Genomic DNA, 69981 nt, shown 5'->3' on the forward strand with positions numbered 1-69981 from the left:
ATGTTATCTTATTTAAATAGTGGTGAAAATAGTGCAAAAAAATTGTAATACGACTAAGGGATATGTATCTTTGAAAGTACCCTTTTAACCTGGAAAGAGTTTTCTACTTAACAAGGTAGAAATCAGATAATTATGAAAAAACTATGATGTATTCAGTTGACAGGTAAGACTCGGGAAGACCTGCGCGCAAATAAAGTACCGTCCAACTACAACCCAGTAGTAATTTCTCATTGGCTCGTGTTCGGCCCTGCTCCGCCCACATATCGGATATTCGTGCGATAGGCTAACCCATTATTCTGTATAAGCTTGCTGTTCTGGATATATACAGCTAGACCCCCTCTGAGAAATCTCATATACTAACTCGCCCTTGCGGCCCGACAGACGGAGGATGGCTGGAGCTCAATTCGTGCGGTTCTTCTTTTTCGCATCTCTCGGCACGGGTAAGCAACAAGCAGCGCCTCAGACGGTCTCTCTCGTGTCACGGGGTCTTTGCGTGGTGTGGGCTACTGTAGGTGTGGATGTATTCAGTCTCAGTGCTCAGCGCTGCATTTTGCATTGTCGTCTTCAGATGTGAAAGATCCAATTGTGAGTCGGACTGATCTCGACTTGCTTGTGAATCATCATGTTCGGTATGTCGAGGGATCTTGGCTGAGTCTTTTCCTGTCGATACCAGTGATGGCAGCGATGGTGCTGCGGCCAGCAGTGTGATGCTTGAATTTCCTTGAGAATACCCACCCGTGTTGTGGAGAGAGCACAGCACAAAAGGATGAACCGCCCCTTGACCGGGAGATGCGCGGCAATTTCTGCATTTTCAGTATTTTAACCCACTTATCTCAGGTTATATTTAGTGTCTCTTTTCATCTTCTTGTACAAACGCTTCTCTGTCGAGATTAAAGAAAATGATTTGATTTGTGAGAGGAATGTTAAAATAAATTGGAAATGTATTAACTATTCAACAGAAGCAGCATCTCCAGCGTTTGAAATGCCTCGATTTCATAGTACTGCATTTAGATCTCGCCCTGTCCCTGCCATAGAATTCTAACATTTTCATTCGTTAGAAAAATCTGAGAGAAAAAAAAAAACGTTTAATGTCACCTCCTTAGGCTGCTGTCACTTCTGAATTGTTTCCTCTTACATAGGCTTTCCCTGCGTGTTTTGTTAACCCATCTGCGTTTAAAGTAGAGTGAGCCAACTTTGGGAGGAAAAGAGTTAAGGAAAGATTATTATTTTGCAACGTGGTGACATTCTTTCTCTTGTCGTTGTTTTTGTTGTATTCCAATATACGTAATCGAGTTTTCTTGGGAGCGGTAATTTACCATCAGTGCTGGAAGGGTTAAACAACGTGTTCAATAACAAAATCAAACTCGGGGAAAGCTGAATCTCTCTACTAAAGCGCAATTTCCAGTTACTTCGGGCAGAATCTCGCACGCACGCGCCTGAAGACAGCACACCTGTTAAACAGTCTATTACAAGAGTGGCCATATTACCCCCAATGTAGATTCCACATGGAGTTTAATGAAGTTCAGCAAGGAATCCTTCCGCTTTTTACAAATGTCACACATCTGGTTTGCATTAGAAAAAGCACAGATTTATGTAGCGTTTTCTAATGAAATGTAGCTTTTTCTTATGTTCCCGCAGGCTGTAGGGCTCCTCAACACCCTCTACTTGCACAATTTCAGAATTAGGGTTTAAATCCCCTCAATGTGTTGTGTACTGTATATTGTGTTATTTACAGTATTTACCATGTAATTTGCACTATCTGCACGTGGCACTATGTGTATCCTGTCTACAATGTCTATGTCAGTGTCCTGCCTGTATTTGCACCGTGGACCAGGAGGAACGATATTCCGTTCCACTGTATACTTGTATATGGCTGGAATGACAAATAAACGTGAACTTGATACATAGATCTATATGTTATTATGGAGATTAGTTGAGTAAAAAGAAAAGGAAAACTAGAGATACAGTACCCATATGATACCTTGTTCACCTGGATCCTTTCAGACAGGACGGGAATTTAAAATTGTCCTTAAACCGAAGTGAATTCATGTGTATAGTAAGTAACACTACATGAAAGTTTCAATTAAATCTTAAGTTACAGCCGTTTGCGGAGGTGAGTGCTGGGGTAGAATTATTGTTCGCAGTGAAGCTGATAGATCAGACTGAATGGACACCTGATCAATGTTATTTTTGGAGTCATTACATTTAGGTTTGGCACACGATTCATTAATACAATCTCAGAAGTCGCTTTGTCATATTAATAATTACAGAAAACAAGCTGCATCAACATAACCAGTGAACACGAATCATTGCAATAAACGTGTCGTTTGAGCGCCTCTCATTTTATTATTCCTCCGAAAGGGTAAAAACAGGACTCAGTTTTACAAAGCTCTAGTGCTTAATTTCAAAGTTAGACTTACAGTAATATCTGAATGGAAATGTAAAGCCCTTGTCATGTTTCGGTGTGTTGGTGAACATGGAACCTTAGTTATTATAAGTTACTAACAGTCTGGCTAAGATTAATTGTCTCCTGTAAGTTTAGAAGATCATTGTCAAGTAGTTACAGCTTATCCAACAATATTCCCTTCATTTAATAAATTATGAACAGAATGGCTGGAGTCTCCCCCGATCTGTTTGTAATCAGGACATTGAATGTGCATGACCAGTGTGTGGCGTGGTTGATTTGAATGGTTCAGGACTTACCTGCTCGACCATTCAAATCGACCACCTACCACCTTGACCACACCCTGATCGTGCACATTCAGTGGTCTGACTACAAACAGATCGGTTGGTTGGTGGGCGTTTCAACAGTTCCTGTGCCAATTTCTATTCTACTGTACTGTTATTATAGCCCCTCTGTATCGTGGGTCATCTGTATAACACTTTTGACTCTATAATACAAAGCAGTCATGATTGAATCATGTCACCAAGCTAATGTAGGATTTTAGCAATGCCTGGTGTTTAACCCCCCAAAAAAAGAAATCCCTTAAAGACGTTTGGATTGTGCCTTGAAAGCTGGCTGGAATTTTATTTTCGAGGACGTATCAGGCTGTTTTTTTCTGTGCTGTTTTCCCAGCTATGGCCGGAGTTGTCCAGAAATCTGGATGTGCTCTGGGCCCGGAGTTCTGGTGCCAAGACATCCGCAGTGCTGTGCAGTGTGGCACCGTCCTGCAGTGCATGGAGACCGTCTGGAACAAAGACACCATGATGGTGAGTCGGGAGCACAACGCGATACTCAACACGATACTGTAGGAAAGAGTACAGCAGCTGAATAAAGCTTTCAAGGCAAAACATACCATTTTGTGACATGTTTTTTCAAGATGATTTGATGAGAAAAAAGAGTTTATTTAACTCTGTGCACACTCAAAGGAATTTCAACCAAGAGTAGGATCTTACATTTCTCATGAATTTGCAATGTTTAATTTAGTTTTAAAATGGAATTCCAGCCACATTGTCAAGCATGCGTATAAATCAGTGCTTCACTCTTGGTCTTGAAGCAGTGCAGTTCACCAGGGTTTGTGTGTACTGTAACTTAGAATCCACAAGAGCAAAGACCTGGAAACAGTAGCGACCAATTAAGACCTATCAAGTCATTAAGAGTATCATCATGATCTCAAAGAGTTTTACAGTAGGAAAAAAATTAAAGGATAGCAAATTACACAAGAAACACTAGAGGTTAGAGGTGCAGCACAAGATACATGCCCATTAGAATATGAAGCAGACAGACACTAATTTAGAAAAAAGCCTTTCTGAAAAATCAATGTCTACAACATGGGTTGACACATTGTGTCCTACACCCACAACTCTTTGTACTAAGACACATCATATTATTTTCTTTAAAAAGTTAAAAAGAACCTTACAGCAACTTCAGAAACAAAAAGCAAAAGGAACATCTTTCTGACCATGTTATGATCCACAAATTCTCTCTAAATAAAAAAAAGAATAAACAAATCGTGTTACAATTGCCAGTTATGTTTTATGCCCATCCCTTGCTGGTGACATCGTGCAGAACTGTTACAAGGCTTAGGAGGCTGAGAAAGGAACTTCAGAAATTTAGGTAAATCTCCGAGCTGTTCTCAGGATATGGCCTTCTTATTTTACTGACAGCATCCTTCCGAAATACACTCAAAACGAACCCATCACCAGCCCTATCACTTCATCTGGTTTCATAACACAGCTGTCTGACAACTCTTCCACTTCTGCTTTTGTCTCCTGATTCTTGAGCGCTTTTATAAGTTGTTTTTTAAAACAATAATGCTGCAAGATACGAGACTTAAATGTTTATTTGTGAGTGAATGTGGAATTTTGTTTGGCTGAGGAAGTGTCCAATCAGAGCCTTTATAAACTATCATATATCCTTTAGGCATTTCTTCACACTGCAAATGGGAGGCCAGTTTTCTACACTTTTTGCTCTGGGGTAAAATTGTCTCTGTTTTCTCTGAAAGTAATAGAAAAAGAAAAATGGAGAGAGTGTAGGTACGAAGAGAGATGAGTACGTTGGTTTTTCCTTTCATACTAAAATAAGGAAATCTCCTGAGAAAAGGTAGAGTTTTGTTTTCTTGCAATGGAGAAAAAGTCCTGATGTCATCGTGACGGGGTTTGTTTCCTCTGGTTCCTGCAGGAGAGTGACAGCTGTAAGGACTGCACCCGGATCTTCGAGCTCTTGCAGGACATGCTGTCTAACGATGACATTGAGGTTGGTGATTGACCATGAGGCTTAATTCCCAGAACAAACCATGCTTGTGCACATGTGTACATTAGAATATCCTTGTCCCATTCCATTCTGCCCATTCACTGTGAATGTAGCAGCATTGTGTGTTACAGTCCTGGCCAGTGACTGTTCCTCTCATGGAAATCCCTGGGCAATCCAGTAATTTCATCCCCTTTCCTACCTGTAGTTTCTGATTAGTCTGCTTTACTTTGAGACAGATGAAACTTTCTTCAACAAGGGCTACTTACCTTTAGTTTAAAGCACTGATCCTCATCCCTGGCCCCGGACAGCCAGTGTCGTGCAGGTTGTATAGGAAACTCACGCTTCTCAGTGATTAAAGACTTGGAAACAGAAAACTCTGTGGTTGACCAGGGACAGGAGGAAGAATCTCTAGATAAACCAATGACACCAGCAGTTTTCAGTACAATACTGACATTTTTCATGAAATCAATGGCATTGGGCTTTCCAAAATGTACAGTTTCCACAAGAACCATTTGGAACTGTTGATTTGTCCAGATATTGACCATGGCCCATCACTGAGCAAACACTAGTTTAATCGGGGGATCGCTGGTGTAGTTTGGGACAAGTGAGGAGGAATGTGCCAACCTCAGGTTCTCTACTTTGTTCAAAATGTGCATCCCAGCTAACCCATAATATCGAAATCGAAATGTGTAGGGTCAATCAAGTAACTAAGGCAGAACTGAGCAAACAAAGTGTCTGTTGTGTCAGAGTCCTGTTTTGGTGTGTAGTGGAAGAGTAGCAACACCCAAGCCAAACAGCTGGGCTTCAGCTATGGCGTGTTTTTCCAAATGAGTGACTCTGAGACTCGCAGGCGCAGGGCTGAAGAAAAAGCAGAACTGCTTTTTTTTTCATTGCTGAAGCAGTTGGGACCCCTCTTTGGTGTCTCAGATTTACTCCTCACCCGTCTCTCCTGTGGTGCTCAGAATGCACAGCCCGACCCAGGGTTTCACTTCTGTTCTGATCTGGAACAGTAATACACACCTGCGCTTATCTTCTTTCTTCCTCTCCTCTTCCTTCCCCTTTTTATACCAGCGATGTGTCTTCCACAGTGCTGCTGCTCAGGAGTGGGGTTGCTGGGGTGCTGTGTGGTGAGGTGCAGAGTAATGAGCAGAGATCTAGGGGCTCAGTCCCACCCCCCACCATGGACACCTGTACCCTTGAACTGGGAGCCATGCTCCCCAATCGCTCCGGTCCCCTGAGGTGAAAAAAACACCTCTAAATTCCATGTGCTGTACCTGACTACCAGAGTTTACTGGGCTCCAACCATGTAATCCCATGGGATTAACTCCAGGCCAGGGAGTTGCTTGGTTCCTCCTATGGGTCTGTTCTGGCCTGACTGAAACCGCTACACTCTCCCAGCAGAATGCAGGGATGAATTTCAGGCTCATGCGCTTCAGTTAGCAAGGCGGCGTTCTGGCAGGTACACGCCTGTATGCGCGTTCTGATCTTTAAAGAAAAATTAACCGCAGAACGTAAGTGACCCGGGAGATGGTGTAACTGGCTCTGAGAGCACACCTGGGCAGGGCAGCATCGATTGTAAAACTACGGCCAAACTGTATTGTCTTTTTGGTTTCTACATAAGCCTGCAAATGCCAGGGTTACCAAATGTTATCAGCTAGAAACGCCTGTACAGAGAGGTTACTGCCTGCTGCATGTTTTTGAAGGAGCTACTGTACATCACTTTTTGGTTTTAACAGGATTTGTGAGGCTTGAGTTTTGCAATGATCTTATGTACTTTTCTAGCTTTTGTTCTCTTGTACCAATGTATAGTTTATTTAAACATTGAGCCATATTGGGGTTTTGTGATAAAACCGATACTTTCCTGCATTCCTTTCACTGGGCCTGTTTGTGTAATGGTCTTTTGCAATGAAGATATTTGACTTGCTTGCTACATTTTCAGCTTTTGTTCCTTTGAACTAATGTATAGTTTATTTAAACATTGTTGTGCCATTTCTTTCTTTGATTTTGTGATAAAACTGGCACTTACCCTGCATTGCTTTGTGAGTAATAAAGCCGTGATTTAAGCAGTTTTGAGCATGTTGCTATGAAACTGTAATACAAACAGTAAAGCCCACTAAAACATCTGTCTGAATACACCTTTGTATTATTAGGAGTGTGAAGTTGATGCAGCTTTTTCCAATATAAAAGTGTTCTTATATATTAGTTTTCTCACCTTTCACATACAGTTGCTGTCCAGTTTATTTTATTAATGTATAGTCTCCAACCCTGGTCCTGTACAGCTCCTGTCCAGCAGCCCTCACAGTCATCCTTTAAATCATCAGTTTCTAAAGGCCTGGAATAATTTAACAAAAATTAAAATTAAACTAAAATTAAACAGGTGAGGTGTTCATTTAAGCCATTTAGAGATCATTCAGAAACGAAAAACAGAATATCCTCCAGCTCTCAAGGACCAGTGTTCCCTCCATTGAAACTTTACTGATGAATTAAATTAGTGTTGCTGATCTTTTGATGACAGGTAAATGTGATAGATGTACAAGAGTTTCTCTTGGACCAGCGCTGGAGATCCCTGATGGAGACAGTGCTCAGCCAGCCCTCAATAAATGAAATGTCATAACTTTCTATTTCTCACAGTATCACCATTGAATAATAATTCAATAAGATTAAATAAATATTCAATAATAAGATTTACATTAAATAATAATGAAAACAGTTAATTAGCAGATGTTTTCGTCCAAAGTGAAAGAGAATGGGGACTGATGCACCTACTAAAAATTATTTGAGCAGGACCTCTTTTTCTTATCCAAAAGTACAGAGCAATGGAGAAAACTCCTTTCAGACCATTAGAATGGTTACAAAGATTCAGCCCACATAGCTATCCAGACATTTCTTGAAAGAAGCCAGGGTTTAAGAACTTGGCTGGGTCATTGCCTCCTGGGTAAAGTGTGACACTAAGGTGCTCAGATCTTATTTGCCTTCCTGTCTTTCCTCTCTATGCCCGCCTTTCATGGCCTCTCTCCAGGAACTGATGAAAAGAACAGCAGATTGGTTCTGTAAGCGCCTGCCCACAGGAGAAACTCAGAAGGAGTGCATTGAAGAGGTGGATGTCAAACTGCCCTTTATCATCAACTTCCTGATCAATAGCGTGGTATGTGTCAGGTGTTATCTTTGCTTGCCTGGATATTACATCTTTTATCATTCAAAAATATGTACAATATATGGAATGTTTTCAGTTCTTTCTTCAGATCAGATTTGGAATTTATACCATTTTTTCACAAAGCTGTTGTCACTCTCTCCTTTTGTCCTGTTTGCCAGAACCCTGGAAATGTATGTTTGATGCTGGGAATTTGCAAGGGCCAATCAACCACAGGAAAACTGGAGTCTCTGTTCAGTCACGTCAAGGTGGATGAACTGCGCCACAGTCCAATGCCAAAGGGCACAAACCCCCAGGTGAGAGCCCAGAGGCCAATGCCATGTTGCAGGACTTGGTCTGGTCAAACTGGGGGAGCAGTCTGGGGAGCACCCCCCTAGACCTGCCTATTGAAGAGCCACCAGCAAGTGCTGGTGATCCAAACATACTGTATATTGTGTTGCATCATCACCACGGTGTGCTACAACTATGTGCTTAGCTTTTTAATATTTAAATCCTCAGATGCTTTTAAACTTCAGGTGTGAGTCGTGGAATGTGAGTTATCCCTTGCATCTCACAGAGGCTCACTGTTCCTTTCTCTCTCCAAACCCTGGTGCAATGATAGCACATCTAGTGGCATTTCTGCATCTAACAGCAGCCTAGAGACCCCACACCTGCTGCCAGAGCAGCAGCCTGATAGTGAGCATGCTGCACACATACTTTAATAAGCATGTGAACACTGAATCACTGAATTGCAGCATTGCATGAGCAATGAAATTAAGAATACATAATGCCGTGCTTTTAAAAAAAAGTGTCCCTAAAGATTTTCATTCACATGTTTAACTCCAAACTGACCTCAGAGGGTTTTATAACCGTAACCCTCTCCCTTGCCTTGTTTTTCATGCTTAAAATACAAGCACCCTCTTGTTCTTCTGTTCAGTTATGTCCACCCCAACTGATATAACTATGGGAGTTCAGACTACTGGGCCTTCTCCCCAGAGAACGCCAGGGAAATTAGCCTATGCCCCACTGCCACAGTGAGTGCTGTAGACTGCCCCATGACTGCCTGTCCCCCTCTGTCTTCCAGGTTCAGATTACGCCTCTGTGTTCCATCTGTGTCCTTCTCATTAAGAAAGTGGAGGAAGTGTTGCCTAAGGTGAGAACTAAGGTAGGATAGATCTTACCTAAGGTGCTGTTTCGTAAACAAAACAGAAACATGCATTTGAGTGAGGGCGCTTACAAAGCTTCTAAGAATGTCCAGCTTCTAAGAACGTATAAAATGCAAAGTGTTTTTACGGTCTGTGAATGGTGACAGGTTTGAGAGTAGTTCTGAAGACAAATCGGTTTACAGATTTCAGACCGTGCATTTATTTCACAAACGTGACACAAAACTGTAAGTGGCATCTTAGGTTTAATCTCAGAGTCTTTTCAGACAAGCCCACACACTTACATCACTGTTAGACTGGTGACAAGCTCCTCTAGGATTGCAATTGATTTACATTCTGCGCTGCTTGCAGCTGGCTGACTCAACATTTTTCTCTATTTAGATCAACACTTACAGCTGGATCTAGGTTGTCTGGGGGGGATACAACACACCTTGCACTCCTTAATGATCGATTTCACCCTGTTCAAAGGGATATTCAGCATTTTGAAAGTGATTTAATACTCTCCAATATCCTGATGTGTGCTTCCGGACAACCTTATCCTTGCATGATTTTCAAAGCATCTTTGTCACATAACCCCCCCCCCGTCTGATTGCCCCCTCTGCTCTGCACCTCCCGTCCTCCAGGAGCAGATCGCCGACTTGCTGGGAAAAGTCTGCTCCCACCTGCCCATGCTGCTCTCCATGCAGTGCAGCGTGTTTGTGAAGATGTATGGCGTCAAGGTGATTGATTTCCTGCTGTCGTATCTGGCCCCACACACCATCTGCTCCCTGGTCTACCTCTGCATTGGGGAGGAGAGCCCGGCTGTGCTAGGTGAGTCCACATTTTCACTCAGGGAGGCTTCCCTGCTCTGCTTTTACCAGCACTGTGCGTACAGTACGCAACATGACCCGTCTATGGTCAGGGAGGGATCTTGACTGTCAGTCCAAAATATACTTTTTCGTTGCTTCCTGGAACAAAATGCTTTTGACAACTTTGCACGAGTCTCCGGCTGCTTGCCCTTAATATAGCATATATCAAATCTGAAATAAAAACTACAGCTCTTCTGTTGTCACACCGAAGGATTTGCGTATTACCTTAGGAGGGCTTGGGTGGCTACTTTGGCATGTTGATTGACTGTATATTTTACTTTATATACTGTATATTTATTTCTTTCACATCATACATGTACTGCATGTCTATTATTTGTTAATGGGGTCATGGTGTGTTAAATATGCTGTGCAATGTGTTGTGTCTTTTACCTGCCTCCCAAGCAAACTTCCCATCTGGGAAAATAAAGTAAAGTAGAATTAAAGTCTGCAGACAGAAATGCTCCCGATCTGGACTCAATGCCTTTCTTGGTTGAAGCAGCTGCCGCCAGTGAGCCCAGCTGCGAGGCCTGTCTGGGTGTGACTGCCTTGACGCAGCTAACGTTGGGCTCCAACGCCACCGAAGACCAGACGGCTTTGGTTTTGGACACCGTGTGCCGTTACTATCCGTCCTCCATCCCCACGGTCAGTCTGCACAGTCACCACGGCCACGATTAAACTCTGCACAAAGCCTGCTTCACATGATGTAAAGTGAATCAGCCGAGGACATTCATGTACAGTATAGAGGAGTGCTCTCCCATGACTAGAAGCACGTCCTGAACTTAACCATAATCCCATATGCTCCAGCTACGGTGTTCAAGGGAACGTTTCCGCAGGTCTTTCCTCCCGGCGGCTGTCAGGGTGTATAACGCTGCCCTAGGCTAGGACTGTTAGCCCTTCGTTTACTCCTCTATGGACAGCATGTTTACTCCATTGTACTTTTTGGACAATCAGTCTGTATAAACCTATGAACATTTTGCACATATTTTATTGTTTTTACAGTGACTATGATCAGCACATTTTGCACACACCCATGTATTTATTTTTATTTATCTTGTTTGTCTTTTGTTTTAGAACTATTCTGATGTCTGTTTTGCTTGTCTTGGGCTGGACTGCTGTAACACATCAATTTCCCTACGGGATTAATAAAGTATTATCTATCTATCTATATCCATTACAGCTTGCACATGTTAATGCAGAGTGCTCATTTAATGCCTGCTGAAAGTGCATTTCAAAAACGGCTTATTAACAAATAAAACAAGTCCTTTGAGTCTGCCAATTTGTGAAAGTGTATTGCTGAAACCGACACCTCAAACACAAGTAAAGAAATCACAAAGGACAGGGAGATAACATATGTGGTGTGTTTGCTCATTGCAGTGCAAGAACTTCACTGAGGCCTACAAACCCAAGCTGCAGAAAGTCCTGACCAAGCCATGGGACACTCACACCATGTGCCAGGTGAGTGGTCAGTTCACAGAGAAACTGCAACATCCCACACGTCTCCTCAGCCCCCATCAGGACAACATGTAAACCTGTTGGCCTGTCTTCCAGCACCGAACGCAAGGAAGGAAACAGAGTCTGTTGTTCACCCAGTCTGCTCCACTTACTGTATTTGTAGCTGGCAGTTGATAAGAACAGCTGTTTAAATTTAAGAATGAAATATATGTCTACCATTCTACAAATTCAGGAAGTAAAAATGCCATCAGCAGTGTTAGTTTGTTCCTACTGATTTTGCAGCAGAGAAAGTGGTGAGTCTGTGTTTCAATGGGCCTACGATGCCGTAAGCACGCAGCGTGTCACATGTTCACAAACACAGGAAGTCCAGGCCTGCGCCAAGGCAGAGCCCACCCCCCTGCTGGGAGACCAGCCTTGTGCCCGGGGACCGTCCTACTGGTGCGCCGACATGCAGAGAGCCTTGGCCTGCAATGTGAGTAGCGGTCCCGCCACGGGAGAGTTAGGACTTCGGGATTTCATGCATTTTTTTTTTTATCTGCTCCGAAATCCCTTTGCCGTGTGCAACAGTCTCCTGGATTTGTGTTCCAGGCGGTGGACCACTGCAAGGCTCATGTGTGGATCTAGACATCTCGCCCCTTCACAGTGGCAGTGCCAGGAGAGTTGGCAGCGCCAGGATGGCACCAGCAGGTTTTGGGCGATCCCTGGCTTCAATCAGCTTCCGCCTGCTCTGGCCTCAGCTGTCACTGTGGCCAAGCGTCACAGCAACAAGCGATGACCAAATCAAAATGTGTCTTGCCAATGGATCTGTGACATTATAGAATGCTTTTAGGATTTTAGTGTGGCCTATCAGATTGCGAGCTCGAGGAAATCACCGTTGCCTGTATCTAATTAATCCTAGCTCCTACTTAATCAAGATGTTTTTTTTTTGTCAAATAAATACTGAGAGGATTTAAAAATACTCATTAGTTCTCCACTGACAGCAAAATTTAGAATGAAAAGTAAAATAAGCTGGACACACTATGTAAAACCAGACCCAATATATGTTTTGGCCTCCAATAAGAGTTTCAGTATAAATGTGAATTACTGAAAATGTCCAGATTAAGAATAACTTTGTTATTCTTTAAAGCGGGAATTTACAGTCCCTATTTCCTGGCCTTAAACCTTCAGATTTATACAATAATGAAAGTACAGGGCATTTTGTAAAGGATAGCAGTATACAATAAAGCAATGCAATTCTAACTGTGCAGACCAGTTACACTCCCAGTCTACTGTCTCTACTGTCGAAAACAGAGCTTCAGATCTTTAAGACACTTCAACTAGTAATAGATCTTTTCATCTGGAATTGTCTTCAGAATGTGAAAACAAACTGGAAAGACCCTTTATTACCCTATTTCATATCTTGTTTGTATGAAGGTGTTTTAGTGCTATTCTCTGCCAGACAGATAATCCCACAAACGCACAATGCAAAGATGCAAAGACTTTAAACCAAACTCACTCAGAGTCCTTTCCAGATTTGTAGCCCACTGTTCCAGCTAATTAACCCGAGAGTCTTCTACTTTATACATATGCCTAATAGAAGCCCCTCCCCACCAAAAAACGGTGTAGGACAGAGCGGAAGAGGGACACTACAGCACGCAAACTGCCCCTGGCATGAACCACTGTGCTTTAATCAACCTTTGTTGACAGCCAGGTTCCATATCCCTCAGGTAGGCATTAAAATATCATGGTACAATACAGGGATCTACTCATGATAAACTGCAGTGTAATGCAGATGAGTAGAGTTCCTATTCCCACTTCTGAGAAGAGTGAACTGTGTCTGCAGGGATCTGATCCACAGGGTCTGTCTGATTCTGTATGGGGTTGGTTTGGAGGTTACAGATATATGGTTCTTTTGTCTTAATTGTACACCCACCCACTTTGGAAAGGACTCTGATTGAGTAGGACTTTAGTACTCAATCAAGAGATGAAGCTTAGAGGTACTTCCCCCAACAAGCCCACCACAAAGCGTCATTTGACCCAGGGAGACGCAGCGCTGACTGCAGGCGGTCACAGCCCAGAGAACCGTACCCGACCCCTCCCAGCCCTCAGCCAGCTGCACAGTGCCCCCTGCGAGAGCCTGGGTACAGTCCAGGCCCAGGACCCAGTCTCACCATGAGTCCTTCACTTTTTAGATAACAGCAACTGCTGGTCCCTTTAGAAAAAAAAACCCTTTTTGCTTTGGGACTTTGTATAATCCTTCCCAGGACCTCCTAAAGCTAACAGGAGAAACTGCACCCTCCAGCATAGCAGAGGAGGGAAGTGTTTGGTTGCTTTAACTTATCCTGAAGATCTGGACAATTATCACAATATCCTACAGTCTGCCACAGTATCTAAATCCTCATGCCTCTCACCAGGAAGATGCTCAAAGTCACTCCTTTAACTTTAATGTGGGCAGAAAAATATTTTCTAAGCTGGCTAGTTAGTTGCAATGCTTTAAACAGTACTGCTCTATGTCAAAATGTACTAGCTTTAATTATGTGCCAGTTATACATTAATTTTGATTTTATTCTTTTAAGGTAAAGAATTCTAATGGAAAAGGGAAACGGGGTTTCAAATCAAGTGCAGCCAACTCATGTTTATTTGATCTATTTCTTTGTGCTCAATTAAAAATAATTTGTGGCATGCATCGGTGTTCTGCAATTAATGTATACGTGCTCATCCACTGGAAAACCAGACATGTTGTCATGTTGTTTCTGTATTCAGGAAAATAACTGAAGCCTATATTTGGCAGTGGTGCATTTACTGTACATTCACCAACCAGCTCTAATCTGCTGTGGTAGAGTATTCAAATGAGCTCTACCTTCCAGTCTATATAACACGTAATTGTCTAATGAAGAAAGCAGCAAAGAAAAAGAGAAGCTTGGTGTTTCTGTGCGGAGTTCAAATTGCATGACCCACCCTCCTCAATGTACTAAAGGGAACTTTTAAATATATCCTCCGAGCACAATGAAATACTTAAGCACCCACAGAAAAAAAAAGGTTTGGAACATGTTTTACGTTGAATAAAATCAAACGTGTTTTTAAAATTTATTTTAGCATGAACCTGAGCAGCACTTTGAAAGGCTGTCAGCTTCAAACGTGTTGAAATTTTAAAAAATATATGATTTTCATGGTAAATCACTTCTTACAATACAGCTTTTACTCCCCTTACCAAAATCTACAGTGACACTAATAACAGAACATTCTTCTTTCACCGCAGAGGGCAGAACATGAATCCAGGTATTTCTCTAAATCTTTTCAAAGAAACAAGCAAAAATAAGTGGAGATGCTTGTGCCTGATTATAATCCTGATTGGCACAATCAGGTTTCAGGATGTCAAACTCTTAAACAAAACCAGTTATCAACAGACCTGACAATGATCCTGGAAACCTGGTAAAACTAATCAATTACAATAAACTCTAAAATACACATAACATCTTTATTCTTCTACACGCGGTTTACAAAGCTTTTTTAATCCAAACTCAAATTTGTTATCTGCTGTGCTGCCCTTTGCAAGATTTTTTTTATAGTAAATAAATTTATAGCAACAAGACCATGTGGGCACAGAGTAGAAGAAAACACCAACAAGGCCTGATGGTTGTCCTGGTCCAGGCAATCATGTTTTTAAACATCATGAGCCATCATGAGCCGTCTCTTCCAAGCCCAAGGTAGGTTTCCTATCTTCCTGGGCATGTCATCTGAGTTAACCAACTGAAGTGCCATCTCATTCTGATGTCACAGGCTGTCGTCAGGACACGCTCAGATCCCAGCGTCAGGATCCGCCCAGCTTGAAAACCATCACTCAACTCTCCACGAGATGGAAATCTAAAAAGGTCCTCTGTGGGGAGAATCCTTATCTGAAGTGGAAGGGAACCCTGTAACATCAAAGTGACCCCAAGTGTCCAGTCTTGGCTATATTATTCCTGACTCCCGGGGGGACTGGACTGTCTGTGAACCTGTGAGTCCATCAGTCCTGCACTCTATCTACACAAACAGATCCCATCATTTTTTCAAGATGAACAAGACCCAGAATGGAAAGCCCACTGCTCACTCAAAACCAGGGCTTACACATGGACTGATATTTATAAAAAAAAACAATAAATCACAGTTTAACATAAAAGAGTAAACACTACATAACACACTAGAAGTTTTTTAGCACCAGAATGACCACTGGACAGTTTCACTTCAATGCAAAGGTCAAAGGTGAAATACCCCTTTAGATCAATACCCCAGAACAAAATAGCATTCAAACATCTTTTTTTACCAAAATTTATTTACAGATTTTGGGGAGTTCTCCTTATTAAATATAATGACATGACAAAATACAAAAGGGCACCTGACACGGTTGGCAACTGTCAGACTGGTGGTGGAGATGACGCACCGAATTGTAAGAACCTTAAAAGAAGATTGTTTTAGAGAGAGAAACAAATGGAAAAACAATTGCTCTAGGTGACTTTCACAGTCCACTGTTGTAAGCACCCATGTGTGTGGTTTTATAAAGCCAGCAGTGGAGAAATGTATCGTTTGTATAGATGACATTAAAACAAAACTAAAAGACCTCGCTCTGCCGAGACCCGGCTCCCTGTGTGGACCTGAGCAGCCCTGCTCTCACGCCCCCATGTGGCTGTTTTCCTCTTCGCTCTCTTGTCTCTTCCAGATCTGCAAACCCAACAGACACTTTATAATGACGTCTGGTCACAGCACATGAATTAGAGCTTCTCAGTGGAACAAGCTCAGAATCAGTTAAGGTTGATTTTAATAATGAGTGTTAGGCATAGTAAAAGCACAAGATAGGTTACTGTAATTATATAAAAAATACATGGGCGAGATAGTTAAATTAAACAGGGAACTGATAAACAGTCATATTGCCCTGGAAAAATACTTGGATGTTTTAATGTGTATCTGAATATTGAAAAGAACATTTTCATGTTTGCAAGAAATTGCATTTGGCAGAAAAGATAAATGTGCATTACAGCAAGTATACTGCACATACTGTCGGGGAGGGAAAATAAGAGACAGGTCACAACATGTGATACAAGCCACCCCCCCACTCCAGCACAGTCTCTACAGCACAGAGCACTACTTTATACATAACCACAGACAAACACCCAAACACAAAGGCTTTATTCTAACACAAACATATCCAGTCTGGCGTTTTACCTGAATATACGCCTCTGAAAGAGTGATCATCTGAGGCAGTATGTCAGTCACCTGCAGATCCTGTAGTTCGTACCACTTCCCAGTCCCCTGTGAAAGAGACCACAGCACGCCGTTACTAACCTGCCTGACGCACTTCCATTGCACAGATCGGCTCGAGAGACAGTACACACTTCTGCATTGTGGGGGGGCGGTTATGATGACTCCTAAATGATTTTTCAGTAATAACTTTTAACCCTACCACCAACATTTCAGAAGTATTCTGTTCCATTTGACAACACAAAAGGACTGCAGTGGGGAATGATGGAAGTACAGAATCTTTCACATCTCTCTGCAACCAAATACACTCGGCTCGAGACTGAGAAGGCCTCACTGCGAGCGGTTCACAAGACAGAGCAGCTCTCACATGATGCAGCACGTGGATACGGTACGCTCCCTCGTTGGGCTTCCCATCATGCACCACGTTGGCCACCAGGTCATAGGTCGTGTGCTTCTCCGTGACCTGGGCTTCCTCGGTCAGGTACTCCCGCAGGTCCACGTTCCTAACAAACACACGCCAGCCAGTCAGCCCCTCAACAGTTCTCAGAAGGTCCCAAGAGACATTTCGGTTTCGTGCAGTTCCAAAATAACCATTACGATACTCTGCAAAACTGATGCAGTTACGGAAATGTTCATGTTTTGAATTGTTTTAAAAAAATTCTTAAAAAGGATTTTATTTCAATAAAAAGAGGGTTTTTTATGGGGGGGGCTACATGATGCAATACCCTGTTAATATGATTTATCTCTCGCAGGTATAATGATGTTCAGATGCTCTCCAGGTTTAAGTTCATCTCTGCCCTGCCCGGAATGAAACAGGCTACAGGGTGTTCAACTGCGAACGACCTTATCTCCGTGGAAAGTGCAGTGCCCAAGCGGCCGGAGGTGACAGGTACTCACGTGATAGGGAAATTGACGATGGTGGGGTTCTTTTCCACAAAGAAGTTGTTTTTGGTGAATCTCTTAATGCAGAAGATGAGATACGGAGGTAGTTTGGTCAAGTGGAACTTCTTCAGGAAGTTCTCTTTGTAGGTCTTGTACTCCTGGAAGGGAGAAGATAGACATCACTGAAAGCCACTGCACTGGGCTGGACTGACAAAACCTATTCCGACTGCCTCTTGAGCCACAACAAAGAACATATTAGATGCACAGCACAAAAGTGCAGTTTCACACTTTGCTCCAGTAAGTAAAGAAAGGTAATGTCTGTACCAGGTGAACTGCAGCTCATCAGGACAGAGCTCATCCTGGTTTCTGTAGAGTTAAATGGACTAGAGAGCACATGCACCTTGTGTGCAGTACCAGCAAGAGTCTCCAGCAGTGACTTGAACCCACAACCAGCCCGTTACTGTGCTACACTGCCTCTGCACCTGTAAGTATCTCAACCCTATTACACACTCACCTGTTATCAGAAAGCCAGAGTCTGCCCCAGTAAAAAGCACAGGGCTCAGTGAGGAACAGGAACCCACAAACCTGCTTCACCCTGAATGGGTCCCCAGTGCATCATGGGCCCACCGATAAAGGGATAACTTGCAGCTGCCAATAAGACCCAGAGAACATGTGCTTGGGAGAGGGCTACCTGCTACCCACCTGCAACCCCCTGGTCTTAGAATGGTCAAATGTAAATACCAAAACTCAATTTAAGGTCAGTATGGTTTATATTCCAAATTTACACAAGGTTTTTGATTTTGTTCATCCATCTTCTTACTGCTTTATCACTGGGTCACTGGGGCTGCTGAAGCCTATGGAAATTTTTTGGTTTTGTGTGCGGCAAAATCCATAAACCCTACAAAAAGCCCCACAAAAACTAACAGCTTTTGTTATAGACCTTCATAAAACACGTGCCTTGCTAAAGAGTGCAGCACTTTGCTCCTCGTGTTTAGCACTTCACACGTCATGAAACACATTTTGCAAATTGGGGAGGCTGTTAGAAAGAGGTGTCAGCACAATTTCACTGTTCGCTCGGATTTTGGGAGTTATGGGACCATCGCCCAGGACACGCGGGAGAGCAGCGCCGTACCTTCTCAGTGATGCCGTTGAACTTGCCCAGGATGTTGAAGAGGGGGACCTGGGGGATGATGAGCTGCTCTTTCTCGTCCTTGTAGAGAGGGGCGGTGGGCAGGTCGAGGGTCAAGTACAGGAAGGTGGACTCGGACATCTTCTCTTGGTACTCCTCGTTGGCCAGCAGAGCCTCCTTCTCCTCCGCCGGCTGGGGGAGGGAGAGACAGAGCGAGAGACCAAAAAAAGAACACTCGTTTTTGGACAGTTCATCATCATTTACCCAGATCCACCAATGGTGTTTTTAACAGTCAGCGTATGGAAAACAAGCATTAAAACTAACAAGTTTTAAAGCTTTAGAAATACCCAAATGCATCAATCTGTAGAACTACAACTGTAATCATGGACACATAAAAAAACTAGGGAAATGTCTGCAGTCCCTTCTGTTGATTTTGGAGTTATCGGGCAGGTCAAACAGAGTCAATATTTTGCCCACCAGGAACACACTGCGTGTTGTGGCTGGGGGTCGTACTCACCAAGTCAGGGTGGGGCAGTTTCTTGGAGAAGATGCGCATGGAGCCCTGGAAAGCCTGGGTTATTATTGCTGCAATGAAGAAGAATGGCATCACCTGCTGTTCAATGTCTAGCACCTTGTTCTTTGGTGTAAAAACATATTCAATTGGGATTTAAAAAATCTACTTAGTACTCTTCATTTATAGAACGTATTGCCCATATTAAAAACAAAACAGTACAGTAGGATCTTGACATCTGCAAATTTAACATTCGCAAATTCACTTATTTGCAGTTCTGTCAGGTCGACAGGTCAAGTCATGTGTCGGAAGAGCAGAGCGGAATGAAACTTAGCTGAAGGCTGTTAACTACAACTGTAAAATAAGTGGCGGAACAGATCAGCTCATGAGGGAATCTCTCCCTGCTCCCTGCCCAAGCACCCACTCCACAGCATCTCAATATCAACAAACACTCCAGGTTCTGTGTCAGCAGTGTGTGGAATGACAGGCTGGAGATGACTTTACAGGCTCATTGACAGTCTTATTGTCCATCTCATTACAGTGGGGCGTGCTAATCATGGAGGCATAGAGAGAAAGTGTAGGCCTGCCTGAGGAGGGATTCATGTTGTTTTAAATGATTATTAGAAGTTTGTGATCACTGTTGTGTCTTCTGGTTGATTAAATGTTATTTTAATAATGAGGGTTACTTGTGTCTTTTAACCACACATACTAAATACTGTAGTACATTATGCAACAGTAGAGCAGTGGACTTTCTTATACAAGTATATGAGAATTTGGCTATTCGCAACAGTTCTCTGCACAGAACACTAGGGAATGTTGAAACCCTACTGAACATATCAACATTACACTAAACATTAGCAGTAAGACTCAACTGTGATGAATGGTTAAAGTCATCAGAGTAAATTGGGAGACATTTGGGAAAATCAACACTTTAATAGCTAGTGTGAGTAGAATTACCCACATGCATGACATCACTTAAAAGATGCAGAAGGTGTCAGGTTTGAGAAACTGCCTGTTTTACAACAATGCAGACCACTGACTGATGTTCAGATTTATCCTGTTTCACAGTGTATGCCCTGGTGCAATACACAACTGTTCTGAGCCAGTGCAACTCACAAGGTTTCTTCTTTGTTCCACCAAGAGCACCATGCAGGGCGTTCAGGAACCAGGACAGGAAATCCACAGCATCTCCTGCAGACAGAAAACACACAACCCCACGTCAGCGTCACATGCCTACACCAGGAATAGGAGCAACCCTAGGAAAGCACTTTGATCATCTCTCCTGGTCAGCAGAGTGGTGTGGAGGATGGCACTGCCGCCTCATGGCTCTCAGCTCTTGGGACCTGGTCTCAATTCCAGCGTTGGGTACTTTTTATGTACAGTTTCCGTGTTCAACCTGCATCTCCCACCTCTCAAAGACATGCTAGCTTTATTACACAGGGCATTTCTGTGTACATGTTCTGAGACAGACTGGTGTTCTGCCCAGGGTGATCTCATCTTGTGCACTGTGCATTCCCTCCCCAAGGAGAGACCTCAGTCGTTGATTAACACAGTTGTAAATCTGTAATTTAGGCAATGACCATGCATTCTAATCTGACTTATTTTACAGACAATCAGAAGCAGATATTGATCTTCTAGATTCTACAAAGTAAACCTATTACCTTGATTTACAACAAAAACCATTCAATTTAGCTCTCAACACATTAATGGACAGGAGCAATGTTTACTGAGAAGTATAATAATATGTTTTTACCCTGTTTGGTGATCTGGAAGTTCTTCTTACTGCACAACACCACAGCCTGTAGCATCTCATGGGGAGAGACATGAGCCTTGAAGTTGCGTGGGTTCCACAGTTTCCTCATCAGCTCCCCAAATCTCTGCACCAACAGGAACATGATATCCCCAGGGGGCCTCTTGATGGACTTGTAGTTCTCCTCCTCCAAAAAGTAGTTCCTCAATGGGGGCACATTGGACAGAGCCTGCAGAAGCATTGCAACACAACACAGGGACCATGAGGACCTTCTAATTCTGCAACCATACCAACTGACTCAGAGCCTGGTTGCACCATCAATGAGCACTCACTCCTGTTCAGCAGTTAAAAGCACTGCCAAAACATCTGGTGCAGAACACAGATATGTCTCATTCACGTCTTCAGACATTTTGCTTCATCTCATTAAAGGAGAAAATGCAAAGATGACCAGTTAGAAACGTCTCACTGGTACCTTCATGTTGTAGTGAAGATACATATAAACACACCTGTGGCTCTACCAAATGAGTTACATGGCCTAAATGACCTCCTTTGGTTTGTAACCACTTTTACTTTCTAAGATCTGAGCAAAACATGTTTATTCCCCATTCCAGAATTCCAAACTGCCCACATTTTTATACCCGATTCCAGATTTACAGATGCATCTTACAGAAGCTACCAGTTCTTTTGTGCATTTTTTTCTATTAATTAAATACATTTAATAGCTAAATTAAATAAACAAATGGCTTAAAAAGGCAAGGAGGGAACCCTCCAAGTGGAGATTGATCAATCCAGCTTGTATCAGACGTAGAGAAAGAAAAATAACCTGTAAGCAGCTGCTCACAGAATAACAGGGAAGAAGCCATGCAAAGCAACATGCACGTTATTAATATTAGCAGATGTTTCCCTGCCTTCATAAGCGAGGCTCACCTGCAGGACCACATTGGCATAGTCGTTGGCCTTGATGTTGTTGAGCCCCACGATGCCTGGCAGGTACGTGGTGCCGTCGTAGGCACGGTACAGCTTGCCTTGCTTGTCCAGGTTTGCGATGTGCTGCTTGGTGAAAGTGGGCTTCAAGACGTACTGGAAACAAAAGAATAACATGCAGGCCTGCTTAACACGGAGAGGGTCAACACTGGTGGTCTCTGTTCCAATGTACCGCAGAGAAATCCAGATTCTTTTTCATGTTAATACATTTTCTGCTCTGAAGAGGAGATTATGTTAATTGCTAGTCAGCCATCATTAATCATATAGTTTTTATTCTAGACATCTGTAGACATTTTACAAGTTTAGAAGCTTAACAACTACTCTTCACTGCTGGCCAGGCAAACAGGAATGAATAAAGAAGGCAGCAAGGATACATCCTGCCTACATCTGCCTTCCTGCACATTCCTAAACATGATCAACATTGTCACCAATTGAGCATATTGTCACATGTATCCATTTTCTAACCACTTCATCCAATACAGGGTCGAAGGGGAGCCTATCCCAGCAAGCAAAGAGCACAAGGGGGGGATACACCCTGGACAGGACACCATTCCATTGCAGGTTACAAAATTACACAATAATCACGTATACAGTAAAAAAATACTATTTGATTTTTTTTGACTGATCTACCACCACATTATATTCTCAAAAGTGAAGACAACTTATAATCGAACAGTAAATCCAAAGTAAAAGAGGGGCTGCGAGTTCCCACTCCTCACCGTGATATCCTCCAGGGACGAGTCGATGATCTCATAGTTGTCCGGCAGGCAGTAGAACTTGAGGGTGTGCAGGTTGAGGAAGACATGATGGGTGAACTGCACGCTGTGGGTGTAGGCATGGGACTTCAGTCCACGACCTGCACAGCGCAGCCAAAGCACAGGATTATCGTCCAGCAAGAACACTTCACACGCACAGAGGTGTCCACCATATGCTCAGGGGTAAGTTCGCTAAGTCACTGCAAAGCTTGAATACTTCCTAAAATCAAGGCGGACCACTCTCTCTTACCAGTGAAACCGGGAATGATTCGGTCAGATCTAACTGTTGCTTAAACGTATAGTAAAATCTCCACCCAAACGGGCAAAAATCACCTAGACGTGAGTCAGAAGGATTGGTTCTAAGAGGTCATTTATGGCACTGACTTGAAAATGGTGTTATTATACTGTATCCTTCCATTTTCAGTAAGTACTTCACCCTGAGGAAGATTGCAGTGAACCAGAGCCCAACCAGGCAGACACAGGAGGCAAAGCCTGGCATATCCTGTGAGGATCACAAGTCCACAGAGGAGATGTGAAAGGCACACAAGATCCTCTGCACTCACCTTGGAAATATTTCCCACAAATGAGGCAGGCGTAGACGTTAATGTGAGAGAGGGAAATGGAGCACAGCTTTTCAAAATCGAAGTCCAACACACTCCTAGGAGGACAAAATAAAGAAAGAGTATGTTGTCATTCTCCACCAAGCTTTACAACAGCATTTCTGCCACATTCTTTATCTTTCTCTTAGGAAGCACTGTGCCTGCTCCTTTCCTTTGCTTGCCTCCCGCGGCATCTTCCAAAAGACAATAAAAAGCCCCAACATTAAAATGTGGAATGACAAATGTGTCCTTAATATCTGCTTCTATCTGGAACAAACTGCAGAGGCTATGGGGTTGAATGCTCAACAACTCAAATAGCAGAGTAGCTCACATCAGAAAGCTGGACATACGTCTAATCAGAAGTGACCCAGACGAACATGGTAAGACCCGTACCTCTCAATTTTATTTGCACTTCCCTGTAATTTCCACTTGTATCCTCTGTTTTATGTTAGACTTTAAGATCACTTTATTAGCCATATACAATTTCTTGCATTAGGAATTTGTCTCTTGATTCTTCAGAACGGCTCTGAGGATTTTAAACACTTGAAGCAGATTCCTCGTAGTCTTCCCCGTTCAAGACTAGAAAAAGTTCAGTTCTTTTAACAAACAGTGTAAGATACCCATTTTATGTACTTCTCTGGACTGATTTCAGATCAGCAATAGCTTTTCTGTATTGTGGTGTATTCAGCTCTAATGATCATCACTATGATCCAATGTGTAAAGAAACCCTACATTTATCTGGTTGGAGTTTTATCCAAAGGTACATGTCTCTGCAGCCATTTACCCAGCTGGGTATTTTACTAGAGAAACTCGGGTGAAGTGTATTGCTCAACTGCAGTGCCCCATCTGGAATTTTAACCTTTTCTGCATTTACGAGTTCTGAACTATACCCATTTACAGATTCGCACAGTCTGAACGGTCTTCAGTGGAGAAAAAAGTTGCTCAAACCATTCAGCGACCTCCCAAGGTTTAGGAAAAGTGAGTCTCGACAAAAATTGCAGACCATTTCCTCCATACATGCCTCTGAAAACAAATTAATAACACAAACCAATGAATAGTTCGGTCAGCATTTCTCTTAACTCACCTGTTGATAGTGTCCAAATACGGGCAATGTCGACTCCTGTGATCTTCAGCAACATCCTGTGAGCGTCCGGCTTTGGCTGGGACTGGTTGAAACACAGTGAAAACAGTGTTGTCAGCTACACTCATGTTTACCGGTATTAAAATATAGTACCAACAAGCAGAATAAAGTCGTCTGATTGTGGTCCAAATTTCTCATACATAAGCAAATTGCTCAAAAGCAACACAAAACAGACACGGTCTAGAAAAGTGTTATCAGTTGACAATGAATTCAAAACGTCGGTTTCTCTGCAAACAGACTGCACCATGGCTTTAGCCCTCAGCGAAACGTCGGGAAAGTGGGATTTTGTAAAACTTTACAACATCGTTCACCTCATTTCCACAGCCGATTTTCCAGCCTACGCTTCCGAGTACTTTATTTGATAGAAACTGCAAAGTATGAAAAGCTCTTCTGTTTTAGATACAGAAGTGCATATGAAAAATCTACAGTCGTTCAACAGCTTTCCGTATACCTCTTGTAGTTTATTCAATATGCTTACCATCATCCTCCCCATCTTCCAGCTCCGGATTCCTCTCCCGCTTCAATGACACCATGTTCCTTCACAAAACTACACTGATGAATGAATAACTGTGATAACGTTTTTGAAAATAATAATGTATTGATAAAACTCCCGGTTGTTTGAAACCATTCAATGACCACTCTCTCGCACACCACGACTCAACATGAAGGCCAACTAAAGCCTAACCCAGAGTTCCGCGCTGAACTCTGGGGTGCTCGTAAACATTGTGAAACATTGATTCATTTCGAAGTGAAAAGCTCCAGTTCTGTCAACATTGTCTTTATTTCACCTCTGGCATCTGTTAACTATTATTTAAAAAGCTGAATTTTGTACTATACGTATCGCGGGATTATTTAACTACAAGAGGGAAAGAGGAAAATAACGCAACCGAAAAATAATCTGGTACAACATGCTGAAATACCTTACACGTCCAAAGGCGATAAAACTCTAAACATATGTACGGGTATAAAGTACAGAAATGATCAATGTGAAACAGAGTGATTTCATGATTTAATTAAGAGTTCAAATTTTAGAAGGGAGAAGGCTCTAACAATTGCGCAACTCCGGATAATATTTGTGTTGGTCAACAGGCTAGTGGCCCTGGTCTTTTCATTCAGTTTTATGAGAACGTCTAGTGATGTACGAGTGCCAGGACTCCAGCTAAAGTTGGCGTAATTTTTTTATCGGTTGCTATTTTTTACACTGTTTGCTAGTACAAATAAAATGGAGGTGCTGCGAGAAGAAGAAGCATCGGTGGGCTCGGGGTTCGACCCGCATACCAAATGCAAGCCTGGAGGCCGTTTAGACATGAACCACGGTTTTTTACACCACATTCGCAGGAACCAGATAGCCAGGTTTGACGAACATAGTTTAAAAGCCACATACGTACTGTAGAAGGGATCGAAATTTTGTTGGCCTTTTAGTTAAACTGATAACATGTGTATCATTAAGCATAATAATTATTCCTTAAGAGGTTACGCCTTCTGCTAAAGCCGTTTTGCACATGCGCATCTCGCTCCGCTAAATTGTTTCTCCCTGAGTAAGACGAAAAAAATCGATAAACTGCTCTTAATTCACTCAAATTATTGAGCAAAAGGGCTTGTTTTGCTTTTTTAAGTCTCTGCGGTCCAGAAAGTAATTTCACTGTAAGTTGTCTGCTAAATAATAAAGTCAAGTACTACTGTAATAATTACCCTCCATGCATTTCTTATATCTACCATTTTCCAAATCACATTTAAGTTATTCTTTAAAAACTCTACAGGAAAAAAAAGGAAATTGTTGGTATAATTGGAATGTGAACCTTGTTGCATGCTATATTTTTGTTGGCATCCAAAAATGAAATGGTACACGAAAGTGAAAAACTATGAACTAACCAGCCCTGTTTATTTCTTTATCTGCAGATGGAGTCTGCTTTCAGAAGTGAAATGAAAAGGTTTCTGTAATAATGGGTTCATTCAGAATGGGTAAAAGCCGGTTGCTGCCCCTGCAAAGGTGACATGGTGTTTCTGTCTCTCCCCCAGAGACGATTATGACAAGGAGGTGAAGCAGGCGAAGGAGAAGCAGAAACGCAGACACAGCAACACGCCCAGCCGCCCGCGACGCCCAGACATCCAGGTGTATCACCCTCGACGCAGGAGTAAGACCTTGCACAAACGTGCTCTCAGACTTCGCTTTTAAGAACAGCAAGAGAGCCCCATCCATCAAGCCCACACTTAAGGGAATGAACTGAAAATCTGAATGGCCTCTTCAAAAATCAAGCACGGACTTTTTGAAATAGATATTCTTTCTTCTAGGTTATGAGCAGAGAAAAAAAACACGTTGTGCCAGTTATTAGCAGGTTCAGAGGGGCTGTAAAGTTAAAGCCAGAAGCATTTCTCCTTGTCCCCCTGCTCTGATCTGAAGTGTTTGGGTGGGGGGCAGCGTCGAGCCGAATCTTCTGTGCTGTTCCCCCCAGGTGCCTCGGAGCAGAATGCGGGGCCGGAGAACGAGGAATCGAACGACAGCAGCTCCAGTACGGAGCCGGAGCACCAGGGCACGGAGCTGTTCTGCCTGGAATACGAAGCTGACAGCGGCCAGATCACTTCCTTCGTCGTCTACAAGGTGAAGCCAAGTCACGGGTCTCATCTCATCAGTATCCCTTATTGTAGGCATGCGGGCTATTGGACAGTCTGCCTGCTGTGACTTCATACAAGCTGGTAACCCAGAAGGGTGTCATTCACAGCTTCTGCTGTACCCACACATAAGCTGAATAATGGGTTGGAGCTGGGAGTTCAGTATTAAGGAGGTTTTATTAATGATAATAATAATAATAATAATAATAATAATAATTGCTTACACTTATATAGCGCTTTTCTGGACACTCCACTCAAAGCGCTTTACAGGTAATGGGGACTCCCCTCCACCACCACCAATGTGCAGCATCCACCTGGATGATGTGACGGCAGCCATAGTGCGCCAGAACGCTCACCACGCATCAGCTATTAGTGGGGAGGAGAGCAGAGTAATGAAGCCAATTTTATAGATGGGGATTTTATAATGATGATGAGGGATGTGAAGCAGGTCCAGCAGTTCTTCAGTGCCAAACATTAAATTTGGGCGGTGCAGTGGCTCTGTGGCTCAGGATCTGCGCCTGTGGCTGGAAGGTTGCCAGTTCGTATCCCGCAGCCGGCAGAGGAATCCTACTCTGTTGGGCCCCTGAGCAAGGCCCTTTACCCCAACTGCTCCAGGGGCGCCGTATAAATGGCTGACCCTGCGCTATAACCCCAAGCTTCTCTCCCTGTCTGTGTGTCTCATGGAGAGCAAGTTGGGGTATACGACAAGACAAATTCCTAAAGCAAGAAATTGTATCTGGCCAATAAAGTGATCTTATCTTATCTATTAAATGTTTCCTTTGGGACTTTTTCACCTCCTAGGTTGGCTTGATTGATGCAAATGCACACTTTTTGTTTTTTAGAAGCCATCAGAGATTTCCCTTGCTAGGCTAACAGCACCCTTAGAACAGTCATGTGACTTTCAAGTCGTTCAAGCAGGTCAGCACGCATAGGCTGCAAAGGAACAAGTATTCCCTGCTGAAAAGAAACACGACGTTTCGGCTGCGGAGCCCTCTTCGGGTGTCGGCTGTGACTTTGGATCTCTGTTGGCCGGGTGGGTGACGGACGTGCCCGTGTGTCTGCTCCTGCAGGAGGACGAGCCCGACAGGGTGGTGGAGAAGGTGGCGGCCGCGAACGCGCTGGATGCGGCCATGCGGGCGGCGCTGAGGGCACGCGTGCAGGAGGAGATGGACAAGCGCCGGGACAAGCGCTGAGCCGGGCCAGCGGCGGGGGGAGGGCCGGGGCCTGGAATATCCACTGCAGCATCTAAGGGAAGGAGAAGGGGAGGGAGGGGGGAGTTTGGGGGGAGGCACCATCCCTACCTGAGCCAGTTCACAGCACCCCCGAGCCTCCGTCTTCAGCATGTCAGGCATGCAAATGGAACCCTTCCCCAGACTATACCTGTCAAAAAAGGATGGCGGCTCACAGATCCTGTGAGTAAACTGTTGACTGTCCTCCGATCAGAACAGTTACATTCTAGGAATTCGAGTTCTAGGAAACGGAGATCTCTTAATGGTGAGAGTGCAATAAAAATAAAGCATCTCAGAACTTCAACAAGAGATCTGGAACAGGAGGATGATCGGGTTTAGCTGCCTTTGTGCCAAGACCCACTTCCCTTAAAAAATATCAATACTGGCAGACAGGATGTGTGGAATGCTGGTACAGCGATAGTTCCTCAGTATTGTATCTCGGGACATAGAGTTCTTTTGCTATAACTTGCTGTGCTGCTAAACTGTCATCATAAGGTGACTAATCCATTACACCTAACAGTTTCTCCAATTGCAGCAGGTTTGCCGTCAATGGATAAGCCTGACCACAAACTCATTGTTGTTTCATGCATTCCTTGTGTCATTATTGCGTTATTTTGTTTTGGTCAATTCAGTATCTTTATTTTATTCGGCCTGGAATTCTAGATTAAAATGGACAATAAAAAGTAACAAGTGAGAAAATAAATTTGTTAGGGTGTGATGTGAATGAAGCACACAGGAACAACAAACGGAAAGAAACAGCACATCATCCAGATAAGCTACTAATGTTCAGAGCTTTGTTGTTCTAAAGGAGAAGAATGTAATTCTGTTAAAATGTGAGTACATACAGATATGGGATACTGCTGCTTATCTTGAGTGCGATGGTGGAGATCTTTCAGCCAACGTGAAGAGAAACATTTAGGAAGTCATTTAATTTAATGGGACTTTTTTTATGTGCTTCTCATTGGCAGTTCTTCCTTTTGAGCTCTTTCAAATTAACCCCCCAGTGATAAAAAGGATCCTAGAAAGTCACTGTCTTTGTTGACAGTTCCTTTTTATTCTCTGTTGAAAAATACATGCCTTTTATGCCATGTGATGGTCCATAACAGCATGATGTAACGTACATTTCCTTCGCCATCTAGAGAAGGAACTCTGCAATGGTTTCTACAAATGCTAAGACGCTTCCGTTGATATGTGTAATTCTGTGTTAGGATGTGTTTAACAGAAACAATTTTGTGCTTTAGGTAGCCGGTATTCTTTGAATATGTTGCCAGTATTTGTAAGCAGCATTATTCAAGGAAAGAACTATTTTCTTATGTTTCATTTTGAAGTTGAAAATCTCTTTATGTCCAGAAGTAGTTTTGCTTTAAAGTTTTATTCAGTTTTATTTAAAGATATTAAAAAAAATATTCAGTCTACCTGAAGCCTCAATTTTGCCAACTGAAAAGCAAGCAGACCATGAATAGTCATACAATATGTTTTTGAAGCCCACATTTATATTCTTTAAAAACTGAGCATTTCTTTATGGGAGCATTGTCAGAAATCTGCAGATAAGTGCCTCAGCATACAAGCAATGCCCATATACAAAAAGTGCAAGGTAAATGTATAAATATTAAGAAAACAACATTATCTTTCCTAGCATACTGAACTCATAGCATACTATGGAACATGCCGTAATGTTAGTATTGTTTTAGTGGCAATTTCCACTTTGATCTGAGATGAACATGCACAGTTTTGTCTTGCTGTGTAAAAGCAATAGTTCTCCTGATAGCTGTATTGCAACCAATGTGCTACTGCCCATTCACTGTGTGGGGAGTATTGACAGAAATTTATACAACAGGCTGCTTTACATTTACTGTATAAAATCAGATGTCATGATAGTATTTGTCCAGCAGAGGGCACTGTTCAATGCTTAGAATGTCTTTAAAGGAGTGTCTTGCTACATATCGGAAAGCTTCAATCAGGCAGGACATAACATATCCTGTCGATGAGAATTTCTTCTCAATTGACTTATCTGGTAAAATAATGGAATTACAAAAATCAGCTGTTAGACATGAAGAGGTATTCTCAAGTATGGCCTTGCATGACACATTTCATGCAGCTTTTCTTCATCTGTTAGTGTGTTTTTGTTATTGCCAGAAACTCTTTCCAGCAGTAGTTACTTATGATGAATTTACAATTTTTTGTAAGGTGTTCTTGTCAATTTATTCCTAGTAAAACAGCTAGCAGTTACATGACAATACAAGATGTAATTTTTAGTAGGAAAAGCAATAGCATAACAGCTTTTTACAAACCCACCTCATTTACAAATTTAACCTGAAGCAGAGACAGACATTTAAAATACCTGATACATGTTTATATGATTTGTATCAGATTCTTGTCAGACAATCTCCTGTATTGCATGCAGACATGCTGACAAAGTTGCTGTTTGACTACAAGCAGATATCATTGCTAATAACTGTGTGGAGTTCGTATGTTCTCCCAGTGTTTGTGTGGGGTTTTTCTGGGTGCTCCGGTTTCTTTCAGTGCAAAGATATACTGGTAGGTTAATGGGCTTCTGGGAAAATCGGCCCTTGTGTAAGTGTGTGTGTCTGTCTGTGCCCTGCTATGGACTGTCGCCTCCTGTCCAGGGTGTATCCTGCCTTGTGCCCGTTGCTTTCTGGGATAGGCTTCTGCTCCCCTGTAACCCTATACAGGAGTAGGCAGTTAGAAAATGAATGGATGGCTAGCTTGCCCTTTTCACGGTGCTATAGGAACCAGAACCACCTAAAGCAGGCCTGTCCCTGGTCCTGTGCAGCCCCAGTGCCGCAGGATTTAGAGCTAGACGTAACCTTTAAAGATCTGGAACAATTTAACTATGACCTATCAAACAGCACCCCAAAAGTCTCATTCATGAGACTTTCACACAGCGAAACAGAACAAAAGGCTGTCTGAACCCAGGCTTAGAAAACTGCTGATTGAGACATCCACAAGAGATTAATTAATTGAATTAACACGGAGCACACAATCGCTGACTCTACACCATACGAGGGGAGAGTGCTTTTTCCAAATTCCTCTTGGTGTTACACAACATTATTCCAGGTTTTTTCCGTGATTGTGATTAGCGGAAATGTTCATATATGCTGTGGATGTCCCCCCCACCCACACAGATAGATTTCAGCATCTCGCGTGTGCAAAGAACTGGTTAAGTACAAATACACAGGTTTCCCCACCCCTCACACCACACCTCCCTCACGCCTCCTGTTCGCCTTGATCCCATTGGCTTCCAAGCTCGCCCAACGTGTTTTTGCCAAGGAAATTATGCAAGTATTGACTTTCATTGACGCCTTGTTTGATTTATAACATACACGGTAGTCGTGTGACTTACCAAGAGGACGTAACCTGAAACCGAGCTGCGTTCCTTCCGTATTCGACTTCCAAGGACAGTAGTGGAAGCCTGTTCTGATCAGGAGGTTTTTCTCGTCTCAGTTTTCAAAGTGCTCGTGTTCAGAGAGCAGGGAGCCCACTGCTTTTCACGAGGCATGTACTGCTGGTCCTGCACCAACCAAAGCGCAGGTCTAGTTTGGAAAACCAAAGCCTTCTCAAAATGTCCTTCTTCCAAAGCACTGCACCAATCGAATCGAAACATCAGAGACCAAAGCATTTTTAAGTTCACACGAGAAACTGTCTATAATGTATGTGAATGTGGGGCTTCTGTGAAGACCAAAATGGCCACTGTTCATATGCTGCCCATTATACCAGCTCCTGCTGTTTGAAAACCACTTAACCAATTACCTCCAAACGTGCTGAGCATCATTCTGGTGGAAATACCTTGACCATTTGACACTTCGTAATTCCTGCACGTACCCAGAAGCCTGCACGATTGCCATTTTGCTGTCCCAGTTTCAGTTGCCTCTGTCTTGGGAACTTCCTCTGCACCACATTAATTGAAGCTAGGCAGATTTCATGAAAAGCTGCTTCTGATTTGCACCTCTCAAGTTCTTGCGATCTTTTTCTCTCGCACAGCAGGTCATCAGCCACTTCACGGAACAGGGCCTCTTGCACACACTGCTCTGGTTGAACTCACAACCTGGCCTATTTCATTCTAGCGACAATACAGGTAAAATGCTGGAAGTGAACTTCTTAGATGAACTGCTATGAATGGCCACCTGACAGTAAACACTGCAACACAAAAACATACAACTGATGCTCAGCAGCCAGTCAGAAAGGAAATTATAATTCCATATTTCCACTTTTGTCTGGAAATATATGAAGGTGCATTTTATAAAGCGGTATCTTAGTATTAAGGAAGGGTAGTGTCTGTGTGATGACTGGAGTCACACCCATTTCAACCTTTCAAGCAGGCTGAGTACTTAGAAGACACAAGTAATAGGTTTATTCCATGCTGAAAAGAGAAGAAAGAAAACACAACGTTTTGGCTGTGGAGCCTTCCCTCACACTCCTTTGCAGCCTACGCATGCTGACACAGATACCTGAACTGCTTAGAAGACAGTCTATAATAGAACAAATAGTAGCAGTAGAATTACGGTAGGCCAGACAAGAAGAAGTACTTCTTGTGGCCACAAGGTAATAAAAAGAAGTAGCCCATTATTTTAATAACTGGCTTTATTCAGTAACATAAAATGATGTTTATACATATAAAAATATTACTAGACTTCTGGCAGTTCACCTGCAAGGTGTGAATATTAGCTTATTCAAAAAGAAGGCTCATCCTTGCCCTCTCAGAATTGTCCATAAGCCTGTGGCAGCCTGTGTTCTGATACAGCAAGATTCTCAATGGAAGACTTATGTCGGTCTATATAATAGATGGAAAGCTATCAAAAGGGAAATCATTTCAATGAAACCAGCACTCCGTGCAAAGGCAAAATACAGAAAATATGTTGTGGCATAAAAATTGCCCTGGAGATCACTAAACATGGACCCATGTGAAGTGGCGTGGGCTGTGATTCCACAATACTTCCAAAAGAATCCCAGCAAAAACCCACTTCCCAGGAGTCTGGCATGCAGCTTCCATGCCAGGGATGGGCTGCAGTCCAGCCAGCCTAGATCACTAATCTTATACAGTAAAAACAGTACTGCCTTGCATAATGCAGAATGCCAATGTCTTCTTGCTTCTAACCACCATTAAGTGCTGTGCTTGGTTTGGTATTTGCGGTATTTGAGTTTTTAATTAATTTAGTAATGTATTGCTTAATGCAATATTCATTCCTTCTCAGGAAACTGCAACATCCAGACTTCCAGAACACAGCTTTAACTACAGTGAGCCCTGATATGCATCATCCAGTTTTGTGCCTTTTTTAAAGGACCTGGGGCTAAACCTGAAATCTGGGAGAGACATTATTGTTAACAACTGAGCCTGAGGTAAAACCTGTACACTTTTCAACGACTGTCAAAACCTGTTTATGTTATGTGTTTCCAAAACAGAAAATCGACAGTATACCTCTTGAGAGCGTGTCTCATGTTTGACTTTTTTTCCAAGGGGTTGTGGTGTTTGGGAGTGAAAATAAAGCCTGATTTAGAGCAGTATTGAACGTTCCCTGGGATTGGGTTCGCTGTAATTCTCTACCGGCTAACGGCGGGAGGAGCAGACTGAACTGAGATGAGGGGCTCCAAACAGCTGCTCTGGCTTGAATGGAAATCTTCCCGAGCTGTTTTGGGTGTGCAGTGACCAGGTGCAAACCTGAAACTGCAGTCATAGTGTTGCAACCTGGTTTTTAACCACTGCGTCCCTCTGAGAAGCCCCTGTCATGATTCAGAGCTGTGAATGAAAGACCTGCTCTCTGTGTTTCACAAAGCACTGTCCTCTGCGTTGCAGCATGAAACTGATCAGAAGTCCTCAAGGACCCCAGGGCAGACAGGAACAGCTGCAACCTCCTGTCTTCAATCCATGTTCTCAGTCCATCCACAAGCTTAATGTGTGATGGTACTAATTACTCAATCAATCGATTGCATATATACAGTATGGCCTTTTAATACAGAGCACTGTCAAGTCACTTTACATAAACTATACAATAAAGACCAGGACAGTGTAAGGAATGTATAACAAAATAGATAGAATTGAGCAGTTAAAAGAAATAGACTAAAAATTAAAGGCTATTGAAAACATGAGTTTATAGGCAAGGTATAGAAAATTACACCCAAATGAAGGGAGTGAGCCAGGATGAGTGTAGGAAAGATAACTCTTGAAGGAAAAGAGGACACAGCCCATACAACACCCATCAAGTCAGACAGATTTTTAAAGTCAATCACGTAAGAGACTGATAACCACTAAAGGTTTCACAACAACACAGGAGAAATATGTTGGAATGTTTTATTCGTGATCAGCACTTAGGCGGCCCAGTTCAGGACATACCGTCGTTTCTGTAGGAATTTCATTTCACTAATGAGATGCTTAGCCAGTTTTCCTAGCTCTGAAGTGGCTAGCATTAAAAAAAGAATCCTCAGGACACGCAGTCATTCACTTCTGGTGAAAGCTGATCTCGGGGAGCTGACAGCCCTGAAGGGAGACCCTGATCTTGACACACCTGCTTGGAATGGCGTGACTGGCCGTTCAGCCCACTATCACACTTGCCTCCCAGGGCTGCACATGGCCACACTAGGCAGCTTGGCCTTCTACGAGCTAGGGGGAGGGGCAAGAGGTCTGTGCCCTCCCAGCCAATCAGCTCACTCCCTGGTTGTGTAACATCAGATCAGCCTCAACCCCCAGGAAGCATCGGCTCACGTATCTCACTGAAGCTTCTGTTTCACTTCGTCAAACTTCCCTTCCCACAGAACACAACCCTCTCTGCTCCAGTGCGAGAAAAGTTCTTCCCTTGCTCAGATTTAAGTTGCAGACATCCATTTTCTCAGGCGCTCAGGCGTGTACTTTTTCTTTGTAGTTTTCATTTTTGTGCGCCTTGTGAAATCGGTTTGTCACGTGTTTCGGTCTGGTCAGCTTCCGTCACCCTTCTTCAACAAAGCTGGTGAGTGCTGGCTGTCGTCTTCCTTAGGAGTTTTTAGGTGATTGTTAAACAGCCCGAGACAAGTGTAAAGGTTAACTAGATTAGTCTGGAGCCATTTAACTGTGCTCGATGACTTGGATTGACCTTTTCTGCCCACCTAACCTGTAACTCTCCAGCCGTACTGTTTTTTTTGCTGTGCACTATGGAAATGTAAAACAAATTCAAGTACCAGGAGACATCTCAGCACAGAGGAACAATAATCCCAATGTAAATGGACGAAGGGAAATATTGTATTGGAATTGACTGGCACTAGGGGAACAGGAGAGAAGACTAGTTCTCTTCCAGAGGCTGCGATGAGCTCTGCTGAGGGCCTAAGCAAAAGCTCAACATTGACTACAACCGTAACCAAACCCTCACCGTCAACATGCTTTAACACAGGAGCCTGTGTCACTGGTCTCTACAACATACACACCCTCCTCAGTCCTGCCTGTGTAACTAAAGCTCTAAGAAATTCATGTGAGACTCAGAACAGCCTGACAACCGTACATTGTAATCTGAAGTTTCATGCTCCTCGTCAAACCACACTAACTACTAGCTAGTTATACAAGATCTGCCTGATGATGAAGGACAGTTGTGTCTGTATTTAAATTACAAACTGTAGCTCTGTAAACTGACAATTGACTTAAGAAATGAAAACGCAAAGTTGATTCCTCGTGAAACCAGGAATGTCTATATTTTGGTTTGTTTCTGTGTGTGGCTGTGTTTGATGAGTTGAGGTTTCAGGGTGAAATGTAGTGCAGTAAGGCCATTCTTATGTGAACATGGCAGGCCTCTGAAGCACAGGCCTTCCAAAAAGAATAGGGGAAAAGTGCAGGAATCCATCCATCCGTTTTTAACCTCTCTATCCAGTACAGGGTCACCGAAGAGCCAGAGACTGTCCCAGCAAGCCACGGGCACAAGGCAGGATACACACTGGACAGGGCACAGACTCAAACACGCACACACCAGGGCCATGTTGCAGTAATGCAGGCAAACATGAAGCACTTTCGCTGGCCAAATGGTGCCCCCTCCCTCCCTCATGGCTCACTCCAGGGTTTATATGATTGTGGTTTCTATTCCCATCACAGCTCAAGGCCAGAAAAGAGCCTTCAGCCTTCTGTAGGCCTCAAACAGGTGTTTTCAGGAAACAAAGGAGCAGGTAGAACAAGTATTTAAGAATCCCCGTGAAAGTATGGTAGATAAGAACCATTGAAAAGCTACCAGAGAGAACGAGAACAGTACCAAGAAGAGAATGTTTGTCATTTTTCAAAATACTAATCAGTGATTTGAAAGGTGACAAACGAGAGACGCCATCTTGCTTGCCATTTGGCCCATCTTGCTTGTTAAGCAGATAAGGAATCCTCCAGGTGTTTCTTATAAGACACTAGGGTATTGCCTTCATATACAGAGTTCTTATGTTAACAACACCTCACATATGAAATGTTTTGATTAAGAAATCTTCAGATAGTGTTTCATTATGGATCAGCGGTTTATTCTTGTTTTGCTCCCATGAAATGGGCTGAAGAAAACTGGTCTATGGTTAGTGCACCTTATGACAAGACAATATAATTTTAATTTTCTAGTTGAACCCATACAAATTCTAAACTGTACCCTCTTCAGTTCTCAGTTTTGCAGGTTACTTAGTGTTATTAAAGACTAACACTTTGGGGTGTCTAATGCAGAAATGTAAAATCTGCCCAAGGTGCCAAGTTTTGGCCTTGAAGCCGCCCTGATAATCAAGCTTTGACAACAGTGCTGAAAAACAGTTTCTAGTACTGGCACAGAGTTCGCTATCCAGTGTGTCCTGACATGACTATTTGAATGGACCTTTCCTCCTCTGTTTTCTGCAGGTTGTTTACACAGCACATGGCAAGGAAACAATTGCTTCAACGTAAACAAGCCTTTTTCACCTCCCCTGACTGGCAGTGTTTGACGAGAGAATGAGCTTCCAAGGCTCAGACCAGAACCAGAAATAACTGCCTACAAAGACAGGAAACATTTAGGTACACTTTCTGAGTTTATTTAGAGGTTTGAGGACTTTAAACACTTGGTAAAACCTTTGAAAGGGCCGAAACACAGTAGAAACAGACCTGATACATTATTATCATTATATATGACCTTATATTATAATAATTCGCTCCTTATGTAGGTACAGGGATTTGAGTTCTTCCAGTTTCCTGTACAACCTCCCGCGTGCCTCAGTTTGTCTCTGATTTAGTGTGGTGGATGTGTCTAATTTTGTCTTTCCGGTGGTGTGAGAGGAATGAAGAGGCCTCCCAGATGGATGACCACAGCTATATTTTTAGGAAGTATGGAAGGGCCCAGCTCTGGAGAAGTGTGCGCCCCTCCAGGGTCAGAACCTGTGTCATTCAGTGTTTTGTCATCTAAGGATCATTTTTACAAGGCAATGTGTTGTCACAATTTGTCACGCGCATGTAATCTTAGTTTTCCTCACAGAAACTAAGCCTTCACTGAATCTTCTGCGGTGTGGTGAATAAGTCTTTGGCCTTGTCACTGACAGGTTGCAGGTTCAAGTCTCTGCTGGAGCCTCTTGCTGTTGTTCTCCTGAGTGACTTTGCCCCAGGTGCTCCTGTCCACCCAGCTGTATAAGTGGGGACCAGTATTGCTGGGAGGGCATCCCAAAAATGGTAAGACAACAGAAAGGAGGATGAGCTTTATCCTGATAAACCACTGTGACTCTTGGGGAAGACAGCTGGCTGAGAGAGCAGGGGAGTGATATCATTGAAACACTCATTACTGTGACAGACTATGAGTTCTGTTACATTGTCACCACTCTTGCAGAAACATGAACAAGGAGTCATTTTAGTTTCTTGCAACCATTTGCCCAAGGCCAGACAATCAGCTGTATTGTCACTGAAAACCCCATATGGGCGTACAGACCTGATGGCAATCCACATTGTGTCTGACAACTCTCAATCAATCAAGCTCCACACTCTGACGTCCCCAAATGATATACGATTGAAAGAGTAATTACCTGAAACTCTGGACCCAACACACTCTCTGACTGGGGAATACAGCCTTTGAGTCAAGATCCAGAAGTGAACAGCGTGAGCCCAGATGGTTAGGAAACTGGAATAGCTGAGCTCTTCCAAACTTGCCACAAACACACTCACACATACAGTCATTTGCAGTTCAAACCAATACCATCCCAGGGTCAAACTACAGGTACAGGTACAGGTAAACTACAGCATGCCAGCTGTTACAACAGTCAATGAGAGGGGTGTCAGAAATTCAGCCTGCAGGCCAGGTCCAGCCCTCTGAGCTCATTTGATCAGCCCATGTAGCAGGATCAGTCCAAGCCTCAGTCAGGATACAGTTCTGGTCAAAGCGGAACCTACATGACCCACACTGCCCACCTCCTGATGGTGCTACTGTATCTGGCTTGCATGCACAGCAATCCCTGTGCATCTGTACCTCTGTCCAGTCGTGGTGTCTCTGTTTGATATTATCTGTCTGATTACTGCAATTTAAAGGGAGGTTCATCAAGCCAGAAATTTCGCTTGAGGGAAAGATCACCAGACTCCAGCTCACTTATTTTGGTCACGTGATGCGATCAGATTCATTGGAGAAAGCAATGATGCTTGGAATGGTCAGTGGAACAAGAAGACGAGGCCGCGAAAGAACGCGGTGGCTCGACGCCATCAAAACAGACACTGGCTTAGGCATAGAACAGCTGAAAAAGAAAGTCCAAGACCGGAAAGCGTGGCGAGAGATGGCCTATAGAATTGCCGAGAGTCGGATCCGACTGACTGGATAACATCATCATCATCAATTTGCTGTCAAATACACCATAAACGTGAAAGACTACAAATAATTCATCCTCTGTAATAGGTGTGTCTAGTATTTTGATAATCTATGATAAGCATAGCCTGCCTGATGAACATTTCAATCAAATGTGGCCTGTATTGCAAATGAGTCTGATACATGAGACTTAAAGCTCACATCCCTGACCAAGGTATTCATTAAACACTGTACACCTTAGGAAAGATACACTTGTTTATTTTTCCTGAGTTGCAAGACACCAGCATCACTAAAGTCTATAAAGATGCAATTTACATATCCCAGCTTTGCATCATAACCATTCCCATTTTGCTTCAGTTACTGAGAGTTTATATTCTGTTGTACAGTACAAGAAAATGCAGCATGCCTAAAAATATTTTATGAATATGTCCAATACATCTGTGGTATGCCTAGCAAAGCTCTTATTTAAGCCCTGTCTCTCACTGACCTATTTCTCAGCCCTGCGCAAACAGAGAACACTCAGCCTCATCTCCCAAATGTGGCATTTGAAATCAGCATGCTACTGGGACATCGCTGAGCCTGCTGTTCTGATTCTAATATCACAAAAATGTCAGCCCTTCCCCTTGGCTTCACGAAGGAACTAGTGCTTTTTCCTCAGTTTGTACCACTCCTATCCTTAATTAGTCATAGAGGGGAAAAGACATGCTTATCTCCAGTCTAGTAAAAGTGAAAGTGAAGTGCCAAGTCCTATACTTTTATTGTGGAAGAAAACCCGGCTTTGCTTAACTGGAACTGGGTTCCGACTGTCTGGCAAGCATATCGATTAGTTTTCGTGATCTGGCTAGAATGGAGATAGGATGTTTTGGAATAAGAAGCCCTTATCATCTGCATCTTCATAATGTGTTTATTTTCTAATTTCTTGTCTTGTTCAACTGCACACTGCAAATCTATTTACATGGTATTTTCACTGGAACAGTTGACATATGCACTGCCCTGGCGATTGTTTTACAGTTCAGATTGTGTGAATTCCAAATCACAGCACAAACGTTTTACTGTTTTCACTCCTAAGCCCTGTAACATTTCTCATGCTGCCTAAAGTTCCTTTGCTGCACTGCTCAGGTAGTGCAGTAACAATAATATTTACTGGGAGAGCATGGGCAGTGTGCCATGCTGTCTGACGTTTTACAAAGAGCACATTCTGTATGCGTTTAAGGGGAGTGTGCTTTTCAAGGAAGGGGATTGGTCTACATCAGATCCATGTTCCCTTCTTCAGAGGCAGGATGCAGTGCTGGTGCCAACACCGAGGCTCAGCTCCTTGAGATCAAACAATAAGAAAGTAGGATACAGCACGGCCCAGTGGAACAATGATTTTGCAACCTAAGCTCTTGCTGAGAGAGGGACTTTCTAATCTTATCAACTCGGCTCAAATTTCCAAACACCACCTGATTAGTTTTTTCCCTAAGAAGACTGTGTCCTATCACTTCTACATTGACCCAGTTTTGACAAATATGTCAATTTGTGCAGCTACGGCAGTGCTTTTGTATTGTAGACACAATTGGGGAAATAGCATCATGCCTCTCTCTCCCTGGTAGAGCTGCTCTGTACATAGGACCAGCAACGTGAGGTTTAGATGAATGTTCAGAAGATAAAGGTCACCTGATTTCTCAACACCAGACTCTTCAAGAATATAAAGGTTTATGGATCTGACAAATATCCTGACTTAATAATGTCTCTGCAAAGGGCAGAGAAGAGAGGAAGGGAATGGTTCTATAGTGCAGCATCTAGAAAGGCAAGCCAAAAGTCCCAAGAGTGAACCGAAAATCTACAGGCTTCTGGGACGGTCTGTTGTGCAACGAAAAGAAATGTTTTTTTTAATTTATATCTTCCTGGCCTGAACCATTCACTCTTGTTTCCAGGGGAATATGGGCATTGGGACAGGAAATGGGGGGGTGAATAAGTCCCATTTGGCATACAGAAAACATCAGTTTAAAACAATTCTTGCCAGCCCTTCTATCATTGCACGTAACAAGACCATTAAAACATAATAGGATTTGTACCCTGAAATTGTAGGGAGAAGGAATTTCAATCGGATTTAAGTCTAAATACCTTAAAATCAGAATACAGATTTATCCAAACTGGCACTGATACAGCAATGGTTTATAGGTTTATAGCTGACTTACCCTACAGGGTAAGTCAGCAGTACATCCAATGAAAACTTTATGTGCTTTGATTTTGAAAGTGGCCTTAGTTAAAAAAACATTTTTCACTAGAACTTTGTATTTTTTCATTGATATTATATCACCACAGTCTCTTTGTAAGAGGTGATGAATTAAAATGTATTCTATTCATTATGCATCAAGCATATTGTAGACTGAATACTATTGCTGCATGATTCTTCGAGTTCCAAAAGCTTTGCCCCCAACTTCCTGATCTTAAGAAGAGATAACCTACTCATTACCCTTGCACATCTCTGCTTACACCGAGGTTCTGAGGACACAATTCTAATGTTTAACTTCTGATGAATTACTCTACAGCCGAATTTGTGCTACAGGAGAACTTACACACGAGGTTCTCTTAGGAGAACGAAGCCAGAGGTTTCTGCTCTTGCTGAGATGCCAGCAAGATCAGGCTGTTAATTTCCCTATGGACATGAAGAGCTGTTTTTCAGGCTAGCAGACAGTTCTCTCATCTGTACATCAAACTCTTGGCAGTTCTTTTTCAAAATATGCACACAAGTGTTTGTCAGCTAGGGCATTCTGGCTTTCAGAAAATTATAACTTGGTATTGCCAATAATTTAGAAAAAAAACACTCCTTTTTATTTCTTCAAAGGTTTTTATCTGAAACAATTAACTGTACAAAAGCCATATGGCCACATTTGCTATACATGGCCTGTAATGTCTTGTTTATAATACCATACTCCACAGGCTGAAATAACAATAACAAAGCCTGCAATGACAGTCCTGATAGATGGCTGTTTTTGTCACAGATGTTTAAACAAGCAACAGTCAAAAGGAAACCACGCCCATATAGAAAATGGGCATTTTAACCAATGAGTCACTTCACACTGACTAACTCCAAACGCTCCCGGTTTAACATACCTCACACAAAGTTAATCTCTCATGTTACGTACCACAGACCTCCAGCTGGGTGCAAGGTACATAGAGTTTACTGGAAAGCAATTGCACAAGGTAATCTTCAGCCCTGCAATTGATGGCGGTTTTTCTTGAGATTAAAGACCAAAAAAAAAAAACCTGATGGCTTGAAAGCCACGATCAGATGCAGGGCCAAACGAGTACCTTGTGCAATTTGTTTTCCAGCAAACATGCAACAGAAGAGAAGGTAGACATTTTTCTTAGGCTAATTCTCAATAGGCTGGTACAAAGTACATCACCAGACAAACAGATCTGTTTTGATCGGGTACCTTACAGGTAACTCTAGTCCATGACTGTATTCCCCCCATCCCCTCACTTGACAGTCATTTTACTTGGCATAGAGGTTCCAAGGTTAAAAACCTTTGTACCTTACCTCAGAGCCTTCTGGGGCTGCAGATTCATATAAAAATACAAGTGTCACTCCGTAATTACCACCTTGATGGCTGCTGACAAGCTATGCTTGGACAAACCCTTCCCAGTATCAGCGATGCTGTTCCAAAGGGATACGTGTACAAATCTATACCATTCTTACTAGTTTACAGAAGCCATTCATTTTGTCAACAGTATTGGAATGTACAACACTAAGTTGTAGGTGTCTGCTTCAGAGTACAGAATTTATTCCTGTAATTAAACAACCACCTTGTTAAGGCTGGCACAAGTTTAAAGAGCAGCTGGACAACCAGCACCAGCTGCTCACAAACCAGGATGTTATGGTGTCATGGGAAACACTCACCCCTCCATCAGGGAGCAAGCACTAGGAAAGGATTGTTCCATTTGCTCTTTTCCCAGTGTTGGTCAAAAGCCACCCCATCCCACCTCATGCATGTATCACTTTGACACATATCCCACACCCAACACCCCTGAGCATCACCCACTTTAAAATAAAGCCTCTGCTTTAGATTGGGGAAAAAAAAAGTTGTGGATTTCAACATCCTCATTGCACAAGGCAAAAAGCTCATCGCATAAAATAAAATGTAAGAACTCATGTCAATAAGTGCCAAGAACAAAGGTCTGTATGAGTCCTAGTGTTCATTACCATGAACAATGTGCCAGGTTGTTTACTTTGCTGCAGTACTGCTGAACACCTGCAATGAAGAATGCTCAGATACCCTAAAATACAGGGATCAACCACCTAAACCCAGATTTTTACTGTGGCATCAAATTAGGGAGAGGAAAAATGCAGTTACTTGTTAAATATTATCTGCTTTTTAAATACAAAAATGGCAGCAAAGGACAAAGGCAATACAGGTAAACCTAATTAGTAAATATTTAGCAAATTAAAGCTAACTGAAGTTAATGAATGCTTTTCTATAATGGTTGCAACAAACCCAGAAGCTTTTTAAAAAAGAGCAATGTAAACTTATTCCCCGAGAGTATATCAGACCAGCTCCACACAGTCTCCATAGATGCCCATAACTACCATAAATCTGCAGCTGTACAAAAAAAACCACACGTACACAAAGGCTTCTTGAAGGATCTTGCACTTTATTCAATTTGACATGTAATTTAAACGTGGGGGCTTGTATTTCAGGAACGGGAGTGGGTCGAAATATAGTTTTGGGGAGGGGGTGGAGGGAGAGGTGGCAGATAAATAGAAAAGGCACTTTTACACTTACAGCAACCAGTAGGCCAATCTCTCAAATAAAATGAAAACAAGAGAGCAGGTAAACAAGCCGGCTTCTCTGTACAACACCGGCCAAAATCTGCCTCTCTCGTCGCAAAAAAAAAAAAGAAGCCTAAGTGGTTATGCTCACCTATCCACTCAAGAATATTCCACACCAGCCAGAACCCTGCGAGGAAACCCAAGGCTTTTCTGTAGGACACCTCAGCCCACAGGGGTTGCTGGAAACAAATGAATTATGGCATTCGGAAAGAAAAAAAAACCTAAAAGAGCTGCCTTCTGAAGCTCGGGCTTCTCTGTATCGACGCAGAGCTTCAGAGTACAATAATAAATAGGAAACAACTAGACAATCATTTTTCAAGTATTGAGAGCTTTGTTGACACCCTTCTTTATGCCATGATGGGAGCTGGTTTCTCTGTATCTACACCTGCTGTCATGACAGAAAGGGAGCTGAAATTTCACCTTTGTTAAAAAGAAACAAAGCAGAAGCCGCCCTCAGAAGGAGTGCTTCTGCACCGTTGGTGGAATTAACTTTCTCAGAAAGAAAATAAAACGTCAAGTACCAGTGTGTCAATTCTACAGACCTCGGGTACAAGGGCCTTCTGACTTTTCTGTATTACATCACAAGGCACCCATGACCTGCGCTGGGAAAACAGGAAGGTCACAAACCAAGGTTTGGCTAGTGCTTCATCCACGATGCATAGCATTTTTAAAAAACCTCCGTCACAAGGTGTACCACTGTAACACAACGTCCCGCAACGAGAGGGGCCCCAGCAAGGAAAGGGGTTACTTTTTATTGGGCGAGGGGGATAAAACATTTTTAAAAATCTGCTACGTTTTTGATTAAATACTCTATATAACCACAGCCCTGTTTCGGGTCATCTAACAGATATTAAAAACTACACACAGACTTCAGAAAAAGCCTATTAGATAACAGCAGGCAGCCATGCACTGCAAAAGCCTTGCTGAAGCAGGATAACTTAGTGTGCGGTATCTCTTTTTAAGAAATCAATGCTTTGAGCTATTCTATGTCTCACAATGTACTGGGCATTCCCGGGAGAGAAGTGTAACGAATAATCAGGTGTGTTTTTGAGCTGTAAAGACAAATACCCACTTGTCTCACAAGCTCTTAATTATGCCACCTTGCAGTTCTACTGTGCAATATTTATTCTAATTCAGCTGACAGCCAGCCTTTTTATAGAAGGGATAAAACAGACCGTTACAAATCTGTTGAGGGTGGAAGGAGATAATTGTATTGGGGGGTTGGGGAAAGCACCAGTGGTCTCAAGTTACTAAATCAAGGGTCAGGCCCTGGGAATCCATGGACAAGTCTAGTCTCAAAAAAGTACAGACCCCACAACGGAAAAAACCAAGATGAATGAGTACATTCAAATGGAACAAGTGCCATTTACGAAGCCGATCTCTTATGGTCCCGTACACACACAGACTAAGCTAACAGCAGCTCGGAGTGGTCAAGAAGTAGAAGATGAGTTAGGAGAAGACAGGGTTTGGGGTTTTGATTTTGTTTAGGAGGAGACTTTTGGGCCTTTTCCCCCCTAAGACCTGGAAGGCTTCTCTGTAGTATACACCAACAGGCCTGGGGAAAAAAAGCTTAACAAGTTTAGTATTTGAGCTTTTTGGGCACCTCCCAAGGGAAGGAATCCCTACCAAAGTGGCCATATGCAGCGGTCCTCTGATAAATGGGTTTCTTCAGGTCCAGATCCCTGGAATACACAATTTCTTCATTTAACAGCCACCACAGGGATTTCTTCTTCACACACACAAACAAGAATGAGATCCAATTCTCGGTCCAGGCACCATCACCAAACATTCACTTCCGGTGTTCTTACAGGGTGTCTCCGACATTCAAATCCCACTAGGAACAGTAACTTACACATTTTAGAGGAAAGATCATATTCTCTCCCCCCCCCCCCCACCCCAAAAGCAAAAACCTCAACAGACAGAACCTAGAACAAAAGGCCCTGCTGGTCGAGCGGAAAAAAAATGGACAGAGCAGGAAGAAATCACTTACCCACGCTAAACATCAAGCCACTGGACTTGGTTGGAATTCTTCAGTGAGATGAGAACTGTATTCATGGGTCTTGTTACACATCCCCCTTTGCAGTTAGCTTCTGTAGTTAACGCACCCTTTGCACTAAGCCTACCGTTGCCAGCTGTTTGCTTTCAGTCCTTGTGAATAAGTACAGGTCGAGGAAAATATGGAGGGGCAGTAGCTAATCAAAGTCTAAACCATCCAGCTCAGGCGAGAATGAGAACCCACGGAGCTAAGTCATGGAAAGATAGCCCATCACTCCTATACTTTACCTGACGATGACCCCAGGTCGGAGATCAAAGTTCTTCTTGACAATCTCCAGAAGCTCTCTCTCACTCTTCTGGGAAGTCCCATAGTGGAAAATGGAGATTGACAGCGGATGCGACACTCCAATTGCGTACGAGACCTACATTGTAAATAGAGCAGCGCTTTTCGTTAAGCAAGGGGAGGAAACGGATCAAGAGTTCATGCATTGTCACACAAAGAGGCGATATTCTCAGGTTCTGGTCTTCATGCTTTGTAAACAATTTATACTTTAAACCAGATTGTTTTTGCCTGACGTACACTGCTAAATCTCAGTTTTTTGCTGCATGTGCAATAATATAAGAAGGTAGAGTAATATTCGAGATTGGGGTTGTAATAACGCGAAACATCAAGACGTCGATACTTCAAAAGTCACATGCATTCCTTTCTAAATATTTGGAGCTTGTTAGCCAGACCCAGAAGTGTTACGCCTGCTGGTCAGGAGTGCATGCAGCAGGCTGCAGGCCGGGGTAGCCCGTTAAGAAACCTCACCTGGACCAGAACCCGCTTGCACAGCTCAGCCTTGACCAGGGACTTGGCCACCCAGCGAGCGGCGTAGGCAGCTGACCGGTCCACTTTGGTGTAGTCCTTCCCGGAGAAGGCGCCGCCTCCGTGCGCGCCCCAGCCCCCGTAGGTGTCCACAATGATCTTCCGGCCAGTGAGACCAGCATCGCCCTGCAGACCAGAGGGGAGCCCGTTCAGTCAGAGCACAGGGGACGCCCTGGGGGATCTCTGCCGGGCGAAGGACTAGGCCCTGACCGATCGGAACGCTGGACTCACCTGCGGGCCCCCGATGACGAAGCGGCCGCTGGGCTGCAGGTGGTAGATGGTGTCGTCGTCCAGGTAGACGGAGGGCACCACAGCCCTGACCACCTTCTCCTTCAGCGCGTCCCTCATCTCGTCCAGGTGCACGTCCTCATCGTGCTGCACGGAGACCACGATGGTGTGGACCCTCACCGGGATCACAGCCCCACGGTCCTGACGGTACTGCACAGTCACCTACAGGGAGGGGGCACAACATCGTAAACAGAGCAGCACTTCCCACAGAGATCAAGAGTTCACTCACTGTCTCGGTCACACAAAGAGGCAATATTCTCAGGTTCTGGTCTTCGTGCCTTGTAAGGAATTTATACTTAAAACCAGATCATTTTCGCCTGACCTACACGGCTAAAACGTTGCAAAACAAACTTGAAGCATGCAGGGCGATTCCAGGGTGCAGAAAGCTGAAGCAGAGACAACCGCAGCAGGAAGTTGGTTATCGACAGTGTGGACAGACAGCAGCCCAACTCGGAAAACTAGAAGGACGCACTTTACGATATGAGCCAGTTAAAAAGGTCAGCATTACAAAATAACCTGAGAAGTCACGCCATGCAACACAAAGATAAAATCTCCCTGAGTTTCTGAAATACTGTGAAGATGTGCACTTTGAGTTAGGGCTCTCTGGAGATACAGACTATAGAGCAAAGTTCAACTACACTCTTGCAAACGCATCTTATCGGCCATAACCAGCATTTCATCACCTGTGCACTCCTTGTACTTCCCATATACATTTGCATTGCGCATTTGCATTTTTTTTTTTTAAGGGATAAGATCAGAGCAGCTGAGGCGACGTCAATGAACCAGCCTCTCTGAAGACACTCCCTACTCGCTGGCCCCGAGGACTCCGGTGGTCTCGAGGTGGCGGCGGCCGAGTGGCTTACCTGGGTCTTGGAGTCGGGGCGCAGCCAGGGCAGGGTGCCATTGCGGCGCAGCTCTGCCATCTTGGCGTTCAGCTTGTGGGCAAGAACGATGGTCAGGGGCATGCACTCCTCGGTCTCGTCAGTGGCATAGCCAAACATCAGACCCTGCAGGTGGGCGGGAGAGAGGAAGGCACAGGCGGCACCTTTGAGCGTCCGATCTTGGCACAGGACTGGCGGATTCGCGACACATCAAAGCCCTGCTGCCTCTGGGCAAAATCGAACCGCTTTAAATTGCAAAGTGCAAATCCTTAGCGCTAGAACTAAAGTGGGATGCAGGGCGGGTCCCCACCTGGTCCCCAGCTCCCACGTCCTCCTCGTTGCGGTCCAGGTGCACGCCCTGGGCAATGTCAGGAGACTGCTGCTCCAGGGCCACCAGCACATTGCAGGTCTTGTAGTCAAAACCTAGGGGGAGAAATACAAGGATTGTCAGATGAGGTGCGGTGGCTAAGGATCTGCACCTGTGGCTGGAGGGTTGCTGGTTCGTACCCTGCAGCCGGCAGAGGAACCCTACTCTGTTGGGCCCATGAGCAAGGCCCTTAACCCCAACTGCTCCAGGGGCGCCGTATAAATGGCTGTCCCTGCTCTCTGACCCCAAGCTTCTCTCCCCATCTGTGCATGTCATGGAGAGGAAGCTGGGGTATGCAAGAAGAATTTCCTGCATTAGGAATTTGTATATGGCCAATAAAGTGATCTGATCTTATGAGTTTGCACGGCAGACTGCACTCTTTCCATTGCTGCACGCTCTCAGAAACCCAGGCAAGCCGTGCTGTGGCCAGTCGAGCTCGGCGTGCCTGCATCGCCACCGTCAAACAAAGACTTGAGCCCAGGAGGCATGGGGTGCCAACACTCACTGTCGGAGCGCCAGCCTTGTGCGCAGCACTCACCTTTGGAGGAATCGTCGTAGCCAATGTGCTTAATGGTTTCCCGCACGACCTTCTGATAGTCCACGTTGGCCCTGGATGTGATCTCTCCAGCCAAAAGGATCATGCCAGTCTTCGCCACCGTTTCTGCAGCGAGAACAGAATGTCGACAGGCATCAGGAGCTGAAGCGGCTTAGGAACCGAACCGAACTAATGGCCGCCTTGCAAAGTGAAAAGGCAAAGAGTAAATGAAACCCGATTACCGCAGTGGGGAAATGAGGCTCCACAGAGACCAGAGTCAACAGGCACAGAAAGGAAACAGCTGGCCTGAAGCCTGAAGATAAGAGCAACAATAGTTACCGCAGGCGACTTTGGCATCCGGGTCCTGCTTGAGATGGGCGTCCAAAACGGCATCGCTGATCTGGTCGCAGATCTTGTCTGTGGAATGAGACACACCCTGCTCAGTTTCTGCAGTTGCAATTGTTGTTGTTTTTTTTTTTACACTGACAGAGAGGGGGGGGCTTGAATGCAGAGGCCCTGGGGCATAGCGGGTGTAGTGGGGGGGGGGGGGGGGTCCTATTCCAAACAGCTGCAGTGCAAGCAAGTGCTGCAAGGGGCACTTCTGCAGCAAGAGCAGAGCGCCTCGTGACTGTCAGGCCTGAGAAGAGCGCGCCACAGCCCCGCCCACGAACGCCAGCGATTGGCTGGAGGATCACGGTATACATAAATATCGCGCAAGTCCGCCCCGGTCTGTCTCTACGCTCGTTATGAACTGAACTGCTACTATTGGCTTCCCCGAACGCTAATCGAACAAGGGTGATAAAACGTCACCGTCACCACCCCGCCCCTCTCCCCTCAAGGTATCGCCCCACGCCCCTCTGCCGTTACACGTTCCAAAGGACATTTCGCAGAAACGCTGCCTTTGCTTGAAATCCGAAAAGTCAACACGCACTGAAGTACCACCGACACGTACGCGCTAAAAAAAAAAAAAAAACCGTTTCAGCAACCCCAGGCCTTTCAGACGGGACACACGCCGCCTCCACGTCTCTCACACGGGCGCCAGGCTCCAGAGCGGCGCTCTCCGACCCGGAGGAAGCCACGATCGCGCTGCCCAGTCTCCCCCCACTACACGCGCCCCTGCGCGGCCTGTCCCCGCACGGGCTCACGCCGGAGACCGGCGCACGACGTGACACCGGCGGCCCCCGCCCTCCCCTGAAGAGAGGCTCTGCCGCAACACGAGAGGCGGCCATGATGACCGACTGTTCCCGGGCTGAAGCCGACCCAGACGGCAGACGGGAATTCGGGGGTGCCCTCTCTCGTTTCGGGCTCGGTCGGCTCCGAAAAACGGCATTCCATCTTAAGGAATACTGCTAGCGGGGTTCTGAGAGGGTTCTGAGTGTTTAAGTCCAATTAAGCACAGGAGGTCCGCCATAATCCCCATTGTTCGCTAGCCCTGGATGCTGCGGACTTTGAGTTGCGGTCTGTCGGCACTTCCTCAATAAGTAAAATAAGTAAATAAAAGAAAAGAAAGTCATCTTTTTTGTTTAAAATACCCTCATTTCTAACCCTGTACATGAGCCTGATGGAGGGGGAGGGTCATCACTGGCAAATCTCTACCGTTTCAGAGGCAACGCGGTCGCGCGCGCATTTACAGAGGAAGACTCGCGCCCGCACCTCGTGGCCCCTTTTCGTCGGCTCTGACATTCACGCGCTACAGCGGAAATCTACCTCTGCTCGTGCCCGACAGTGCGCCCAGACTTAAAGGGGCTCCCGTGTGAGACTTGTGGAAGAAATTCAATTTTTTAAAGAAAAAACACAACATAATACTTAAAATACCCAATACAAGAAGATATTATACAACCAAATACGGGCGTATAGTTATTTACGTTAAGTGGTGAGGATGAGAAGCCACCACGCGTGGCCGGCTTGCCGAGCGTATGATGTAATCTGGCAATACCGGCTAATACAGGACAGAAACGTGCCCAATCAATGTCACGGTCACGGCCGCTCAAAGACTGCTCCTATTTACACAAGACCAACAGGACCAAGGTCTACCGGATATTTTTAAACAATTTAACTCGTGACGTATATCGCCCGCACAAGCCATTGTCTGGAAGCGCCCGAATATCGACATACACATACGACACACAGACAAGGGCAGCCCCGCTTAGCTGGCTGCAGAGAAACACAGAAACGAACCTGGGTGACCTTCCCCGACAGACTCCGAAGTGAAGAGAAAGCAGTCTTCCTCGATCAGGGAGCTGTGGAAGTCGTTGATTTGCCCATTCATCATCTTCAAAACTGGATTTAAAGCTTACCAATATAAACTCTGCTTTAAGAACTCTAAGGTTTATCTAATGATGTATTAGGTACGTAGGGTTTTTTGGGACTTTTTTTCTCTTTTGTTTTTACTGCCCTCTGTAACAAGCAAGCTGACCGGATCCTCTTGGCTGAATGTGCCGGCAAACTGCTGCACAGCAGCTTTTATCCGCCTTAGAAGGGGCTCTGACGTCACGGAGGCGCGCCCTCGAGCCCTCCTCTTTCGCTTCTTTTCGGCTTTAGCGGGCGGAACCATTTCGGACCGAATGGGTGGAAACGTATATTATGTGGAAGATTGCAGGCGTTGTTTGCTAAAGTCTACGTGGTAACAGCTCCTTCAGCTGACACGAAAATCCGTGGTAATGTTAATTACGCGTCGCCGTCCGCGTCGTCTCCAAGCTTCGTATCCAACAGAGGCACGAAGGCGAATCTTTCTGTCCTTCGCTATAAAATCGACTCTTCTCAGACGCTGAGTCAATTGGAGTCGAGAAGATTGGCGAGCGAAGATGTTCGGGTGCTGTGGTTCTGTGCAGAATTGAAAGATGTGTAGTTAGCCAGACAGCTGCACTTAATAAAAGCAAAAATCCATAGCAACACATGGCTTCACCAGGGCCGGTGTAGCTGAAATGTGTTTTTGACATGTTTTGACGTTATTCATTTATATTTAGTAAATCACTCGGGCTATATTTGTGTACAACTAAGTACCCTTGAATCCTCAAAATTCAGTAACGCTGGCTATGCTTCATTCAGCACAATTTAGAAAATAAAATGTTCATTGTGTATGAATTACTTTCAAATACATTATAATTGTTGTTGAGGTGATGGTGGTTGTTATTGGTCTATTAGAATATATTTTCTTTGTATTTATGTCGCAACTATTTGTGCAACAATAATCTTCAAACTGGCGCAAACCGATGTCGGACAATCAATGCGGAGAATGACTGGGTATGGATTGGGTGATGTAATTCGTGAATGAATCGTCTTTTCTATCCTACCGACTTTGGATATGTTCTAAGGGCATTGAACCCCACATGTAGGCCAGGTTAATTGGCTTCTCTCGCTGTTATCGAGCGTGCATTCTGTCCTGTGTTGGACTGACGTCCTGTGTTCCGGGGGACCGCTAACACATGCAGTATAAACGGCTTTCTGGGTGGGTAAACGAGTTCCATATATACAAATATACTGCAGTCAAATATGTCTGACAATTTCATTTTAGACACGCTCAAATAATATGTTCCGCATGTAAACAGATCCAGTGCTTTTCACATGCCGTTACAATATGATGGTTAGTTAAATCACATGATTAACCATTTTTAATAAAAAAATAACATACCTGACATACAGATACCAGTTAAACCACATTTTTAATAGGTGCCTCTGCGCTTCTGTGCAAATTATACAACCCACTCCTGCCTTCCTGATGCTAAGGGTTCTTTCAGCGAACATTGTTTTCACTGCAGATGAAATGCAATTTCACAGCACTGTGCCAAGTGTGAGTTTGAGATTGTATGTTGTTCACACGGAGCTGTATGTGTGACCCAGTGCTGCATTAGGAATCAGTGTCCTCCTGGAAATCAGACAATGCTTCACGTGTTTCAACACCAGCAGCACGCTACTTCCATGATCTAATAGACCCCTGAGGAAAGCCCGTGGCCAGGTTGCACAAGCTCACTGTTAGACCTGCTGGTTCCCCTGCCTGGGACACAGGTCCATTATTGAATTACACCAGGTCTGTATGATATCAGCTTCCCCTGTTCAGCCCAAACAGGGACCGAGAGCAGGAACAAAGACAAACGAACGTTCATGGAAATTGGACTTCAATTGAATTAAAAGAAACAAAGCAAACAATTTTCCATCGCAGAGCTTATCAGTGACCATTAGCTGGTCTTCCAGCAAGATAACACGCGGCCTCGTGGCTGTTTCGAGAAGTCATTTTGACCTGAGCTGGAAAAAAACTCACAATAATAAAAGAAATATAATTATCTGAATTCCACGAATCCTTATAACGATAGCATCGAACACTCAGCTAAATGAAATGAAAAACAGTTCTCTCTACACAGATGCCTCTAATGCGCAGCTCCTGTTTAGAATGGAGTGTTTTACTTAAAGCAGAAAAACACTAGCAGTTAACTTAATAAAGAAACAAAAGATGGCAAAAGTCCTGATATTTATTAAATGTGAAAAAGAATTGTTGGATTCAGTTTTCCTTGTGGGCTGACCGTCCATATATTTATTTCTCTATGCTGTGGGCAGTTTGCCTACAGAGTAAATAAGGACCAGCATCTGTTAGAAGGTCAACGGTATGATCCTAATTTCTCACAGATCCTGCTACTGTAGTTCATCAGTACCTTGCGCAAAGTGCTTTCAAAACACATAATGCTTTCATATGGCAGTGCTGTGTATGTCCAGAGTGGTACTTTAAACTCAGCAGATGGATTTTGAGTAACTGTTACGATGCGTGGTTCAGGACCCTATGCAGACGGTATAATCCGGAAGTAAGTGGGAAAAGGACAACGGGGAGGAGACAAGGATCAGGGCAGGTTGATGAACAGGGAGGGCGTGATGACGGTGAACTGGTGCTCGGGGGGGCGTGGCCATGGCGAACTAGTCCAAGGGAGTCCAGGGGGAAGTCCGGGGCGAAGTCCAAGGTCCTAATCCAAGTCATCCATCCGCGACGAAAACAAGATGCAGTTGAAAGCCTGGACGGGATCCGGTACGGGGACAGGGAATAAAAACGGGATGACGAGGCTAGGCGCTCCGAGCCCCGGACTCGGCAGTGTCAGGATGCCGATAGGAGGCCTATGCCCTCAAGCTTAGGGCAACTTGGTGGTGGGCGGGGCCTCCGGGCGTCCGTCTTCCAATGCATGGCCAGGAGTAGCGAGAGCTCCCATCTTGAATAAGGAGGGGCAGGAATGGAGGCAGGTGCACATAATCAAAAAATGTGAAAGAGCCGGAGCGCCCTTAAGAGGAGGGATTCCGATCGGGACAGTAACGCCTGCATTGAGGTCTTGCCCACGTTCTGGACACGGTGTTGAATTTATGGAGTTGAACCTGGGGAGGCATTTCAACGCTTCTCCAACGGGCACAGGATTGCTGTCCATGATTCATCTGACTTTAAGCTTTAAAATGTACCTCAGGGTCTATATTTTCCAGAACCCTTATAATGTGGCTAATAACAAAGTGCTTTACATTAGGAATAATTTCTAGCACATATGCTTCAAAATAGGCGACATTTTCAAACATATGTGCTAGACGTTATTCCTGATGTATTCCGTATAGTAACCAGTTGCTCTCGGATGTTTCATCAGACTACTTTAGTGCAAGCAGAAGGCATTTCTGTCTCCTTTTTAAGCTTTCCTCAGTGCCCTTTACTTGAAGCAGCACCAGGAAAGGAGATTCTTTGTTGATGAGCTCTGCTGCAGTACATCACAGGGCCAGACCTTCCTCTCCCTCCTCTCTGTCTGGGATTGCTGTGTGACCTCCTTCACCCCCAGGCCCAGCTGACTCCTCTGGCCCGCCGCCAGCAGGGATTCTGCGCTGATGCGCCGACATCAGCCTCTGCACCGATTCTGCAGTCTCCATGGCTACAGTACCTGGCCTGATGGGCAAAATCGCGTCTCTGCTTGTTCTCAGCCAATGAAAATGGGCTTTTTTTCATCTTGGAGACAGAGAAGCTGGTCAAGGACGTTCACTATGGGAGTTCTGCACTCTGTACTGTAAGGTGTCACTGAAAACACTCATGTTATTTTTTAAATCTTTTTAACTGTTATTTTTTCTTGTACCCATGAAAGGGTGTTGGTATGTTCCTGTGTGATCTGAAGCATCCCCAAAGCAATACATCCCAGGCAGACACGTATAATCTAACCCTGTAATCTAGCCTGCCCCATTACTCTTAATCTGTCCCTTTGCCCCATCCCCTGGCTTCTTATTGCCCCAAACCCAGGGCTCTAACAGCCCACTGTTCTGCTCTGAGTGAGAGGGCTGTGCTCCATGTCCGACTGCCCTCTGGAAGACTGCACCACGTAGGACCGTGCGTAACTTTAGTGAAGGACAGTTTGTTTCAGTATTGCTTCTCACTCGAAACAGACCAAGACAAAGACCAAGTCCATTATCCTGGTTACTGTGGTGTTAAGCAGCCTGTTGACATGTGACACCAGGACACAGGGATCAACCCCCTTTTATACAGCTGAAGCACTTCACTGTGGATGAGAATGGAGCTGAAGGGTTACATTTAGAAATGGAAAAGTCTGAGATACAGTTAAAGAAAGGGGTCTTGGATCAGTCAGGATCCAGTGGCAATCAGGCTGTAGCAAAATCTCCTCTAAACCGATCAGCCTCATTGCACCAATGAGGTAATTGAACAGAGATAATCTTACATTGTCCACGTCTTAAATTAATTACTTTATTGGGGCTGCAGGAGTTCAAGGTTCAGGCCAAGTTACAGGGGAGCAAAAGCTTTTCATCTGAATAGGAAATACTGTATATCTGTCTCTATTACCTTATTGAAGCCAGTAGCCTCTCAAGCCAGTCATTGCAGAGACACAATGAGCAAACTGTTTCTGACAGACCTGGAGATCTTGTTGTGAGAAATGGGAGTGTTTACAGAAACATGAGGTTTAATGAGGTTTAATCAAAGACTTTGACCTGGAGTCACTGTGCCGCTTCTTGCAGATTTTTAAATCACAAAAGAAACAGTGGTTGTGGCATTACCTTCCCACTGACATTTACAACCATAGCTCCAAATAAGAACATAAAGAAGTTTACAAACATCATAAAGCCATTCAGGCTGAGTAGTTTGTTTGCTTGGTGGAGTCTATTTGAACTGGGGATTTCATCCAGCTTTTTGATAGAAGAGAAAACATAATGAATAAGTACTGAGATTAAAAAAAAAACATTTGTTTTGTTAATTTACTGATGTCTTCCTTTAATCTCAGCTGGAATTGGTTTGTTTGTGTAAGAATTACACAAGCCAATACAAGCCAATGGTGTAAAAAGCACATATTCATCCTCGTGGACTGACAAGTTAAAAACTGCACTGTCTTTGAGAAGGAAAGCATTCAGTCACAATATTCTCATCGAGGAAGGAGGGCCTGTTGTTGATATTCATGCAAATCCAACCAGTTTCTATAGACTGAGAAATAATTTAAAGGCGTGCTTATGATTCTGTTAATTTCCACTAATAATCACTATAGAAATAAGCACACGCTGTTGCTGCTCTAGTATTAGAGCTCGGAATGTGAAAACGAGGGATCTGTTCCCTAGAGCTCATTCCCAAATTCAAAGAGCGGCTGGCCTTAGAGGTGAGCTGCTGACTCGCCTGAAGAGAGCTTTCCTGGGATAAGAAGCTCTCTTCCTCTCTCTCCTCTCAAGCACAGAGCCTTGGCTGCCATACTCGCTGGAAGCCTGTAAAATGTGCAGCAGAAAAAGCTCGCACAGTTCAGCCAGAATTCAATATTTCTGTAGAATGTTCTGTGTCCATTTATCATAAAAACAACCCACCTAGTACACACAACTTGCACGAAAAGGATCGTTGCAGTAAAATTACTCATTAAATAAGATCCCATCAATACGCCTGTGCTCATTTATTTAGTATACACAGCTGATTTTATCAGGCATTTGTGAACTTGATTACGGTCTGCCTTGTATCACACCACTTCCTGTACACTCTTTTTCTGGATGGGTTCTGGGTCCTTTCGCTTTTGTTTGCATTTCAGTTTAAGATCACGGTAATCGACCTGATTTAATAAGATGAACACGATAGGTATTTTATTCAACATCTTTTAAAGCTGATTCTTTGGAAGGGACACTCGAGAGGCACTTTGTTGTTCTTTTAGAGTAAACAATTTACACTGCGAGTGCGCAGGCTATAGTATTTTAGGAATTTATGCCACATTCCTCATACATAGAATCTAGCTGGGGTGGGGAGGGCGTAGAAACAAATACTTTGTTCTACTGGATAAATCATTCTTTTTTTCTTTTAAGGTTGGTTATTCATAGGAGACTCTTGCTTTCCTACTGTATGTAGCTGGAAAGATTTTACAAGTACCAGCAATCAGCGCCTGCGATTGATCCAGAAGTAAGGAAGTCAGTCTAGAGGCAGACCCAGTCTAGATGAGCTGCCACATGGTAGAGATTTCTGTATGGCTCTAATCTAGGAAGCAGGCTGCTTTAAAACCAACATCCTCCTCAATCTAATCTTGCATAGTGCAGCGCACAGTCAATACAACAGCCGGGCCACACTGCTTAGCCAGCCTAGCGATGCACCAATACACAGAGAGCATTGCGTCAGTCCCCAGTGATTCAGCAGATCTTACAGCCGCCAGCTTGATGAATCAGTGATAACATGGCAAATCCTTTACAGCAGCAGGTCCTTCATACAAAACAAGGACTAAAGAACTATTGTTGCAAATTGTGAACTCCTTACACAAGAGCCACATCTCACAATTTGTTTGTAACTCAAGCACATTCATCTGAATTTTTTTAAATGAAGCTCTTTTAGCGCTAGCGATAAATATAATTGAATGAATGGATGCTGTCTAATACACTTCCATTAATTGCAGGTGTATTATTTACATTAGACATTCATTCTATCTTAACTTCAACTTCTGTAGTCATCAGCATAAACAAATATAATATATAAGCTGTTTGGGTCCTGCAGTAATGTGAAACTTATGAGAACTGTAATTTTATTGACTGTTTATATGTTATATACAGGACCATATTCATTTCATATGATGGGAAATATTATTTTTATTTTGTTTTTTCCATCATCTGGCAGAATACGATGCAGTGGGGTGCTTCTGATGACAATGCCTCAGCATGGTATGATGGCAGGCTCTTTCTACACATGCCCTCCCAGTCACGCTAGTGATGTGTTCTCTGAAGCCAGGCAGTTTGTAGCATGAAAAAAATGATAAAAGTTGAAAAAAATAACTACAGATTACACAGAATACATAATATACTACATGCCTCACAAACAGGGATAACATAATTAATTTGAATATTTTCTTAAACCTTAACCTGCTTAATTGTTCACAATGAAATTGCTCCAGGTTTTTAGAAATTGGTGATTTGAAGTCCACATATGAAACTTGCTGGATTGGGGCTTTCTAGGAGCAGGGTGGAGACCCCTAATTTTCAAGGATGACACTAGGACTTGGTCAGCATCCATTATCCCTGTCTGCACTGCAGTGATTCCTGATCACTACATGTGCTCCTCAAAGTGAGAAATTTAGTCACATCTTATTTATTCAAGGACGTTTTTTAAAACAAAGGATGTCTTGTCTGCATGTTCCTGTTTGACGTGATATTTGTGAAAGTTTAGCCAAAGGTTAAAGGTTAGAAAACTGTAAATGTTGTGTCACTTATCAGGACTCTCTAGGACAGCAGAGCAGAAAGATTTTGCAGATCTCTGTAACTCAGCAATGGCACAAGAGGGTTAAATTAGGTTAATTAAGGCTTTAATGGACCAATCTTACCTCACTGAGCAGGTGACCCATTAATCCTGCTGTCCTGCTTCCAGATTACTCCTCTTCTGTGTGACTCATACCCCTGGTACTCCAAAGTCCAGGGTTCGATTCCATCTTTGCGGTGCGTGTGTGTGGAGTGTTCACCGGGTTGTTGCCCAGTGCTTCAGGTTTCTCCCACCTCCAAAAGACATGCTGGTCTGCTTTCACTTCCAATCCGTCCCATTCATGGCTGGTGTGTGGGTGCTTTGGCTGCTATGACCAGCACTGGTTATTGTTCTAAAACAGTACCAGATGAGTAGGATAGTCCCGTTGGATTTGCAGCAGGTCTGATGTTCTGACTGGATTTGTGAAGCCCTGGTTGCTAAATGAAAAAAACAACAACAATAAAACAGGACTTTATAGCAGCTATTCCCATGTGTACTTGATCTAAACCAGTTGGAAGAGTGAAGTCTGTTGCCTGATCAACACATTTAGCAAACCATACAGAGAAAAATGAGTTATCGCTTGTCTACAGCCTTCATGAGGTTCTTGGAAAAGAACTCACTGAACATCTTCATACAAAGCTGTTTCTTAAAAACTTCACTGGCATCTTAAGCTTTAAAGCTGTTTTTGTTCCAGGAACCTAAACAAGATAGGCACCATTTTTGCCTTTGTGCTTGCTCGTCACTAATTGATCCAAAAGCTTCATTTCCAAAAAAAGATCACAGGATGTCACCTAACCCTCCACAGTGTTTTAAATGTGTTCTCACAGCTGTTCCCACCAAACACAGGTCACCACAAGTTCACCACTAATGCAGGCACAAATGTGGTCAAACACTGAAGCGCTGCTGTTGTAAAAAGAGAAAACACGAGCCACCTTCTTGAAAAAAACACTGTAACAGAAGCTCATTTTGTTTGAAACGTTCTTGAACAGAGAGCGCTGTATGTGTGTGTGTGGCAGGGAGCAGGCTTTGTAAGGTGCTTTTTAGGTGTGTGGGGGGTGGCGCTGCTCCTTTGCGGTTTATTTGGAGTTAGAATAATATAACAGCAACAATGCCATTACTTGCTAAATCACCGCTACGCAATGAATCATGGGAAGGGCAGATAGGAGGAACTCACGAGGACAATGACTGCAGCCTTATAATACTGTATATTCACAATTATTTAAGAACTTCCTATTTCTTTGGATTATTTCTCACTGTTCCTCCCAAAGATGCACTAGAAATGTGAAATTAAACTTTTTCTTGTGTTTTCTTGTGTTTTCTTATGGCTTTTATGCTCAGAATGCACATAAAAGTCATAGAAGACAAGGAACGTAACTAAAATCCTATAAATAATGCAGCAAGATTCCTTAATCTAGGTAAGCCCATGAGTTTAATTTAAACTTTCTTTGCATTTTTCATTTTACAGGTAGTCCAATATGGAGAGAATGAGGATGGACTGATATAGTCCTCTCACACGTTTTCCTGTCAGACTCCGCATCTTTTGCTGTGCAGAATGTTCCACAGCCCCTCACAGGAGACTGGACTGAGGTGAGCCACATCTCTCACTGATGTCTTTGCAAGCCTGCAGGTAGCCAGGAAGCTGCAGGAGGGACTGTGTGTTCCGAAAGAGTCTTGGGGTTATGCCAGTGTGGCATATGGGGTAATCCCAGTCTTATCGCAGTGAGGCTTGGTCCACTGCGTACCAATGCAAGGAGTTTCCATGACTACCATGATTACTAATAGAAACCAATTCCCCTCTACACACCCAGGACAGGAGCACAGGGGTCAACTTCTTCAAACTCACCTGATCAACACCCACATTGGAATCATGGACAACATGCAAGCTGTCATTTTACCCAATTCAGGCTCTGTGTACAGTCAGTGTTTAGGAGACTGAGAGTAGGCCTTTCCAGTCCATTTCTGGCACAGGCTTGGCCTACGTTATTGGCCTCTTTAAGCCAAAGCAGAATGAAATGTGCCACACTGCTCTGCAAAAAACTCCTATATTCCCCCAGGGGTGATTGAATTGGTTTTCAGACAGTGACAAATCACGCAGCCAAAAAATATGTTCATGCACATGCAATCAGGCTGTACACAATTTCTGTTTTTCATTGCGGTAACATTAACAGATTATGAGTTTTAGCTAAAGCCTACTAATGTACAGGATTAGTGCACCTGCTCAATCAGTGAAAGTGGTTGGTTTCCTCTAGTCAGCCAAGGTCAAGAACAACTGCGCTGAACAGTGCTAGTAAAAAGACCACCCCTCTCTCATTCTGATTCAGAGGTTCACTTCTTGTGAGTGTCCAATCCAACCCGCATACTGTACATCAGTCTGGCCTCATATTCACAGCTTTCAGCCTACTGTATTAGTCTTAGATTAGTAACAGCCCAAACAGCAATGACAGCAATATTTCTGTCCAGTGGGACCCCGGCCCCTGTCCCCTAATAAGGGCAAGGAATGTGATTTAGTCACACAGTAAGGGGCTGGTGTGGAGACAATGTATCTGGCACCAGAAACACCAGTTTTTTAAACACGTTTTTTATTGAAATGAGCAACGTCAAAATATGACACCATAAACCTGCAGAAATTTGCAAGATTCCAGATTATGCTCACAAAATTGCCTCTAGGGTCCAGCTGCATGCATTGGGCTGGAAAATCTGCATACGTACTGGTGCAAAATAAAACAACAGAGAGACTTGAGAGTTTACAGGGACTGCATAACCCCATGCCCAGGGAATGAGGGGAGGAGGTGATTCTGAGGTGTCTTTTTTTTTTAGTTTTTTAGTGTGTTCTCTTTCAAAAACATACATGGGAGAATTGCACTGTGGACAGCTCAACGATCAGATATCCTTGACGTGAGAGTTGGGTTGTTTCTCACACCCCAGCAGCTTCTCGGGCTGACCTGGGGCGATGCTAGTTGACCCTGGACCTGATGAACTCCACTCAACTTGTCAGGATACAACTCACAGCTGTGAGCAGTTTTTTTCAACACCCCTGAAGCTGACAGTTCTGCCTTCTTGTCAAGTTCTGATCTTTGGGAGCTACAATCCAGCACATTTTAGAGGTCTCATTAAACCAGAAAGCAGTTGAGACTGGAGGCAGGGCTTAAGTGGTCTTGTTCAGCAAATAAATAGTTAATTGCTGTAATTAAGAGCGCAGGTGAAGCGAACACTGGCAGACGCTGCAGACCTGTGTGACTGGAATAGTGCAGCCCTGCTTCACACACAGCCACGGGTTTTTAGCTGAACCTGATGGAAAAACAGTACTGAAAAACAGGAGCAGGAGCGCACAGAAACTGAGTAAACCAAACAAGCAGGTCCCATGTGCCTTGAATCTTGTGTGATCCAATAGGATGCTCTCTCAGGCTGGTCACTTTGTGCTAGAGCCCAAGAGTCTGACCCTGTGAGAGAGAGGCAGGCTAGCACTACTCACACTGATATAGACCCTGACACCCAACACTGAGCATGACAGTCTTCTGACATCACCTTCCTCTCATCTGGCACTTCGCCCAGTACCCTGGAATGACAATGGCATTACTAATATTTCTATTACTGCTACTAAAAATAATCTCATTAGTAATCAATTTGATCCCATCTACAGATGTTCATACAGATGGAATATATGGGCTTTTGACTGTTTTTTTTTTACCAAGGGGTCTCCTGTTCAGTTTAGAAAACATGTTCACGAGTCTCTAGCCTTTAAGATTCAAGAGGTTTGAATCCTCCAATCATCGCAGGTACTGGGCATACATGGGGAGAAAGAAATAAACCAGCTTGCTGCTGGACTGCAGCAGAAGCTGAGCTGTTTATCGTTTTCATGTCTGAAATGACTCTCATGTGGTCTTCAGGGTGAAAGACACATCAGCAAAGCAGCAGATGAGATTCAGAACAAACCTGGCAATGAAATCTGTATGATTCTTCACCAAACCTAGAGCAAAAGAAAAAGGGCTCCCAGTTGAGGTATTTGTGTTCTGCTTAAAAGACATTTTCTTTCATTACCAGAGGGGTGGTACTGTAGATCTGGGTTGGAATGCCTCCAAACAGAGAACAGTTTGTACAGTGATGGATATCTCTTATGTGTCCTGTTACAAATGTGACTCCTTCATTTTTGCAGTGATTGCTTCTTGTCCATAAAGGGCAAATTATTCTAGCATAAAAAAGCTGTGGAAGATTCCACACAATGCAGAGGAAAAGGTGCGTGGAAGGTAATCAGTATTGTAGTTCAGCAAACTAGAGATGAAGGGGTCATGCTAAATTACTCCCTGTATTAACTTTCTAGCTGCAGAATGTGCTTTCTGGAAGCTTTTTCTGTAACAATATGTAGTTTATTGATTAGCAAATCAATCAAAAAGGCTGAGCAGCAGTAAGCTGTCCTCACTACATATTAGGAAATACTGACCAGAAATCAGTATTTCCTCCTAAATTTGCAACATTTCAAAGCTTGGTACACAAAGCAAGTGACGCATTTACTATAGAAATGAATTCTTCGTGTTTGCAGATAATACTTAGAAACTACAGTATCTGACATTTATGGTCAGAATAAGACATCTCCAGCTTTGCCTTGCAAGTAGATTGATGTCGGTAAGAATCTGTATCACTGAACACTTAAGGAACCACAAACTATAGTCTTTTAGATGTTTTCAAATTAGTCTACACACTAATTGTACTGTTTCGAGTCAAAATGACAGCATGTGCTGTAATTCCTCCAACTGAATCTCAGTCCCAAGGTATAGTACTGAAGATTAAGCGACAGTCTAACAGATATTTTATAGACATTAGAACCAGCTGCTGAAATAACACTGACCATCCTAACTCCCTGTTACCTCTCTGAACTGTCAATCATGGCATTTTGCAGATGTACCTGTATGGCAGAATGTACTGTATTACTGCACTGTGCTTGTGTCTCGTGGTATTCTGGCGCCAACGACATACCTCCAACAATCACTCCAGATGTATGTAATGTAATGCCCATGCATAATCAAGGTGGCAGAATTAAACCAATATGACTGACTTTTATTTATGAGAGAGTATGGAAACTATAATTAGAACTAGAGGAACGTCTATATGGAAAAAGGTTTTTAGGCGATAGTCAGTGTGGATTTAGAAAAGCCTGGTCTTGCTTCTTTAGCTCTTTGCAGTAACTGCAGTGACAGACATAGAGACATTTACATTTTGAACAGGCTTTTGATATAGCTCTTCATAAAATATTAATTTTCAAATCACAGGCTCAAGCCTCCAGGCATTCAAGGGTATATACGGGTTAGGATTAAGAATTGAGACATACATTTTTGAGAGAATAAAAAAGTCAAACGGAATCTTAGGATATATAGTTAAAAGTGTAGAATTTAAATCAAGGAGTGTTATGCTGGAATTGTGTGATAGACTACCCCAACCTCATTTTGAATACTATGTATACATCCCAAAAAATATACCACTGCTCTGAAATTTATTTTAGCCTGTATTTGAAGTCCGATATTTTAATTGTGGGGATATAATTTGTGGAGTCCCACAGGGGTGTGTATTAGGATCACTGTTCTTCCTAATACATTTTCATCTATATCTGTCTATACAATCATGTAGATTCTGATATAGTTAGTAAAGCAGTGTATTTTTCAGGTTGTACTAAAACAGATGCACATGAAAACACCATAGAAAATGCAAAATTTAATTAAGAAAGATTTAGATATATTTCAAAACTAGGCAACCATCTAACAAAATGACATTTACAGTATTGTTGTCAAGTGCAGAATGTTACTTCTAGTTAACAGGCAACAAAAGCGGCTTATTTACAGTAAATGACCTAGATGTTTATGTTAAAACATCATTTACATGTTCCAGACAATGTGAGGAATCTGTAAAATATTAATAACAGAATATTAGGATGTATGGTTGAAAGTGTAGAAATCAAATCCAGAATTGTTGTTAAAACTATGGGAGGCCCTAAAACAGGTATTGTGTACAATTTGAGTCACCAAGTTATAGAAAATAGTATATTGCTGCTCTAGAATCAGTCCAGAGAAGAGCAACCAGTTACATGGAACTTGAAGGAATGTTCTGCACTGACTGACTAAAAGGGACCTTTTAATTGTGAGCTTTGAAGAGTATGAGACCCGATTCAAACATTCAAAGTCCCCTAAGGTGCTGACAAAGTCAATCTGATGGATGTCTTCAGAATCAACAGCGAAACACAAACCAGATCAGTTCGTTTTCAGATTGGCTACAGTGGCAGAGATGGAATTTCTATACAACATTCCTATAGAAGATCACTTTGCACCTTTCATTTCCATTTAGTTTATATGATGTTGTTTACTTTTGTGTCATAAGTTCTCTCTCTTGGATGGAAGAGCACAATGGAATAAACGTGCCAATAATAATGATCCATCTGTTTTGTGAAGACTAACATTAAACTTCTAAAAAGCATCATTTAACATTTGTGTATGTGTATTCTTGTACCCTTGAGTGTTTCATTGAAGTCATCAGTAAGAATTACCTTTTGCCTACTGTGACATAATATAATACATTCCCACCTTCTTGCAAAATGTCTGGATGCATTTTCTGCAGCATTCATTGGCTCCAGACCAATGGACAGATCTTTATAAACAAATGTGGCCTGACTCCCTTTGATAATAATTAACCACGTTTTTTTTTTACATACTCCTTTAACTGTCTTAATGAGATTCCCAGTCACAAATGACCATGGCAATCGAATGATGCCAGTTCAAAGAGCCCTTTGCTGTATGAGCCTGCTGCCACCGTGACACCCAGTATAAGCCATGCCACGCTGGAAGGTAAAACTGGCATGCCAAGGCGTTTATTTCTCGCAGAGCGGAAAGCCTGTCCTTCACCTTTCCCCCAGAAACACCATCTCACTGCCACTTTGAAACAACTAACTTCATAGTAGGAAAACAATTCATGGTAGAACATACAGGGGGAAAAAAAGAAATAAGCAAGACTACGCACAGCTCTGAATTGCATACGGATTCATCATTTTAATACTGTTGCAAATATTTCCCTATGATGGAGGTTATATAGACAAAAATGTATCACTGTGAACATATTTCTGTCCCTTATCTAAACAGCAAAACAATGTGCTAATTATAACAAAAAAGCATTTTTAATCTTTAAAAAAAATGGCTCTGTTCCTGTCCTTGCAAATACATCGGTGTACAATAACTTATCTTTAAAAGAACCTAACATCTGGTCTCCTTGAAGGAAGCTATTCCCGAAACTTCAGCAGTCTTCTAATCTGCACCATGAGATGACCTATAGATGTCAAAATGCAGGCAGCCTGCCTCACTGCCTGCGCAGTCCCTTCTGTGAGCACATTCAAGGCCTTACCACAGAAGGGCACTTTTACCTTTACCAGTTCACAGGTCGGTGGCCACAAGAAGTGTCCATATTCTCTGCACAGACGACCCAACTAGACTTACCAACAGGAGGTTTAGTAAGTAGAACAACGCTAAATGTACCGCATTTTACAAATATAAAACATCAAAATACAATACACTGTACTTACAATGTCAGCCAAAATAAAAGCAATAATAAACAGCTGTAACTATTTTGGTGGGGCTTTGTGGAGAGGGGTTAGTATGAGACCCTCAGTGGTGATTAACCTTACATTAAAACTGAAGGGGGCTGTGCCATCAGCGGCTTCAGATCGGGGATATCTCAAGTGGCAATGCAGAACTGGCTCAGCGCTACCAAGGGTAGGGTGTGCATTAGTCAGTCAGCGTTGTCTCAGCTCCCAGTAAAGCCAGCCCTGTGACTTCCCAGACTCCCACAACTGGTGATGACATCCACAAGGGACGTGCCTCTCCTCCAGTCCACTAGCTCAGTGCTGCTGGAGGGAGAGCAGGGCAGTTCAGCGTCGTCTGTGAGGGACGCGGCTCTCTCCCAATGGGCGCTTGGAGTAGAGATGTCACTGCAGACTGCGAAATCTCAGTAGCTGATAGGTCTTCTGAAAGGGCAAGCTGGAGGAACCTGATAGCTTTACTGCCCTCTCCCCAGGTGGCTACAGGGGTCGTTGCTGTGAACTGAGAGGAAGGCACAATTGGCAATTCCACATTGGGAGGGTATTAAATAACAATACCAGTGATTCTGAATCTGCTAATAAAACTGGAATGTTTTTGTACAGGTTCACTGCTCCTAGTGCCGAAAATATAAGCTCCATATTCCCCTGCATGTTTTGGGTCTTTAGGAATTTTTAGACTGCTCAAACAAAAAGTGAATAAATACTAATCCTATTTGATTGATATATGACATGACTGGCTGAAATCTATTTAACAGAAAGCAAAAGTCATTATGGATTTGAGACTGGCCCTGGTCACACCTTCACAGGCTTCAACAAGGCAGCACAGTCTGTAGGCGCCGCAGCTGTTTCACAGAGCGTGCTGTCAGGAATGTCTCAAATATCAGGGGGAAGCTACAGTGGAAGAAACACTCAGCACAGAGAAAAGGGAGAGGGCTTCCAGCATTATCCACAGCGAAGCAAAAAAAAAGGACTAAACAATAAAAAAAGATTTGTCTTGACAACCCTAGCCAGAGCAGTTCAAACTCTCCTACGTGATTTTATCAGAAGTCCTGTTTTTTTCTTGCTCACAGAGGTGGCAACTGCTTTGGTCAAACAGCACCAAGAGCAATAATAATAATAGTAATAATAATACAATTATAAGAAACAGAGCTTTTTCATTATAAGGTGTTGCCTATTCCTTTTGCAAAGCAGTGTAAGGCAAGTGTAATATAGTGCATTTCTTTTAAAAAGCATAACTCTTTAACTGCTCGACAGAGCTTATGAAACAGACAGACCTCATGGCAGTAAGGCCCAGCACCTGCAGAGCCGCAGGCTGAGAAGCAAATAGGTTCTGATTAACATTCCCAACTGCCTGACATGATCTCAAGCCCAGCAGGTTCTACGGAACAAGCGTGTGATTTGATCGGACACACCCAGACAACCAACCTGCTCCACCTGTTCCAATAACTATAGATCGATCAGGTTTAAGCTCAAAATAATGTTCTCAGCTTTGCTTAAACTACTGGGTGAAACTAATGAGACTTTCACAGCCATAGGCCTCCTTATATTACATTCCTGAGAGTCTAAAATTGTCATGCCCCAACAGGTCTGGTCTGTAATGCATCAGGAAGGAGCTACTGTTTGGAAGAGCTAAACCTTTTTACAGTTTTGCACTGACCCTGTGATTCCGAATTTGATGTTGAGGATGATCTAGGAAAGGTACTCCAGCATTCTGGCAATGCTTAGTGCTGAACTGCACGTGCGTTTAGATTATTCACAGACAAAAGATCCTTAACAAACCCAAATACTGAGCAAATCCGTCATCTCATTTCTCTGTCACAAAGAATCACAGGGTCTGTTTTAAATTAGCTAATGCATCAAGGGCCAGTATGTTTTTAGAAAAAGTAGACTGAAAAAGAAACCATAAATAGCTTTGGTACCATGCACAGGGTGCGACAATATGTAGGCTCAGTTTACAGTGCAGATTCCAACAGGCAGTACAGCCGCCAGTCTTCTCTTTCAGAGACACATATGGAGCAGCTCAGCTCAGGATGCTTTCAGACGCTCTCTGAGGCAAAGTAATTAAATAAATGGCTGCCGAACTTGTCTTCCAACTGCCTCGGGCAACGCTAACCTGTGTGTTAAAGGACATTTCTCTCTCACTCGAAACATCTCTTTCATTGCCCTAACAGGGGTTTGGCTTTGCTGGGCTATGTGTAGGCAGCCACCACTTTCTTGAGGCTCAGTCATAATGGCCTGAACTTACCACTTAGAGCAGTTTTATGCTAAAAACATCAGACTTTTATATAAAAGCTAAAATCCACAATTATAATAAAGATGCTAATAGAACAGGAGGGGTCATTTTTGTATTCTGCAAAAAATCTTGCACACGCATAGAGAATTTAGGAGAAAGCTGCATTTACTTTGCATTTACCAGACTCAAAACCCTCTCCTTCAGAAAAGCCTTTACTTAACTGGTTCCATTCTTCACCTCTCTGCTTTCCTTAGTACCACCTTCCACGGTCTCCTCTATATATTGTTTATTGTGTATTCTTCTTATTTATTGTTGTTGTCATCCTGTAAAGCGCTTTAAATTGCCACCTTTAAAGGCGCTATATAAAATAAAAGTTTATTATTATTATTATTATCATCTAAACTGAATAGGAAAGGTTTTTGAAAACTACCGCCCAATGGGAAGGATTCCAGAGTCACCCCAGCAAAGCCAAACTCTTGCTCTTTTCACTGAGCAGCTTCTGCGTGCAGCTGGCTGTCACGCTGGTGTCCGAAGGGATCGAGGCAAGAAAGAGCACAATTCTGGGTGGAGCACACTCAGCCGCCTAAACGCTACACAGTAGTCCTGAAAAAAAGAAATACAGATAAAAAAAAATATACTGCAGCGCTGGAAGCAATCCTTTTGAAGACCCGTGATGTTCTCAGAACAGCATCAGTTTTACTGTAGCAAAAAAAAACAACTGATTTGACAAAAATTTTCCTCTGGAATGCAAATCGTCTGAGAATTTGGTCTTTGCGCCAGGGACTCCGCCCAGGAAATGTCTCCCCCTTCTCTCCCGGGTCCTTCGTGTGTTTGTGAGGGAACCGCGGTGTCCCAGCGGAACGAGAGCAAGACCAGAGCTGCAGGTGGGCTTCTGTTACCCAAAGAACAACAAGTCCCCTGGACGAGGGACTGCTGGGAATAGGACTTCTGATGGGTGCTCCTCATCCTCCTCTTTTTTCTTATGTTATATTTTTACAGCCAGGGCGTAACTGGGCAGGAAGCACTGGTCCTCTTCTGCCCCGCACCCCTCTTTGTGATGCATGAGACCTGAGCTGGTTGCACGGCCAAGGGACTGCGCCCCCTTATTCCCCCACCCCACCCCCCACTCCCCCAGACTGCGGGGGCCAGGGCTCCCCGCTCGTCTCCCCGCCCCAGCTCATAGCTCCCCGTGCCCGTCCTCGTCCTGGGTGGCCCCGGAGCCCTCCCTGCCGCTCGGGTCCTTCAGGTTGGCGTAGGCCACCTCCTGGGCCAGCTGCTCCAGCGGCGGCAGCCCCACCGCCAGGTTCCGCAGGGCGATGGCCGTCATCAGGAAACTGGGGGGACAGGCCAAGAGAGAAAGCCGTGAAGGCGGGTGAAGAGAAAAGGAGAGAGAGGGGGGAGAAGAGAAAGGAGACGGAGGGAAAGGGAGAGAGAGTGCACTTCCTTCTGCACTGTGACAGATACTCAGGGATTAGAGAAACATTCTTCCCGAAATTCAGAAATCGAATCCCAGAGTTCCCACACCTGCCAGAATCAGAACGGGTTCCAATCCTACTGGGAGAGGGAGGAGGGAACTCAGTTGAACTGGCAGCGCAGTATGTGATCTCCTGTCACAGCCTGAAGAACAGCGAGTCTGTCTCCCAATAATGCTCCAGCCGCCTACAGTATATGTCAATATTTTATAATATGTCTTTGTTGTAAATGTCTGTTATATGTCTGTAGATTTTATTTTACTTTTATTTTTTGTTTTGTTTAATGTAAATATCATTACTTTCATTTGCTTTGGCAACACTGATTGTACCCATCGGTCATGCTAATAAAGCACCTTGAATTGAATTGACAAAACGAGAGGAGGTACAGGGCCTCCTCCACCACCTTGCGTCTGGGCACAGTCAACATCGACAGTGA

The 69981-nt window shown here is 43.6% G+C and overlaps 5 protein-coding genes and 1 long non-coding RNA gene across 7 annotated transcripts in view; 3 read left to right on the forward strand and 3 right to left on the reverse strand.

Moving 5' to 3' along the window:
• The first annotated feature begins 285 nt into the window (after positions 1 to 285).
• On the forward strand, positions 286 to 13949 carry sftpbb (surfactant protein Bb). Of its 2 annotated transcripts, none has more exons than XM_015341131.2 (11): positions 286 to 440; positions 3077 to 3210; positions 4622 to 4696; positions 7713 to 7838; positions 8006 to 8140; positions 8908 to 8988; positions 9610 to 9796; positions 10334 to 10476; positions 11209 to 11289; positions 11648 to 11758; positions 11875 to 13949. In XM_015341131.2, exons 1-11 carry the CDS (start codon positions 389 to 391, stop codon positions 11908 to 11910), a joined length of 1161 nt encoding a protein of 386 aa, XP_015196617.1. In that variant the 5' UTR covers positions 286 to 388; the 3' UTR covers positions 11911 to 13949. The 2 variants fall into 2 exon arrangements, with proteins under 2 accessions (XP_015196617.1, XP_015196624.1); XM_015341138.2 differs by having other exon boundaries at positions 287 to 440; positions 8908 to 8976.
• A 780-nt stretch (positions 13950 to 14729) lies between these two features.
• On the reverse strand, positions 14730 to 24949 carry usp39 (ubiquitin specific peptidase 39). The gene is made up of 13 exons (XM_006625521.3): positions 24730 to 24949; positions 24195 to 24276; positions 23075 to 23169; positions 22476 to 22612; positions 21700 to 21852; positions 20776 to 21001; positions 20139 to 20213; positions 19029 to 19096; positions 18515 to 18703; positions 17398 to 17540; positions 16868 to 17003; positions 16465 to 16551; positions 14730 to 15963 (listed from the first exon to the last, which is right to left on the reverse strand). The coding sequence occupies exons 1-13, from the start codon at positions 24782 to 24784 to the stop codon at positions 15913 to 15915; spliced, it is 1497 nt and encodes a 498-aa protein (XP_006625584.1). The 5' UTR covers positions 24785 to 24949; the 3' UTR covers positions 14730 to 15912.
• Positions 24950 to 25332: 383 nt separating this feature from the next.
• Positions 25333 to 29520, forward strand: c2h2orf68 (chromosome 2 C2orf68 homolog). The gene is made up of 4 exons (XM_069182290.1): positions 25333 to 25604; positions 26271 to 26386; positions 26705 to 26850; positions 27932 to 29520. Exons 1-4 carry the CDS (start codon positions 25474 to 25476, stop codon positions 28052 to 28054), a joined length of 516 nt encoding a protein of 171 aa, XP_069038391.1. The 5' UTR covers positions 25333 to 25473; the 3' UTR covers positions 28055 to 29520.
• A 5344-nt stretch (positions 29521 to 34864) lies between these two features.
• On the forward strand, positions 34865 to 37793 carry LOC107076666 (uncharacterized). The gene is made up of 3 exons (XR_001477848.2): positions 34865 to 35049; positions 36918 to 37070; positions 37329 to 37793. It is a non-coding gene; the product is annotated as an uncharacterized lncRNA (long non-coding RNA).
• A 5654-nt stretch (positions 37794 to 43447) lies between these two features.
• On the reverse strand, positions 43448 to 51025 carry mat2ab (methionine adenosyltransferase 2Ab). Its single transcript, XM_006625329.3, has 9 exons — positions 50758 to 51025; positions 48919 to 48996; positions 48583 to 48705; positions 47988 to 48100; positions 47660 to 47803; positions 46740 to 46958; positions 46452 to 46634; positions 45929 to 46062; positions 43448 to 45327 (listed from the first exon to the last, which is right to left on the reverse strand). Exons 1-9 carry the CDS (start codon positions 50849 to 50851, stop codon positions 45225 to 45227), a joined length of 1191 nt encoding a protein of 396 aa, XP_006625392.1. The 5' UTR covers positions 50852 to 51025; the 3' UTR covers positions 43448 to 45224.
• A 13866-nt stretch (positions 51026 to 64891) lies between these two features.
• ggcx (gamma-glutamyl carboxylase) overlaps positions 64892 to 69981 on the reverse strand; it is a 22160-nt gene continuing 17070 nt past the window's right edge. Inside the window, exon 15 of the mRNA XM_006625520.3 lies at positions 64892 to 69407. Within this exon, the coding sequence (XP_006625583.2) occupies positions 69251 to 69407 (157 nt within the window). The 3' untranslated portion in view covers positions 64892 to 69250. The remainder of the gene's footprint in view (positions 69408 to 69981) is intronic.

Source organism: Lepisosteus oculatus, chromosome 2 (genome assembly GCF_040954835.1).
Source record: "Lepisosteus oculatus isolate fLepOcu1 chromosome 2, fLepOcu1.hap2, whole genome shotgun sequence".
Lineage (NCBI taxonomy): Eukaryota > Metazoa > Chordata > Actinopteri > Semionotiformes > Lepisosteidae > Lepisosteus > Lepisosteus oculatus.

What these genes read in the sequence shown, in the direction of transcription:
- mat2ab (XM_006625329.3), bottom strand. Translation starts at nt 50,851, where the DNA reads ATGATGAATGGGCAAATCAACGACTTCCACAGCTCCCTGATCGAGGAA. An exon ending in GGATGCCAAAGTCGCCTGCG is followed by an intron (nt 48,706 to 48,918) that starts GTAACTATTGTT and finishes TTCTCGCTGCAG; the next exon opens with AAACGGTGGCGAAGACTGGC. An exon ending in ACGTGGGAGCTGGGGACCAG is followed by an intron (nt 47,804 to 47,987) that starts GTGGGGACCCGC and finishes GCCCACCTGCAG; the next exon opens with GGTCTGATGTTTGGCTATGC.
- sftpbb (XM_015341131.2), top strand. Translation starts at nt 389, where the DNA reads ATGGCTGGAGCTCAATTCGTGCGGTTCTTCTTTTTCGCATCTCTCGGC. An exon ending in ATCCGTCCTCCATCCCCACG is followed by an intron (nt 10,477 to 11,208) that starts GTCAGTCTGCAC and finishes TGCTCATTGCAG; the next exon opens with TGCAAGAACTTCACTGAGGC. An exon ending in AGAGAGCCTTGGCCTGCAAT is followed by an intron (nt 11,759 to 11,874) that starts GTGAGTAGCGGT and finishes TTTGTGTTCCAG; the next exon opens with GCGGTGGACCACTGCAAGGC.
- usp39 (XM_006625521.3), bottom strand. Translation starts at nt 24,784, where the DNA reads ATGGTGTCATTGAAGCGGGAGAGGAATCCGGAGCTGGAAGATGGGGAG. An exon ending in CGTCCCTGGAGGATATCACG is followed by an intron (nt 21,853 to 22,475) that starts GTGAGGAGTGGG and finishes TTTTGTTTCCAG; the next exon opens with TACGTCTTGAAGCCCACTTT. An exon ending in TGGAACAAAGAAGAAACCTT is followed by an intron (nt 19,097 to 20,138) that starts GTGAGTTGCACT and finishes TCTTCATTGCAG; the next exon opens with CAATAATAACCCAGGCTTTC.
- c2h2orf68 (XM_069182290.1), top strand. Translation starts at nt 25,474, where the DNA reads ATGGAGGTGCTGCGAGAAGAAGAAGCATCGGTGGGCTCGGGGTTCGAC. An exon ending in CGCAGGAACCAGATAGCCAG is followed by an intron (nt 25,605 to 26,270) that starts GTTTGACGAACA and finishes TCTCTCCCCCAG; the next exon opens with AGACGATTATGACAAGGAGG. An exon ending in CTTCCTTCGTCGTCTACAAG is followed by an intron (nt 26,851 to 27,931) that starts GTGAAGCCAAGT and finishes CTGCTCCTGCAG; the next exon opens with GAGGACGAGCCCGACAGGGT.